Genomic DNA, 72,089 nt, shown 5'->3' on the forward strand with positions numbered 1-72,089 from the left:
GGGAGAGCACATGATGATGATAATATATGCCATGTGTAGTGTGGGAGTGCACATGATGCTTGCCATGTGTAGTGTGGAGTGCACATGAGCTGAGTTGAGGTTGGCAGGAGTATGTGCAGAGCCATTATAACTAGTGTGGGGATGACCTTGGTGTATGGTTGAATTATCTATATATTTATATATACATAATGTATACGTGAATTTTTACACGCATATGCACTTGTCCTGTAGAGTAGAGATTTTTGGAAAATGTAATGTGATTGAATTGTATATTGAAGGTTGATATTCTTAAATGTTTCCAAAATGAGTTGAAAAAAGCAGCACGGCATCAAATTTTGTTTATGATATACAAAATTACATGGTTTCAATATATGTGCATCGTGTTTTCTAAAAATCTTTCGTATCGTTTGCTTGTTCCCTTTTTATGTTTACTCACTGGGTTTATACTCACATTTTTCAACTTCATGTTTTAGTTTTCAAGATCGAAGGTAGTTGGATCCTAGTTAGAAGTGCTCCCTCCTATTCATCTTTCAATAGGTTCACTACGACTCTCAATGATAGCACCCATGCCTAGAGTCACTCCGCTAGTAGTCAAGGGTCTGTTGCATGTATATATGTGATGGTTTAATGTATATTGTGAGATTTGTTGTGAACTTCGTATGAACTTGATTTTCACGATTTAAATTTTGAAGAGATTGTTATTAGAAATTACGAGTTTTAGATCTTAAAGAAAAAGAAGTGATAGACGGGTTCACATAGAGAGGCTTGCTTGGGCTTAGTGGGCTATGCCTATTGGTTTGGATTAACTAGGTTTGGAATGCTTTGTGATTCATCTCTTATGAATTCAATATGATAATTAATTGTTTTTTAGTTCTAAGTAATCTTAATTTAGATCTTTTATCTTAATAAGAATGCTCCTTAGCTAAATGTGTTCATAATCTTATTGTGAATTCATTGAGTTAGGACTCAATGTTATTTAAGTCATTTCATTAATTTCCTTTTTAATTCATAATCAAAAGAAAAATAATCTCACAATGATCTTATCATTATGACTTAGTATTGATTATCATATATATAAGGTTATACTTAAGGATAAATAATTTAGAACAATTCCAAAATAAAATGAGATGTAACGTAAATATATAACTATATATAAGCTAAGCATCTCATGCTAGCAAAATATAAATCTATATCTCTTAAACATAAAATAATATATTCAGCCATAGGCTCAAAATCAAAACATCTCATCTTGGAAATCATGCCATGAAAACATTCAATGTTTTAAATTATTTATTGTTCCACAATCTAATTTAGGTTGACAAGCTTGATCACCATCAACTAAGGTTGTCCCCTTCATGATCCTATTCTTCACTGCTCCTTGTCATTAGTTCCTTCAATATGTCATACATATTAAAACCATTAATAAAGAGTAAGGTATTATATACCAAGTAGTGAAAAATAAATCATCATATGATTCATACTTGATGTGGAAGCTTCCTTTTGTTTCTTCCTTTTGATGGATTCAAAATAATCCTTGCAATTACACCTCCAAGGCCTTAGTTTGCCGTAGAAATGGCATTTGCCATTGTCCTTGTCCTTCTTCACTCTCCAGTAGGGTTCATACCTTTCGAAGTTGATGCATTTTCACTCTTGTCTTAGAAAATTTTCTTTTCTTATTTTTATTTATTTTAGAAGAAACAAGATGAACTGAAGACTTTTCCTTTAGCTTGTGTGAGCATATTAAATAAGCCCGAAAAGGTTACCTCAATCTTGTTCATGTTGAAGTTTAATACAAACTGTGAATAGCTCTCTGGTAGCGAAGAAAGTACAAGGTCTATGCTCAAATCATGATCCATAACCTAACTCAATTGCTTAAGTTGAGTGATATATCCTATCATCTTAAGCACATAAGGCTTTACTGGGCTTCTTTCAAACATCTTACATTGGAACAATTCTCTTGAAATGTCAAACTCTTTGTGTAACTTTCCTTATCGAACATTTCTCTAAGGTTTAAGATAATATCTAGGGCATTCATAGCTTCATGTTACTTTTGAAAATCTAGAGCCACACTAGGCGACATCACACATGTGGCTTGATTGAGATTATCCGTATAAACTCTATAGGCCTCCTTTCCTCATTTGTAGCATCATCTTGAGGTTCCTCAAGAAGAGGACCATTTAGGACATAAGCCTTTTTCTCTTGTTTCAAGACAACCTTGATATTGCAAAACCAGTCAATGAAATTTAAGCCTATCAACTTGTTTGCATCAATTATGCTTCTAAGTAACACACTATTCACCATGATCAATTTATAATCCTATATAAATCAGCATATATAAAGCTTAGTTATTAATTCAAATTATGTAATCGTAAAGACAAGATTTTAGAATCTTATATGATTATTCTCAATATTTTATCAAAGTAATAGCCTTCCTCTAATATTTCAAGAAATTTAACCTTTAAACTTTTTATTGAACTAGGACCCCTTTCATCCCACCATGACCTTGAGTGACTTAACAAGCCATAATGAAACTAATTAAGTAAGTAACTTAGCTTACCAATTGTATCTTATACAACTCCTAGATCAGTTAGGTGATAACTCCTTGTCTAAATGTATCATATACATTATGCTTAACTATGCCTTTAATACTATGTGGTCATGTGTGATACATCCGAACAACATGTTACTAGTTGAGTAAGACTCATCAATAACTCAAACGTACTCGTATAAAAGTTTGGCCTTCAATGACTCAACAAGCCTCCAATTAAAAAGACAGCCTAGTTATCTTGTTATATGGTAGAAGGTAACTTTTTGACTCAATATATTAGTGAGGGATTTTATTTATTAATTCATTAATTAAAGTCTTATTGATTTCACGTTGTTGACATGCATAGCATTTATCACATTTCACATATATCATATATATATTAAACAATAAATCTATCACATGCCAACTTCTAAGATGATTATGGACTTTACGAATTTTAATTTTCTCGAGCTATTAAAGAAAATTAGTTGGTCAAATTCCTAGGAGATTTTACAAACATTATCTTCAAGCTTTGCTTGTAATCTCCTTAAATCTCCATGATGCCTTCGGATCTCCATCTTCAAGTTACAAAATTTTTTTGTCTAACCCTAGTTTTATACTTTGATGTAATTAATTACATTCTATAATTAAGAAACCTCGAGTTACTATCACAGCCCAAATCCTGAGCCATGACTGGAGCATGGGCCCAATGGGCATAGCCCATTAAGCCCAAGCAAGCCTCTTTATATGATTCTGTTCATCATTCTATCAATCATACGTCATCATTCCTAAAGCCACATTTCATAATTCTCAACTATAAGTATTTTAGTAATATACTATGGCAACCAAATACTTACATTGGTATAATCCCAAAATAATGTCATCTACTGCCAACTCATAGTGGCATCATCTATCCAAAATATACATATATTGTTTATAACATAAATCTTAGCAATTTACATCAAGTGTACATGTACACATGCAAAAGACCCTTGACTACTAGCGGAGTGACTTTGGGTACGGGTACTGCTATTGAATGCCATGGTACTTACCAAAAGGCGAGTATAAGTGGACACCTCAATCTAGGTCTCAACTACCTCCGAATTTGAAAAACATGAAGTTGAAAATAGTGAGTATAAACCTAGTGAGTGAACATAGGAAGGGAACAAGCAAACGATACGGAAAGTTTTAGAAAACATGATGCACTTGTGTTAAAAACAACGCAATTTACCTTAATTTCTTATTAAAACCCCCCAATTCAGCCCTTGATTATGTAATACCTTAGTTTGAAGGATCCATGATCAACAATGAAGTTAAAGAGTGAGAACTGCAGCAGATTTCCAAACAAGATAAAGAGTTTATTGCTGCGGTGACAATCGAATTTGGCTGCGACGAGAACAGTGACTCCCCAAGGCAGAAAGTTTCTCGTCGCTGCAAAAATCAATTTGGCTGCAGTGAGAACAATAATTCCTAAGGCAAAAAGTTTCTTGCCTCGGCGAAAATCAATTTGGCTGCTGCAAGAACAGTAACTCCTAAGGTTGAAAGTTTCTCGCAGCGACGAAAATCAATTTGGCTGCGGCGAAAATGATGTTCTTTGTAATGCCCTTATTTAGATTCAATTTATATATATTGGCTCGCCCTTAAAGTAGTTTATATATCATAAACAAACCCGATGCTATGTGTAAACATGTATACAAGAATTTATATGAATATATATATATATATATATATATATATATCTACTTTATATATTTATATATGTATTTATATGTAACTTCAAACATACATCAAGGACATTCCACTCACCCCCAAAATAGTCGACATGGTTCAGCGCATGCAACTACCAACATCACCCCAACTCATGTGCACTCCCACACCGCACATAGCTAATACCGTCATGTGCACTCCCACACCACACATGGCAATTCATCATCATCATCATCACTGTCATGTTCACTCTTTCATTGAATATGAACTCTTACAAAATCCTAAATGAATTCATTTAAAATTAATAAGAAATGATTAATAATTTTTCAAAATTACTTCTTCACAATATGATGATCTTGATTTGTGTGAAAATAATTTCCATTTAAGATTTACACTACAATAATTTTGACTTTCATTCTTCTTAAATTTTCTTACTAGTGTTTTGCCAACGTTCATGCAGAAGAAATATTGTTTACTTTTAAAAAATTATTTACATTTTTTTATGTATTTTAGGACATGCGAGTGAGAATATAATCATATTTTGTTAATAACAATAATTCTAGTAATGAAATAAAATTATAGTAATGAAATTTACATATATATGAAGTAATTATTCTAAATTATATAATTTATATATGAACATACTTGCAAATGTAATTGATATATTTTACATTATTTAAAATATATATTTTATTGTATATTAATATTATTATTCTTTAAAAATATATCAATATTCAAGTCATCAAATTATTTGGATGATAATAATGTAATCATGAATAAATCTTTATGTGAAACACAATATTAAAACTAAAGGTATTTTAAAAATTTAATCAATTACTGATAACAAATATCATATTTTACACCATAATTTATTCATATTTATTTAAATAAATATGTATATAAGCATATAAGTTAATTATGTATGGAGCAAATTAGGTTTTAAAATCATTGACAATAGGTATATATTAGTAATTAGGGTAAAATACCCTAATCCCTCTAAGTTTGAATCGAAAGTCCAAACGAGTCCATTAGTTTTCAAAATGGATAGTCCATCCCAAAAATGCAAACACTATTAACAGATATTAAAAAAAGACCAAAATATCCTTTTTTATTAATTTAAAAAATTATTATTATATTTTAAAAAAAGAAAGCGGTGCTCTCTCAAGGGAAGAGAACACCAGATCGGTGCTCTCTTAGGAAGCCCCAAATCGACTCCCCAAGGAGCACTAATGCTTCCTTAGAGAGTTTGATTGAAGCTCTTTAGGGGAGCTTTAGTGCTTCCCATGGGAGTTTTTTTTATTAATTAATAAAAAAAATAAAAAATAAAATTATATAATAATAATTTTAAAAATTAATCAAGGGTAAAATTATCTTTTTACTCTTGCCATATCAACAAGTTGATGAAAATACTAACGGTTGGATCTACGTATCCAACGAAAAATATTTTTTTGGAGCTGACTGTACATTTTCAAAACTAATGGACCTCCACGTAATTTCGATCAAAATTTAAAAAGGTAAAGGTATTTTACCCTAGTAATTAATAGGGTAAAATATCCTGACCCTTCTAAATTTTGATCAAAATTACGTGGAGGTCCATTAGTTTTTGCAATGGACACTTTGCCCCATAACTACAATCACTATTAACAGATATTAGAAAAAGACTAAAATATTTTTTTTATTAATTTAAAAAATTATTATTATATTTTTAAAAAATTAAAAAAAAAGAGCATCGATCGATGCTCCCAATGAAGGGGAGCACTAGGTGCTCCCTTAGGGAGCCCGATTTGGGGCTCCCCTGCTCCTTTAAGGAGCCCGGGCTACCAAATCAGGCTTGGGAAATCTGATACTCCCTTAGGGAGCCCCGATCCGACTCCCTAAGGGAGTTTTGGTGCACCTTAATGGTGAGCTTTTTATTTTTTAATTAATAAAAAATAATAAAATTATATAATTGTAATTATAAAAATTAATAAGGGTAAAATTGTTTTTTTACAATTGCCACATCAGCAAGTTGACAGAAATACTAACGATTGACCAACGGTTGAACTTACATGTCAAGTGAAAAATAATTTTTTAGAGCGATGTGTCCATTTCAAAAACTAATGAAACTTCGTATAATTTCGATTAAAACTTAAGGGGATTAGGATATTTTACCCTAATTAATATTAATTGAAATTTTTTTTACATTAATCATACTTTGTGTATACAATTTTTAAAATTATTCATTATTTTTTGTCAATGAAATTGTTATTTAATCAAATATATGACCATATTTATATGGACCATACCTAAAACATTTCCTTTTGAAATTGAGTTTAGACCTAGGCCTAAGGTTAAAAGATTTGGGTCAAATAATGGTTTGGTTGAATCAATTTCTTCTTTTCTTTTTCTTATCCAGAACTAAGTCATTTTGAGCTTTGCTTATAAACCTAATAAAAAAAAGCCATAATTTCTCATTTCTTTTCCCTTCTTTCTCTCACCTACTCGACTCCCTCTTCTTTGACATTAATCGTCATAAGTGATTTTGACATTTGATATAATCTCAAATAATCATTGCAATATTAATTTATTTATAAGATAAGATGTGTAGTGGTTGTATAGAAATATTCTTTTATTGTTTACAAATCTAAATTAAACAATCTTAATTAGAATATCACCAAGACTTAATACTTTTTTGAGGCACATACATAAGATTTTAAATTGCACAAAAAAGGTAATTAATACAAGTACAGAAGTTTTAAATTGCAAAGACAGGTAAGCAAAGCAACAGTTTACCAAAAACATACTCTGTTTTAGTCATAGGAGAAGGGTCGAATAAGGCAAGGCCATTACTGTCATTTAACGTTCACTCACAGTAATCAAAGTAGAAAGACAAAAACATCACTAAAATCTTAAGAAATGAAAAATAAAATAAAAACCCAAGAATCTGTCACAATTTTCCCCCTCAAATTAAAACTCCTAATGGAAAAATAAAAAAAAAAAAAAGAAGAAGAAGAAAGTTCTAATTGAGAGGCTTGCAAGGCACACAACTCGACCGTTTTCTTCTCAAGTAACCTTCGCTTTGCTCTCTTCTTCTGCTGCAGAGTGCTGCAGAGTCCTCAAAGGTTCCAAATTTCTGTATTATGTTTATACAATCCAAAACCCCTAACAGAGAAGATAAGAGAAAGAGAGAGAGAAAAAAGCCATGTTTTTTTCGAAGGGCCTTGTTTCAAAGAAAGGACCTTTAGGCGCCATATGGGTAGCTGCTTATTTCTTCAAAAAGCTCAAGAAAGCTCAAATTTTTGAGACTAATATCTCCACTTCTGTTGGTTAGTCTCCCTTTTTCTTCTCCTTTTCAAATACCCATTGTTCTTTTCTTTTTATCTTTGCTTCTTTTGTGTCAAAAATGAGACTTTAACAAGGTCATATCTCTCCGGGCCATTATAGTTTCTTCTGTTTTTGTTTTACTCATATTTTTTTTTGGTTATATATGAAGTAAATGCAAGGTCGATAATTGTTTTTTTTGTTGTCCTTTTCGTCTGTTTTCATGTGCTGTTCTTCGTATTGAGAAGATAAAGTACAAATAAATTGTGAAAGAAGGAAAGTATTTCAGGTGGTGGATGGGAATTGCATGATACATTTCTGTAAAGTGTGTTTTTGTTTTTGTTTTTTTCTTCCTACCATGTGTATAGCGCCCACAATGCCTAGGATAACCTTAAACCCTTGTATGGGTTTTGTTTTTTTCTTTTTCCTTCACTATTCTGTTTCTTGTTTGAAAGTGCATATTACTGTGACCTAGTTTCTTGATGCTTCATTTCAATCCTATCTATATACATTTACATACATACACACATACATACATATATATTAATTAAAAATTTTCAAGCCTGTCTGTAATTTAAGGAATTGCGCTTCAAGTTGAAAGAAAAACAAGCTGGTGGTAGTTGATATTATATGTTGTTAGTAGAAATTAAATAATTTGGGCATTTTGAACTTTTGCAATTTTCTGAATGCCTATCCTTTCATATGCATTTTATATGTTTTTCCTCATTTTATACGTGTTTTTGTGTCTTGCAGATAATATTTTGCAAGACCAGCTTGATATTCTCACATATAGAGTATTGGCCTACCTCCTTCTTGGTGTGGTCAGAATATACTCCAAAAAGGTTGAATATCTTTTTGATGACTGCCAAGAGGTGCTGATTAAGATAAATGAATTTGTGGTTAGAGAAAAAAATAGAGCAAAGAAGGAGGCACTCCGTGCAAGATGTTTCTCTATTACTCGACCCGTGAGCTTTGACTTAGATGCTTTTGATCTGGAGATTCTTGAAGAAACTAGTGGGTATGCTAATCTAGTAATCTAGTTTAATAACAAACTTCATGTTCTTTTTTTTTTTTTTAAATTCTTTTAATCATGCTCAATATCATGGTTTCCTCTTTCCAGAGACAATGCGGTGCCTCATGAAGACATAACTCTTAAAGGTATTGATATTGCTTCAATTTTTTTTTCCATGCTGTGCTTATTAATTCAACATTGATGAAACAGATGTAGCTTGGAAAAATGCTGGAATAAGGGAATATTCTCTGGACAGGGTATGTATCATCTGGTCATATTATGTAAATGGTAATTTCATCAAATTATACTGAGTTTAGCTTATATCAGTCCTTTCGGTTGAACTTGTTGCCGCTCATATCTTTATTCTCTTTTACTTTGTCATAAGATCCTTCTATTTTTTGTGATTCTTGCCAATATATTAGATTGTTAGTCCAATATGTTATTTGTTATTGAAAGTGTAGTTTGTGCCAATTTTCTCCTCAAATAATCATGCATATAGTTTGCATTCAGTTTTTGGTTAGGATGAATATCAAGGATCAAAAGCAACCCCCAGGACTAATATTTAGACTATTATCCCAACTAGTTGGAATTGTTTATGGTGTATCCTTTCTACCGCAGGATTTATTAACTGTAGTTTAGTTGCATAATAAAGGGAAATAATGTTTGGAGATATTAACTGAAATCTATAGGTTTTTTTTTTTTTTTCTTTTTATAATTTTGTTAAAAACTCATTCAGCTATGTTTCAATGTAGTCATTGCACTAAAGGAACTATAGATGAAAACTTGGATTATGTTGATCTTGAGGTCAATTTTCTCTGCTTTTAGGCTGCAAGGGGCAATTTTTCGCTGTGGAAGATTGTTTTTCTGGACCATATGTGACCTATATATACAATATAGATTCATTTATGGTTTTTAAAGATTGTCAGAATTATCAGTAGTGGTTTCCATGCTAAGATATTTATGTTGGTTTTGGCACTTGGTCTAAAAATCCTGATTTGCACAAATTGACTCTTTCAGTCTGAGCAGTTTGAAGCCTTGGATGATGATTTCTTGATGGATGATACTCTAATTGAAGAGTAAGCTCATAAATCTCAATTGTTAGGTTCTCAGAAATTCTATATGTTTACACATGTTCTTTCCTTTATTCCTTTTAAGAGAAGCTCAAACTTTTGAAAAGATCTCTTTTAATCATATGCTTTTTGCTGCAGTTTTTCATGTCACCTGATGAACTTCAAGACGGAATCAAGAACATCACATGGAGTATGTGACTTGGAACTAAGTATGGAAAAGCTTCGATATGATGAAGAGGTTGCACATCTCAAAACAGTTAGTGGGGTTGAGGAAGACCCTCCAAACCTTGTTAAAGTTTTTGATAAAAGTGACAGAGAGCGTGTAGAGGTTCCTGACATGGCAGTTTTGGAGAACCATATGACCTTAAAAACAAGCAGGGAGAAATACAATGATAGGTTCTTGTCAGAAGAAGGTATGAATCTTCATAGTGAGGCTGAGGAGGATCCTCTAGGTCCACTTAAGCCACTTGCTGAAGATCAGACTAAAAGAGAAAAGATGAAGGATCCAGATTTATCAAAATCAGACAATGAAATGCACCAGGAAGACCATGTAAGCATCTTGGAAGCATGCACAGATGTTCCAGACATAGCAGGTTCAGAAAACCATATGGAAAGAGAAGCAAGCAGGGAGAAATGCAATAATAGGTTCTTTTCAGAAGAAGGGGTGAACCTTCGTAGTGAGGCTGTCGAGGAATGTCCAAGCCCTTTTAAACCACTTGCTGAAGATCAAGCTGATAGAGAAAAGATCAAGGGTCCAGATCTGCCACAATCAGAAAATGAAGTACACCAGGTTATGGAGGAAAATCATGTAAGCATTTTGGAAGCATGTGCAGAAGTTCCAGACATTGCAGACTCAGAAAACCATATAGGAACAGAAGCAAGCAGGGAGAAACCTCCAGGTCTCATCAAAACTTTTGGTGAAGGAAAAACTAACAGAGAGAAGATGAAGGGTCCAGATATGGTGCAATCAGAAAATGAAGTGCACCAGGTTATGGAAGAAGATTGCGTCTTGGAAGCAAGTCAAGGGAAGCTTCAGGCTTTCTTTCATATGGACATCGAGGAACCTTCCCCAGTTGTAAGACCACTTGCTGAAGAGGTTCAAACTGGTGCAGAGCTGGATAATTTTCCAGCAATGACAACTTCAGAGGATGGAAAGTCTCAGGTTGCTGCAAAAGACCATTCTCTGTTAGTTACATCGTATGCAACTCCTCAGTCCAAGCTGCGAGGTGCTTCAGGTATAAGAAAATGTTAGGATAATATCATTTCTAGCCTCTTCAGAATTTGTCCTTTCAAATTTTTGTTTGATACTTGATAGTTAACTTGATTCTTGTTTTTTCTGATTTGACAACTGCAATTGTTTTCTATGTTGCTCTGACTCTTTATTTTCCATGAAGTACCCATGTCCAACACATATCTGATGGACATGAGTATGGAGGTCTGCCTTCCAAGTATAAGGAAAAACTTAGAAAAAATATAGTGTACTCTTGAAGACACATACCTGTGTCCAACACTCACCCCAGAGTCTGAATAATATAGATTCCTTTCACTCTATGCTTTGCAGAATTTGATTGGAACTTCCGTTTATGTTATAAATTTTGAGTAAACTAAATAAACTTGGTGTTTAACATTTGTCCACTACATAATTCCTCCTTTAATGCAGGAGCCACTACACCACATTTTATGCCTATCCGAACGCCTGTGACCAAGGAGCGTGCTCGGCTTTCCAGGAAAAGAAAATGTGTCTTTGATGACATGATAGTTTTTCCAAATGAGTAAGCTATGGTTACCTCATTTTTTATCCCTTTGTCTATTCATTTTAAGTAATTTTAGATTGTTAATCAATTTTTAACTCTAATCCAGACATTGTTGTGTAGCTTTATACATGGTCCTGACTGCTGAGCTTGATTATCACACATGACAACAATAATTGTATTTGTTGCATTATGAAATAGCCATGAATTGGATTTTATGATGTAGTTGGAAATAAGATGTGTTCTTAGACTTGCGCTGAGTACTAAATTGGGTAATATTAGGTTTGATCTTTAATCAACAGATTCTGTAATTGGTGTTGCTTGCTCATATGAGATGTGCGTCTACTGCTGCAACATGATTAAGGTCATATAGGAATTCTATGGTAAACCTCAGTTTACTATAGAGCTCATTTTGTAGTTTAACAGCATTTCACTTGGCTTCTCATGCAGTCCACTATAAGTTGATCCAGCTATTGCTTAGGATAATTTAATTTCAATTTGCATGTTCTATTTCTGGATTGCAACATGCCCAGCACTAGCTGTCTTCTTGTAATTGATTAAATAGCTGCGGCACCTTTCTATGGGAAATGATGCAGTATAACTTTTTACTTAGGATATTGGTTCTTGATAAAAAATGTAAGGGGTACAAATAACTGAAGTTGACAGCTAATAACTTTATAATTCATTAAATTTCATGTGCAATGTTTTCAGCTTAATGAGGCAGTGGATAAAAGATGCAAGTGATTTGGTGTCTAAGCGGAGAAAATGTACTGCTCTAGATGCAAGGAAGACCCATCGGGTTTTCAATCTTTCCCAGAGTTTCTCAGAGGCTTCGGTTCCTTGTAATTCCACTATCATAGTTCTACATGGTCTTTTTCTACTTATGCCCTCATCGCTAATCATATTGTTGGCAGGCACCTCGGAGCTTAAATCTCTCTACTATGGAAAGCGATTGAGACTTCTTGAATCTGTTAAAATCATGAAATCTCCAGAAAAAATAGATGTGTCAGAAGCTCCTCCTATTGGTGGATCCTTTGACGAAGCAGAAATTGCTCCAGAGACTGTTGAAATCAGGGATCCTCCAGCTATGTTAAACCTCTCAAAATTTCCTCTTTTTGATGGATCCTCAGAGCAGACAGGAATTGCTCCTCAAACACCTCGTCGGCACTCACCTCCCCTTGTTGGGGGAGAACAAATGGAAATTGCTCCACAAACACCTGTACCACACTCAAAATCAGTGAGACGATTGGAGAGCCCTGAGTACCTCAAATGTGCTAACTTATTTGAAGTAGGACATGCAAATTTGGATCCTACTGAAAGTATCGAGAAAGAATCTTCTCTTATTGAAATTGTAGAAAAAGAGCCTTCCCTGAGCAAAGATGAAGTTCTTGATCTCAATCTGGTGAGCAAGGAGAAATGATATTACTGATAGCTGACTTAATGTGATAGAGAATAATCATCTGGCAGGGCTGCCTTATATATTGATGAAAGTTACAAAGCATAGGAATTAGTTTACAAACTGAACCACGCATTGCATCAATGTATTTTGCTATATTTGACGTGCAACTTCTTTCAAATTATATTTTAAATCATCTAAGCATGATAAGGTTGAACTTTAAACCCAAACCAAAATAGTATTTGAGACGACGATTGGTGTCTCACAGTGCTGGATGGTTTAGAAGCTTCTACCTGCTTATGAAAATGTATCAATTCACATGTTAGTTGATTGTTGGCTTCCCTATTCAAAGCATCTTCTATTAGTCATTTACTTGATTAATATTTTGGTCAGGAGATACATTCAGATGAAGATGATAACCAGGAACAGGGTAAGAGCTATTCGAATTGTTCTTTATTTTAAACTTTGATCTGGTCAGTGGATTCATTTTAGATTGCACATTGTTGTTACATGTGGGGTATTCTTACCTGAATTTTGTCATTTGCAGATGGATGGTCAATGAGAACCAGGTAAGATAAATACAGCCTTTACCATACTCTTTTGACTTAAATAGTTAAAGTCAATCCCTTATGCCTGCTTGCAAAACTTCCTTCCAATTGGTTAAATCTCTGTTGCACAGAATGGTGGCAAAGTATTTGCAGAGAAGTTTTCTAGGTCAAAGGAAAAGAGGAGAGGAGGAAACGTTGAAGTTATCACAGATTTTGGAAGGAAGAACAAAGAAAGAAAGCGTGAGGCTCTTTTATGAGATACTGGTATGTTGCAGCCAGTGACTTACCTTGAGAATCAATTGGTCACAGTGGTAATAATTTCACTCAAGCCCGGTGCACTGACTCAATTGGTTAATGCCATTCAAGTAGGGCTTCTCAACATGAGGTCTACCCAACTTGGACCAGTCACCGGTTCAAACCATGTCACACACTATAAATTTGTTATCTTTAAACTTAAGACTTTCTTGAGCACACACGAGCTGTTGTTTTTGACAGCTAAATTGGATTATTTGATGTGATAATTAACAATGGTGTAAACATACCAATTTTGCAGGTGTTGAAAACTAAAGGACTTGTGAATGTGAAGCAAGACACTGCTTTCGATGACATTCTTGTCCAGCAATCTCCTCAGTGGGACCAAACTTGCAGAACTGATGGAAAGTAGAACTGCTGGAGGATCTGTTTGTTATTTGCGAGAAGTAGAATAAGTCTTTTGATGAGGATCTATTTGTTAATTGCAAGAAATAGAATTAGTCTTTTGATCCTAACCCATGTTAAATGAGTTATAGCGGTAGTCCCTCTGTAAATTGAGTAGTTCTGTAAATGTTATCAATTTTAGCTGATATAGGAATCACAAATGTTCTCATTAGAAGAGTACAAGGAAAAGAGGATGTAACTACCTTTTCTTTTCTTTTTTCTTTTTTTTCTTTTTTTGATAGGGTCTTACTTTGAGAGCTTATCTTAGTGATTTGATTAACTTAATCAGAAATCCCTGTGTAGACCATTGTTTTTGATGATTTAATGTCTTTTTATTCAACAACAATGACTTTGACCATCCTGGAAAGCATGAGATGCTGTGAGCAAAGTATTGGTTACATTGAATAAGAAATGAGCGAATTGTTTGATTGAATGTCGACTAAGATTCTTGTAATTAAATACATAAAATAGAATGACTTTAAAATAAATAAAATGTAATATCTGAAGGCTTCTTGGACAATTAATCTTTGACTTTGTAAGGGTTTGAATCTCTTGAAGCTTGTGAGTTTCCATGATACTTCACATTCAATGGAGATGTCTCTTGCTCTCAGATGTCTTTGACATAAAATACTGTCGGTGTCTTTATAATTCAGTAAGGCAATCAGATTTTGTTTCAATTTACAACCAACTTAGAGCTCATTATATCTTGGTAAGACTTTTGCTCTACTCTTTACATGGAAACACAAAAAAAGCATACTATTTTCAACAGTTTTTAATGTTTTGCAATTTGCAGAAGCTGGAATGAACCTCTTAGGAGGTTTTTGGAACAGCCCCATTGGTCCCAAAACAAGTCGCTTTTGGGGCCCTGTCACCAACTGGGGCATTCCTACTGCTGTACGCTCACTGAAACCAAATCCATGTCCTTGTCTTGTCGGCGATTTAAGCATAATTCAGTGTTTTTTGATGACATTTCTATGATGGTTTTTTTGTTTACGGGCCCATTTAGACACAAAGAAACCACCAGAAACAATATCTGGCAACATGACTGCAGGCTAATTTCCACATGTTTAATCTCTATAGACATCTTTTTTTATCATTTCTTTTATTCTTCATGCTAGCAGGGGTTACAGTTTAGAAAACCTGCTTGGTTTTTTGCAGCTATGTGCGTTTATTCTTTGTTATACATGAGGTTTGCATGGATGGTACAGCCACGCAACCTCCTCCTTGCATGTCATGCCTCGAATGAAACTGTGCAGCTTTATCAGCTCTCCCGTTGGATGAAGCCTCAGGGGTAAGCAATATCATTTTAAACCGTTTTTTCCATTTGCTTATGTTTCTCTATGCAAAAACTGTTGGTCCCTATAATATGTGCTAGAGAGGGGGTGAATAGCACAATTTGGCTCTTGACAAGATTAGAAACTAATTTTCAGAATTTAAGAAAACACAAACAGAGTATAAAATACACAACAATTTAGAGTGGTTCGGTCCAAGACCTATATCTACTACCTTGATTATCCAACCAAGGATTTTCTCACAAACTCACTAACAACTGGTGAAATTTACAAGCTATACAATGGATTTTACCAAGCTCAGCCACAACCTTTTACACTAGTTTTTCACGGGCTCAACTAAAACCCAAAGTGGTTTTCCAAGGCTCAACCACAACCTTCAACAATCAAGCTATCTCAAGCTTGAACAACCCCTTAGAGTGACTCTCTCACTCTAAGAATACAGGAGAAGTAGTAAAAGAAGGTACCTATGATCACTGGTTGATCTGAGTGGTACAAGATTGAGTGCTAAATACAAATGCAAAGAGTAGGCATTTAAGTGCAATGAAGATTTTCTGGTTTTTCAACTCTCTATAGCTCAAATCTCATTCAAGGCTTCTTAAAAACTTGTTTCTAATTGTTGGAAGACCCTTTTATACTTGAAGATGCAACTTTGATGGCAGTTTGGCAATTTATATCCGTTGGAAATAGTTGAGGATGAGTTCTAGCTGTTAATTTGTCTTGTAGTGCTCTGGTTCAAATTGCAGACAAAGAGCTCTTAGTCGACTAACTTGGTTGACCAAGTTGGTTCTGTTTCTAGTTTACAGATTCTGGTAGAGAGCACTTAGTCAACTGACTTGGTCGACTAAATCGGTTCTGTTTCTCAAACTCTTCAGCCCGCCATTTCTCCAATTTGAAATTTGGTCAACCAATGTTCTTCCTTGTTTCACCAATAAGATTCCTCCTTGTTATTCAGTTACATCTTGTTGATTTTATCCATCTTTTTCTTTCAAAAATACTCTTTGAAGAGTTAATGAATTAATTTCATATATTAATTTTCTGCACACTCAAGTAAAGGTATTAGACACAAATAAATGAGAATGTTTTATTATCATCAAAAACTAATAGAGCCAACAATCTCCCCCTTTTTGATGACGACAAAACACTTTTTGATTAACAACATAGTGTCATTTTAATTCTTTTTAGTTTTCTGTAGAAAATGATGATTGCTCCCTCTAAGTATAAGCTCCCTCTTAGTGTATGCATATTTTGCTTATTTTATTTCAGCCAATTTTATTCTTGTCATATAGAGAATGATATTGTATATTTAGAGTATACATATGTTCAGCAACACAGAGTGATTTGCAGCCATAAATTTTTAGCTGCAAGTTTTGATAGATTTTCATCAATGTTCCAGCAATTGTCAACAGTTTATTGATTTCAAATTTAATCTACATCATTTATGTTTCAAATGATATACTATACACACCATCTATATCTATTTTTAAACAAAAATTATCCACAATGTCATATTAAAAATCATTTATCCGCATGTAAATCAATATCAGTATAGCACCAGTAGATTTTGTTCATGACAGTCAAAATACCAAAATAGCAAAATATCAGCAGACTTCAATTTTTTAGCAATTAAGCAACATAGTCATATCAGCATTCATTTTTCACATACAACTTCATAAATAACATAATTAAAACTGAGTGTTTAAGTGCCACCATGGCACAAATAACAGTTAATCAACAAGTATTTCGAAACTGCCCCTAGACTATTTTTGCTTCCTATCTCCTATTTTTCTAAGTTCATTCACCCCTGATTTTGCCTTCTTTCCTTTCCTAGGTTCCTTCTTGGTTCCTCCACCCTAACACTTTTTTTTAAGTTTATTCTTTGGTTCCTGCACTTTTGTTCTCTGGTTCCTACACCCATTCTACTCCCCCTATTTGTCAACATCAAAGGGAGGAGCTTCTATTCATATGATGTGTCAGAGGGTTAGGATTTAGTGCTGTAGAAAGGGTTGAAAGGAAAAGAAGAGGGCTCTCGGAGAGGTGATGACTGTCTTGGGGAAGGTTTTGGTGAGGACTTGTCTGAGACAGGGATTGGAGAGGAGGCTGAAACTAGTTTGGATTTCTCTACCAACTTGGAAGACTTTCTTCTCTTGAGAAAAGCTGTCTTGGTTGCCATAGTCTTCCTACTTTTGATTGGTAGTTTTGCCTCAGTTGGTGGTGTTGTAGTGGCTTTGACTTTCCCTGTTTTTGTCTTTACTCTAATAGCTGATGCAGATTTCTTTCCTTTTCCTACACCTTCACCATCCTTTTGAGTTTCTGTCTTGGCAGTGTCTTTTTCAGCTTGTCCTTCCTTAACCATTTGGTGGAAAATATCCATGATGGAAACTTCCTTTGAATTTGGAGGAGAGGTTTGGTGTTTCTCTGTCTTTGAATCATTTTTCTTTGAGGTTCAGGGAAGAGTGTCTTGGCTGGTTGATCAACCCCTTGGGAAGAGTCCTCAGTCTGCAGAGTAGGACTGGCAAATTTGTGGGTGGAACCTTCAGTCTGAATGCCAGAACTTCCAACATGAGGAGCAGATTTTTCTGCTGACTTAGCTGAACTTTCAGCACCTTGTTGTACAGGTGCAGTGCTGGATGTGGCAGAACTATCTGCAACCACAGGTTCAGATGGCATGTTTTCCTTCTCTTTCAGTTTGTTTTCCAACTCAGTGATTTTATCTTCCATTTTCTGTAGCTGCAATCCTTGGTCAATCAGCTTACCATCAATCCTCATGAGCAGATTAAAAATCACTTCATTTGAAAATCTGGAGGGAGCTTCTTCAGGTTGAGCAAGTAGACTGTGTTCTTTTCTTGGGCCAGTTTTAGAGGTTTTAATGAACTTTTCTCCATCGAGCACATAACCCATTTTAACTAAGCTGCCATAATGAATGGCTTGATCACTGGTTTTTACCAAGTCCATATCATACCGCTTTGCCCATATTCCCTTCTTCTGCACAAGGGATGTAATCACATTCCCATATGGCATATTGACCTTATCAAGTTTGTAGGCACTTCTCATTTTCTCAATCATAAATTTTCCCAAATTTAGAGATACTCCATTAAAAGCATTCTCCATCAGCTAGAGGACCTGGAGGCTGATGTAGCTAAGGCTTCCACTTTTACCCTGTATATTGGCTACTATAAAATAATGTAAAATCCTAATCTGAGGACTGGTTATCAAATCGGAATTTCTTTCTTTCCAGTGATGATCTCCCACAATGAGGACGGATCATATTTTTTAGGCAGTTCAAATTCACCTTCTTTACATTCTATTTTTAGCTGGTTCCTTAAATCCTTAGCAGTCACAACAAACTCTTTTCCATTCAGATAAACATTCAACCTATCTTCTACATAATCATCATAATCTATTAATTCTTTTCCTTTCAAAGCAATTCCAGAGTAAAACTCTTTGACCAGACTTGGACTATAAGACCTATTCTTAAAGGTGTTGTAATCTTTTAGTTCTAGTTCATCAAAATACTCAGATAAACTAGTTTGGATTTTGACATTTTTCTCAAAACTCTTCCAATCAATAAACTTTCCATACGAGATTAGTGCATTCTTGATATTTTTGAATCTATACTCATGCAACTTATTCCTAAATTTTGAAGAAGAAGAACTGATACCTTTGTGGAGTGAAGGCTCTGTATCTTTCTTCTTGCCAGTTTTCTGCTTCTTTTCTCTTAGTTTCTCAAATATATCTTTCACTGAACCAGGCATGATTTTCAATTTCTTCTTCAGACTTTCAATTCCTGTTCTTCCTCCATTGGCCTTTTCCCTTTCTTTTTCTCTGATATCTCTTTGCTTTGAGATGTTCTAGCCATATTTGTTGCAGAAATTTCTGAGGGTTTGCGTCAGTTTCAGAGGCAAACAAGAAGATTTAGGTTTTTGTTTTTAGAGCAATGGGTTTCAGGGGAGAGAGGAGGAAAGGCAGTCAGCAGTTATTACAAAAAAAACTGCTCACATTCCTTTTAAGTTCTGCCCTATTTTATTGGTTTATAATTTCAAACTTCCTTCTAAAATTTGGTTATTTACCTTTGACAGTTTTTCTTCATTCTTTTTGCACCCGGTAAACCTAAATTTTTATCACATTTTACTCATTCTTTCTTTAAACTCATTGAGTCTTATTATTTAAAGCTGTCAGATCACTCTTAATTGACTAAGAAATCCTTAGTTGACTGAAAGCATTTTATTTTCTATGTGAGAGCCAAAGGTTTTCTGATAATTCCTTCACACTAATCATCCCTAAATTTCTTCTGATATCACATAATTTATCTTCACTCAGAGGTTTGGTAAAAATGTATGCTAATTGATGTAAAGTATTCACAAATTCTATCTTAATATCATTTTCACCACATGGTCTCTAATAAAATGGTGTCTAATTTCAATGCGCTTTGTCCTAAAGTATTGCACAGGATTTTTTGATATATTGATTGCACTTGTGTTATCACAGTATATTGGTACACTATGCATAGTTATTCCATAGTCTTTTAATTGTTGCTTGATCCAAAGGATTTGTGCACAACAACTACCTAATGATACATATTCAGCCTCTGCTGTAGACAGTGCCACTGGGTTTTGCTTTTTACTGGACCAAGACACAAGCAACCTTCCTAAAAATTAGCATGTTCCACTAGTGCTTTTCCTATCAGTTCTGCTGCCAGCAAAGTCAGCATCTGAATATCCAACTAAGCTAAGAGTTAAGTTTCTAGAGTACCACATTCCTAGTTCCTAAATGTCTATGAGGTATCTAAAAATTCTCTTAACAGCTGTTAGGTGTGATTCTTTAGGCTGTGACTGAAATCTAGCACACAAGTACACACTAAACTGAATATCTAGTCTACTTGCTGTTAAGTAGAGAAGAGAGCCGATCATACCTCTATAGAGCTTTTGATCTACATCCTTACCTTTTTCATCTAAGTCGAGTTTGGTGGATGGACTCATTGGTGTGGAATTTGATTTCAACTGTAGCATATCGAATTTCTTGAGGATATCATGAGTATATCTTTCTTGGTTGATGAAGATTCCTTCCTCACTTTGTTTGATTTGAAGACCAAAGAAGTACTTTGACTCTCCCATCATGCTCATCTCAAATTGACCCTACATTTCCTTTGCAAAGTTCTTACATAAAGCTTCATTAGTTGCACTAAATACAATATCATCCACATATATTTGCACAATAATTAAATCATTTAGATATCTCTTAATGAATAATGTAGTATCGATGCTGCCTCTATCATACCCTTTCTCAACTAGAAATTTTGAAAGCCTTTCATACCAAGCTCTAGGAGCTTGTTTCAATCCATACAAGGCTTTATGAAGTTTGAAAACATGATCAGATTTTTCAAAGTCTTCAAAACCAGGTGGTTGTTCTACATATACTTCCTCTTGAATTAATCCATTTAAGAATGCACTTTTTACATCCATTTGAAACAATTTAAAATTCATGAAGCATACAAAAGCTAGCAACAACCTTATGGCTTCAATCCTAGGAACCGGAGCAAAAGTTTCATCATAATCTATTCCTTCTTCTTGGTTATATCCTTTTGCTACCAACCTAGTTTTATTTCTAACTACATTTCCTTGCTTATCTACCTTATTTCTAAATACCCATTTTGTACCAACAATAGGGTGATTTGAAGGTCTAGGTACCAATGACCATACATGACTCCTTGTGAATTGATCAAGTTCTTCTTGCATGGCCATTATCCAACTTTCCTCTTTTTCAGCTTCTTCAAAGTTTTTAGGTTCAATTTGAGATATAAAAGCTGAAAACTCACAAGTTTCTCTACTTGCTTTCCTAGTTTTAACTCCTTGTGAAATGTCACCTATTATTTGGTCGTGTGGATGATCTCTTACAAATCTCCAACTCCTTGGTAGATCATCATGCTGATTTTTTGCTATTTGTAGATTTTCTAAAGGTGGAGTTTCATTTTCTTTTCTAGGTGAGCTTTTTTCATTATTTTTGTTGTTTTCTAAGTTCATTTCCTCCATTTGTTTTTCTAGGACTTCTACATCATCATCATCATCATGAACTTCTTTTTGTAATGCATTTGACTCATCAAAAACTACATGAATTGATTCTTCAACAGTCAAGGTCCTTTTGTTAAACACTCTATAGGCCTTTGAGTTTAATGCATATTCTAAAAATATTGCTTCATCACTCTTTGCATCAAACTTCCCTAGGGGTTGTTTTCCATTGTTCAATACAAAGCATTTACAACCAAAACTCCTAAAGTGAGAAATATTTGTTCTCCACATTATGTCACATCAAAATCACATGAAATTAAAATGACAAATGATAGTTTAACTAATGATAATTAATTAGTCGTTAGTTGTAAAAGATCTGTTAAATTCAAAATAAAAAAATTTAATTAAAAAAAAAGAACGTGTTTAAGTTTTCTAAAATAATTTAGGGATTTTCTAAAGCATTATGCCTAAACTAAGCATCTCAATTTTTGGTGAATATGGAAGTTGATATCAGGTACGGTACAACCACTTCAAAATTTTCACTAAATGCAAATTAACTGCCATTTTAACAAGTTTTGTAAAAAGTATTTATATTGAAAAATAACTTTAAATTCTGAAATTTAACATGTTTAATTTAAAATATGTTAATCATTAATTTTAATTTGAACAAACTTTATATAAATATGTAAATACTTTAAATTCAATAGAAAAGACAAGATTTACAATTAAAATGTCTTTTTCTTTGACTTGGGAAGATAACCATTACAATAAGGGCCTATATATATATATATAAAAGAAAAAATCCATTTCAAACCTCAAAAAGAGAGAATTTCAAAACATTTTCAATCAAAATCTTCTGGAAATTGAGCACTTTGTTATTTGTTTGGCTATTGCATTTATTTAGAATTGGGCTCAGTGCAAGTGCAAGTCTAACCCAATAGCCCAATTTAATAACTGAGTGCATATGCAATTGATCCTTCTATGATAACCCTAGATAAAGATTACTGATTGGAGTGCAATATAATTACTGCTTAATAACAAAACTTTCTCCCTTTTCTTGTAATTGTCGTTTTGAACTCATGTAGAAAGCCCTTGCTGGTTTGAGGCAAATTAATCTGGCAAGTTTGTAATGGAGAGTCATTTATGCCAAAGGCCAAGTGTCTTTATCCTTTTCCAGAACCTTCAATTTCTGAATCTCTATTTTTGAGAAGTGATAATTAAGATTATAGTGCTGGATTTTATGGTTTGCTCTGATTCTGGTTTCTCAATGCAATCTTAGCTTACTTGTTTTGTATATTTTTTTAATAGGTCCTCAGAAGATTAGCAATGAGAATATCTTGCATCAATTAAGGAATTAATTTAATAGATTATCAAAAGCATGTGTGTGTATATATACATATACATATACACGAACATATATATATGTGTATATATATGTATATATACATACATATATATATTGTTGGTATCAAATGTTTTTAAAGTTCATATTTTTATATTAATTAAGTATTTTATATTTGAAACGATTGTCTAGGTGGCATTGTTACTTAGAAAAAAGTAACACCAAACATTATTTGCATGTAATCATAAGGGATGGTTCTATTTAAACATGAAAAACTATGTAGCCTCTTGTTTGTAGGTTGCGCCACAGAACACAATCCACAAACAAGGCTTTACAAGGTATCCCAACTACTCTGCAGAATTCTGGATTCCCCTAAGACTCTTTAATCTAGGGCTCTGATACCAAGCTTGTCACAATCTTGTCCTTGGTCGTGACTGACACGAAGACTCAATGGAGGTAATCCATCAAGCCCACGTAAGCCTCATACGTCACTTTTATCACTTGGCTCATCATTTGGAACTTTAAATACTCCCACAACATTTCATAAGTCATAATTTATAACGTAAAATTTCACTTTTATACATAAGGCAGGGTCTTATGCAATAAAATTTACCGTTACTTATAATTGGCATTACCTAAACAATTTCTAAGTCTACCACCTTGTGGCTATCTTGCCTCACACTAGGCATTTACAACTAACTCACAATCCAAGTATACGTATACATATAAACAAGGTCAAATGACCAACATCTAATCAAAACAATTTACTAACTACCAGCTACCAGCGGAGTGACTTAGGTGCCGAAGATATTATTGAATGCCATGGTCATTGAACCTACCTAAATAGGCACGCAGATCCCTCGAGTGTCTATGACTTAAGTGGCCTTAGATCTACAAAACATGAATTTGAAATGGTGAGTACAATCACTTAGTGAAGGATACAAAGGGGAACAAGCAATAAAAAGGAATAGATTTCAAATCAATGCACATTTGGTTGAAATCATGCACATTTTCCTACGCAAATCTGTGATGCATTTAGGTCTTACTTGTAAAAATATACATAAGCAATACATAAAGCAGTAGCAGTAGCATAATAGAATGCATACATAACTTTCTTTAGTGGTATTTTCTGCCTTATCGAGCCTAATGCATATAGGGTACTTCGACCCTTACTCTAGTGGTATTTTTGCTCCACCGAGGCCATGCTCTTTAAGTACTCCGACACTTTACTCCAGTGGTGTTTTTGCCCCATCGAGGCTATGTTATGTGTTATGAGCCAACCTTGTATAGGGTTGTGACAGGGTAGAATTACATAGAAGATTATGTTTTTTGTACCTACAAGGGAGATGTCCCCCTTTTAAACATTGTAATGCCATTTGGTGACAATTCAAAAAATACTTGTTAAGTCGTTAGAGGAAAGACCTTTTAGGAAGGGAATGTCCCCATCTCACACATTGTAATGGCTATTGGTGAAATACTTGTAAATCCTCGAAAACTCTTTATAGAAGGTGAGTAATCGGTGGATTGTTGGGCTGCCTCATTGGTAAATATATGTTTGTAGTGAATCATCTAGGGCTACCCCTATGGCCTGATGATGGCGTGTCTTGGTCCCTTTGTACTCATTTTCATATTAATAAAATATTTTTCTTTATGTGGCTTCAGTGGTTGCGTATATAGCATTCGGTATACCTTATGATTTCGATATACATTGCCTTAATCTAATTTGTGGCTATTGTTGATGTTTGTTTAGATTTAAACAAGTTATTGGTCGGCTTGCATAAAAGCGTTCACTCAAGCGTTGCAAAGACTATCGCATACTTAAGCGAAGAAGAGTAGTTCGTGATAGTTGGTATCAAAGTCGACTTTGGGTACTAGCGATGTGTCACTGAGGATAGTGAGCCTTTGTTGAAGTGGGAGAGTGTAAAACCCGACCCTATAAACACATGTCATGACATACATGCACTGAGTAGCATGTTATTATGCTAGGAAAGCACCTAAGAATAGATGAAACCCGGTATCGTACCTAACGGTACACTTGAGTTGATTTAACCTTGAACTAGTTCAAATAGGAATCGTAGGATGAAATTTAATATTTTATAGTCAAGGAATGACTAAAAATGATTGTTCGGAGTTCGAGGGTTCATTAGGGGTAAAATTGAAAATTTTGATGTTCAGGGGTAAAATCGTCATTTTGCCACCTAAGATAATAATTTGATAATGGAGTGAAATTTTTGACCAAGATTAACTATTTGGAGTATAATTTAATGATAGGAAGTGAAAAAGTTTAATTCTGGTGATTTCTGGAGTGTAGGGGCAAAATCGTAATTTTACCACTAGTGGACAAATTTTGAGATTTTGAGAGAATTTAGATCAAATTTGACAAATTGGAGAATGGTATGAGTATAAGGGATGAAAAATATGTCTATGGGCAATTTTTTAGTTTTTGAGGCAAAAATGTAATTTTTGACTTTTATAGGGGCAAAAGTGTAAATTTCAAAAATTACTCCACCGAGACTTTGGATAAGTCTGAGAATTTTATTTAAGCTATGGATATGTGGGACAAGTGTATGGTGAAAATTTGGAAACAAATGGATGAAATTTTAAAAATGAGTCAATGGGAAAGTGACACGTGGTATTTTATTAATGATATAATATTATTTTAATAAAAAGTCAGCCCATTTAAACCCCATTTTAAGTGCTGGCTGGCCATAAGGGAGAACAAGAGAGAAAATAGAGAGGAAAGGAAGAAAAAAAGAAAAACCAAAGAGAAACAAGAAAATTCAAAGAGGAATTCACGTTTTTTGCCCCTTTACGCGTCTAACGGTAAGATTTTTCGACTTTAGCTTGATTTCTACCTTTCTTATGCCTTTGTTTCCATTTAGCATGCTTGAGGAGAGAGATCTAAAAGTAACATCAAGGGCTGGACGAAATTCTAGGGGAGAGATTTTGAAATTTTTAGGTATTGATTTTTAGTTAAATTGGTAGTTTTAGTTAGTTAAATGTGTTTAGAAATTAAATTGGGCAAGAAAGCATTAAATTTTCACAATACCCACCCTTGGCCGAATCTGCAATGAGGTACAATGATGATAATCTGATTTTTATTCTAAGAGAAATGAAGAGAAAATGATGAAAAATGGTTAAATGTGATAGAAAAACAAAGTGGAAAATTAACCGAGTTAATGTCCCATTTTTGGCCGAATTTTCCAAGGAAGAGAGTGAGCTGATTTTAGTGATTTTAGAGGAATATTGGCTGATAATTAATGGTTAGAAATGTTGGAGAGAGAATGGGACAATTTAGAGCTAAAATGGAGCGCGTTAGCAATTTATCGGGTAAAGTGCCAAAAATAGGTTAATACCGCGTTTAAGCCATTTTTGGCTATTTCATTTCATACCATGCATTAGTCTAGGATTTAAGTCAAATATATAGTGATTTAGCATTAATGTGATGAATTGAGTAAATTTGTGCAATGTGTCTAGGAGGAGAGCTTTCCGGTAAAGGCAAAGAAATCGTACTCGACGAGTAGTTATCGGGGCACCTAAAAAGCAATTAGTTTGTACAAACGGTGAGTAAACCTATTATTATTGTGAATTATCTAGAGTTATTTTAAAAATGCTCTTTATGTATTTTATGAAACGAAAATGAGATTAAAACAGGATTTTTGATGTTTTAGAAATAAATGTGACAAAAAAATATATTGTGTTGATTATGAAATTGAGTAATTGGAGGCTATTAACTGTCTTGAAAATTATATATTTTCCTATGAATGACTTATGAGATATGAGTATATGTGGCTATATTTTGTAAGTGTATTGGGAAATTTATGTAAGCTGTTTTTACTATGCAGGCTGGATAAATAAATAAAAGCCACGTTATACTGTCGAAATTTTATTAAAATTGGTGGGTTAGTCACTGCAGTGACAAGTTTTCGTGGATTGCCTATTAGAGGGGCACGGTAAACCCGATTATATAGTTACTCCGGTTGTAGAGGCGAGGAGGGTAACTCCTGGGATAGTATTAGAGCTCACTTCACGTCGAATCCCCACGTGAATGTGTAACTCGACTAACGCCAAGGAACGGCTTGTTTTAAAAATAAAAATGTGTTTCACATGTAAATGTTATAACAACCTTGGTGGACTCGGTTAGATGCCTCGGCCAAGATATCTGCGAGGATTAGTTTTGGCTTGAGCCTTGTTTTTAATAAAAAACATAAGCCTTAACAACTGTTTTGGTAAATTACAAATATTTTATTGTTTAAGAAATAAATTGAAAACATTATGAAATGGTTCGTAATTTGTTGTTTAAACTTGCCTCCATTTTACTCGCCTTTAGATATTTATGGTAATGTCTGTTTACTAATTGGGATTGCAAAATCTCACCCACCTCCTTTCCAAACATTTCAGGTCTGTGGTAGCTTGTAGATACCCTATTTTGTCGAGGATTTCAGTTGACATCTCTACCACACAGACAGTAGGTTTCTAGCACCAACACTGGGTGTATTTTGGGCCACTTGTCATTGTAACCATTATTGTACATTATAACTTTGTAAATTTTTGTATGTGTGAATTTATTTTACTTACACGTTACAAAAGATTTCTTACACGTGTTTCTATAAATATTGTTTTATATAAAAAATGCTATATTTTAATCAATATTTTGAATAGTGATATTTATCTATAAATCCTTTCAAAATATTTTTGTCTTTTGATTTACTTGAGCAGGAAACTACTGAAAATTGTTTAAAATGGAATGTTTAAAAACGATTGCTCACAGAAAAGGCAAGAAACTGATATGTAAGCCTTGCGGGTTCTGATTGGCATTTCGGGTAATGAGTGTCAATTGGGACGTCGTGGCTATTGTCATGGGCCCGAGGGAGGTTTCGGGTTGTGACAGAGAGGATGTCACAATCCTTATGTGGATGTGAATCCCACATCGTCAAGATAATGCTCCCAGTGAGTAGAGTCATGAAGTCCCACATCGAAGGGAAACTCTTAGCGGGGAGTAAGAGAGGATGTCATGGTCTTAGAGAGGGGAGCCATGAATCCCACATCGGTTATGTACTAGAGTGATACTTAGGCATTTGAGGATTCACACCACCTTCAACCTGTGAGGTGCCTTTTATGAGACTAAACCGTGAAGCCAACGAGTCATAACGGATAATGCCTCACAAGGGTTAGTGTGGACCATGACACTATGTTTCACACACATAACAACACCATTACATTATTATTCACATCAAACATAACATGACAACTAGTCACAAATCATTCTTATCTCAGTACATATAATCATATACATATAAACATCTTACCTTAACCTAGGGCTCATATAACATCTTAGAAATTAGCTTGCTCCCATGCATTTATTTTTCTATAAAAAACCTCTATAGTATAATATACTCAAACCTCATTTCATGTATTTCCAAAACCATTTGTATGCAATATCCACTCACTTGAAAATTACTTATACCATGGTTCAGCTAGCATAGTTGATTAAACCTTTGTTCACAAGATTTGGTGCTCCAAAAGTAGTCTTAACTTAGCTTGCTTCTCCCTTTTCTCAACTAACTTCTTTTCTCGGTAAGCCTCATTTACCAAATCAGTACTATAAATATCTTATCAGCTAATTTCCAGCTGAACAGATCCTAGAAAAGCTTACTCAATTGAATTCAAACTTAATCATTGAATTGAAAATCCACAAGAGCTCTAAATATAATTATTCAAGCTTCCTTAATGGTTAAATCAAAGCCAACAAAATCTCCAAAATCCTCAAACTTGGAGAGGATAAACAATTGCTGAAACATAACCAAAACAAGCATTACAATAGGTTAAACTTAACCTCAAGCTGCTAGAAAGCTTTACCTTGCCTTGGGTACCAATTTCTTATCTCTTATTTGAAGATTCTGATGCATAAAGACTAAGGAGAACTTGGAGAACATTTGGCCAAGAAAGAAATAAAGAATGCTTCAAAACAAAGGCTGGGTGGAAAAGCCAAAGTTACTACTACCTTTGTTTTCAGAATAAAACCAAATGGACGTGAATACCAAAAGAAAAAAAATAATTAAGGCCATTGGGTAACAACCCCCCACTTAGGCGTGAATAACAAGGTGGAGGAGGCATCTTGGTGGACATGTTGGTTTAATTGCCCATTAGTCCTTGCCTTTACATCTTTTCATGTTATTCACCTCCTTCCTTTTTTTTCTTTTTAATTTGGTCCCTTAATTTTTTTTTTCTTTTCAATTTAGTCCTTCAATGTTTTTTTTTTTTAAATTAGTCCTTTTCCCAAAGTAGAGGTCCAAGATATGCACAACAACTTAAAGATATTGAGTATTATCCTTGGAAACTATAGCCCACAGGCTCAAGGATTCTGTTTATTTTCATTTGAAGCTTAAAATCACAAACTCAAGGATTCTGCTTATTATTCATGGAAGCTTAAAATCATATACTCAAAGATTCTATTTATTATCCTTGGAAACTCACATAATGCCTAATTAGTCTTGCTTCAACACAAATCTTGTTCCTTTTTCTCTTAATTCCCTTTTCCCACAAGGCTCAGCCTTGAACATCACCATTATCACATTCATTCTAATCTCATTAACCTGATTCAATCCAACATAGCATTCAAACATATTCAATAAATCATGATCACTTCATTCATTCTTTATTTCCTTTACTATATGTGTATATATACATATCTTAGTAAACCAATTTCAATCTTAACCTTAAATGCTTATACACTACACAAGAAACCACCTTATCTATTCCACAAAAACATTTATCTCAAAACAGTCGTCTATATTGAAATCCAAACCACATGACTTGTAGCTCCGCTAACATGCCCTTCAGTATACAATTAGAAACCAATTCCCATCAATATATCCACATCTTGCCATGCATATTCATATATATTCAGATTCATAACTATGTACATGGATGTAATCTCATATCAATCTTAAACACATCACTATATATATCAAGGCATAACTAATGCCCTATCAAGTGTTTGGACATTTGATTTCAATCAAGCTAAGTCCTACAATAGGCTGTTTACCTTATAATGCCTGCAAACTCCCATCATACATCTATTTATATCAACATCAATTGTGCATATATTTGCATTTCCCATCATGTGCCGTAATGACCAACAATATACCTTAGCTCATTTTGTTATACATAAGCATACATTTTCACAAATTCACATATGATCATCTAATCTCAACCACCATGGCATTAAACATGTTTATAGCTTTCAAGCTCATATCACACAATTTCTTTTGCACCGATTCAAGTGCACGCGTTACATCATTTTATGTACTCATAAGATTGCATACTTGAATCACATTCTACAATAACAATTCATGACATATATGGATAGCTAAAATAACTTAGCAATCACATGCACATCAATTTACCTAACTCAGTAGGCAAGTATAATTTTATAGGTTATAGTTCGTATACATAAGTCAGGGTGTTACAAAGTAAATATTTTATGTATTATATTTAGTATTATAACTTGTGATATGTGCTCATTGATAAAATAATATTCAAGTGGATCATGTTTATATTAATTTTATATAAGTTTGCCCTTAGGAATTTATTATACTGGTATTATCTTTTGATTTGTCACTTCAACTCCAAATCAAGATCAAAGATATCAATCAAATAGATAAAAAATAATTAAAAATAAATCCCACCAAATCTTATTGTGTTAATGCTACACCTTGTAATATTATATGACAAATTTCCATTATCAACTAATCAATAAACAACATGAGAAAATTGGCATTATCGTTGCCAAGTTGAACATAGCAAAATTTCAATCTATTTATTTGGTTACTATTTTTATTATTTTCATGTTTGTCTAAATCTCATGGTGGGGTTTTTTCGTTTTATGGTTCATCATGACTAGGCTATATTATTAATTAGGGTAAACTCCACATAGACCCCCTGTGGTTTGATATTTTCTCACATAATACCATGAGCTTTTTTTTCCCAAATGAAACCTTGTGCTTTATAAATGTTCCCATAAGGCTAACGATGTTAAATTTTCAATATAAAGACAATAAAATCCTTATATTTAAAAGTCTTATTTCTTGCATTAATTTAACCCTAAATTGCTAATATTTTTTCACGCTATATTCTAAATAGAGAATCCATAAAAAAAATTGCTATAAGAAGATGAATGCTAGCCATTACTTTCGTCAAAATTCTTAGCGGACATGTATTTTTTTTTATAATTGGGGGAGGGGGGATTCGAACCTTGCTCTTTAGGCAGGGAGATCATGCACCAACCAATGAGCCAAATGCATTAATTTAACCATGTATATTTGGCCTTAACCATTGATAACTCTATTATATAGAGTTATCTTATGCATCTTTGGAACCTAAAATTGAGCTAAGTCCTCTGGTTTTAGGTAATCCATAGGTAATTTTATGCTTAGTAGTAGTAATTTAATTTATGTCATGGCATTTATCATTTATGCAATTTCAATGAATTTCTTGTTAAAATTCCTCATTTCAGTCTCTAATTAATTGATTTTTTGATATTAAAAGATGTGCAAGGACTTGGAACTCAAATGGCAAAGGATGGTGCAAGTAGCTTAAGAAAGGCCTCCGAACATGCTGTAATATTTTGAGCATAACCGAGCTACAGAGCTCCAATCGATATGATTCTTGAACCTACAGAAAGCTAAGAGGAAGAGATACAACTTTGATGTTTAGTACTTTACCTAGTTCAAAAGGAATTATGGTAAAAAATGTAGAGAAATTTGACTAACTGCAATAAACTATAGTCAGTGTTGATAGAAGCTTAGGCACCTAGGCGCCCAGCTCTCAACGCCTAGGCACCGAATGCACTATCCAGCATGTTAAAACAAGCCACAAAACAGAACCTTGGGTGCCTAGGTGCTGACACATAATTTTGCACATTTTTGGCCATTGGATTTTACATCAAATGGCCATCAAAATAGGTATAAATAGAATCATTTTTTAGGGTTGAAGTAGAACATCTTGAGGAGCAACTTTAGAGGCAAAAAGGAGCTTTCCACAAGGAGAATAGAAGAGTAAAAATCTTGAAGAAAAGCTTGACAAAGCTGCACCAAAAGAGCTTTCTCTCACTAGTTTTATTTTTCTCTTTCTAAATCTCCTTGTATAAATGCTTAATTTTGCTGAAATTTTATTATAGACTATTGAAATGTTAAGCTAAACTTTCTTTTCTAGGATTATGGTGGATATTAATGTATAGTTTGGATGCTTGATTGACAATTATTTGTTTTTATGGAATATTTAGTGTTTATTTAAAATTGCACTTATTTCCCATTTTATTGACTGATCACCAACAGGATGTTTATGTTTTAGATACTACTTGACAAAGTTAGTCTAAAAAGACCATGGTTTGGGTATTATATGATCATTGCAATTATGAATTAATTGGGTGATTGGTTAATAGGGCAAACATACATCTATTAACCATATATAGTCACTTTATAGGACCTATACTTAAAGAACTTAGCTTAATTAATTAGCTATAGACATATAGATAATTAAATTAAATTAGGCCATTGTACGATATCTCGACAAAGAATTATACATGTTTAAGGATCCTAAGTTAGTATTAGTTTTCCATAAAAGTAGGTAATTAGTCAGTCTTAAGTCCAAATGAAGCATTAATTGAAACCATAATTTTAGGTACTTTCCCACTGTTCTTCAACTTAATTTACTTGCAATTTTTTTAGCTTAGTTCACTAGTTTAGCCTTGCTACTTTAATTTTGGTTTTCAATTAATTTCCAAACTAGATTTCCTTGGATAAGATTAGATTGCCCAATTTTAGTAATTAGCAAGAATTTAGATATAATTCCCTGTAGAGACGATAACTCACTCACTACTATATTGCTTGTTGACCATGTGCACTTGCATGATGTTTTGCTAATTTGATAAAACTTTTAAAGCAAATTGTCTTGATAAATTAGCAAGCAACAATCATTCCAACTTAAATGACTAAATATCCCACTTGTCTTCGCCTGCTCAATGAACAAAGTATCCCACTAGCCTTAACCATTCCTTTTCATACTTGTTTCTTGTTATTCATTTCTAGTATGTGGGCAGGCATTTTATATCAGATTTAGGTTGAAGGATGAGGGCAAATTTTTGTAAAAAGGGTTTGAAAGTTGAGTGAAAAATTAGTTTGATCAAATTGTTCAATGTGAGGATTGCACTAATATAATAAGAGTAATTTAATTCCTATGTTTTATGGTTCAAACAAAATATTGTCAATTGCGATCGACTGAGGTAGAAGTGCACAACTCATGTCCGAGTTCCATGGTAGGAAAAAAAAGTCAGGTGTGGTGTTTTTGTGGACTCCTAGTGTCAATATTTTTGGTTTCTAGACTATGCTAGACTCACCATTTGTGTTTGCACACCAAAAAATTACAAATTATGATGCAGATATATAGCTATAAGAGATTCCCACAAGATCATTTTGGCTTGAATTTGACAAAGAAAACACTCTGTTTTTTGTTTGGACAGTGAGAAAGTGAGGAAAGACAAGAAGAGAAAAGAAAGAAACCCAAACAAATGCCTAATTTTTTTAATTAAATAATAATAAAAATTTAAACACAAAGGTTCTTCTTATCTTTTTATAAAAAAACTAATTGAAAATTTAACACCATTACTACCTTTTGGAAAATAAATAGAACATAAGGTTTTATATGGGAAAAAATAACCTCAGGGTGCTATGTGAGAAAAGATCATATTACAAGGAGTCTATGTGGAGTTTACCCTATTAATTATTAAGGGAGGATATTGTGTTCTCTTGACTAAAATTTTGTTGATTTATTTATGAAAATTTAAAAAAATTTTTATCGTTATTACATTTAATCAAACTCTTATAGTTTTATTTTAAGTCAAATAAGGTTTTATAACTAACGAATGATTAATTGTCATTAACCAAACTATCATTTGTCTTTTTATGTCACATGGTGTTGAAATGGCATGCTAATATACCATAGTAGCTGTTGAAATGGCATGCTTATATGGCATGATGACATGGTCACGTGACATTTTCACCTTCCACATCAATGTCACGCGGTATAAAAATGAGAAGTCGTATTTTGATTAATGATGGTTATAACCATTAGTTATAAGTGCTTATTTGGTCTAAAATAAAAATATAAGGTTTGATTGAAAGTAATAGAATCTAAAATAAAAATATAAGGTTTGATTGAAAGTAATAGAAAAATAAGTACTTACTTAAATTTTCTTAAATAATTCAAGATTTTTTAAAAATATATATGCCTAAACATCTCAATTTTTGGTGAAGATAAAACTCTAGTACAGTACAACCATTTCAAAATTTTCACTAATTGCAAATTAGTCGGGAAAAAGTATTTATATTGAAAAATAGGATTAATTTATAAAATATAATGTGTTTAATTTAAAATATACTAAACTGATAACTTTAATAGCTTGAAAATGATTGGAGTTTTAACATGACAAAAATGATTAAAATTTTTTGTCTATGTGATACTTGAATAGCTTGAGTGATTCTTGCATGCTTTTGATGTGTTTTGATGTTTCTTTACTCGATTGACATTTGAACTTGTATTTGAAGTTGTTTTGTGAAAGGAACAATCTTTTATACACTTTGAATCTCAAGTTCAAGTAAGAGGAATCAATTGTTGAAAAGGAAACATCAATTCTTGCAAGATGGAATACTTAGACAAGTTTCTGAAAGCCCAAGAATCCATTCCAAATAGTCAAGAAGTCGATTCTCGCAAGTCTGGGTAGAAAAATAAGCACAAAGAATCAATTCTTGGAAAAACGGATGTTGATTCATGAAGCAAGAAGAACTGATATCTAGAAAGGCAAGAATCAATTTTCAAACAAGAAGAATTGATATCTGGAGAGGCAAGAATAGATTCTCAAACAAGAAAAACTAATATCTCAAGAATGAAGAATCAATTTTCATAAAGCAAAAAGCTCTAGACCAAAGAAGAATTGATATATGAAGAATAAAAAATCAATTCTCAGACTCCAAAAGTAGCCGTTAGACATAAAAAAGACAAGAAAAACAACTAGTTTCTTCATCATCCTTAATGGCTATGAACTTTTTCCAAGTATAAAAGAGACTTCTCTAACAAATTTTGAAAGAGAGAAGAACTAAGAAAGAGATCATTTGATCAAGGATCAAATGAAATGAAGAAGAAGAGGAAACATAGAGAAAAACAAAGCTAGAACAAGCCACTCATATTCTTTTCAAAAGCTTGTAAGTTATATTTGAGCTTCAACTCTTATATTTTGGAATCATTTTTATACTCTTCGTCCATGTACTTAACAAAATCCACCTTCTAGAGGTATATTTGCTTCACTCTTGTGAGAGAGAGAAAGGTTATGCCTAAGCCTTAAAAGACAATGTTGTAAAGGCTCTGCTTGATCCTTGAAAAGGCTGAGGTTATGTTTGCTCCTTGAAAAGGCATGTAAGTTTTCCTTGATCCTTGAAAAAGTTGAGGTTATGCTTGATCCTTGAAAAGACATGGGTTATGCTTGCTTCCATAAAAAGGCATTGTATGGGTTATGCTTGTTCCCGTGAAAAGCTTTGTTGTAAAGGTTATACTTGAGCCTTGAAAAATTATTTTTCATAGTGGATTACAAACTCCTTTGTGAGCCAGGGAAGAGGATGTAAGCACCTATGGAGAGGGCCAAACCTCTATAAATGATTTGTGCCTTTTCTCTTTTCTCTTTACTCTTGAACTTATGCATTTTCTCTTTACTCTTCACTGCTTCTTACTTGTGCATTTTACTTGGCTAGGAACGGATTTGAACATTTGGTTTTGAGCTTGCCTTTTCTTCACTTAGTCTTCAAATCACCTTTGACTCACTTTGAAATACTTATGCCTTTTACCTTGGTTTGAAAAGTTTTGAAAATCTGCACTTACCTTGTTTTATTCTTTGATTTACTCTTTAATTTACTTTACACTTTTGATTTATGCACTTCACTTTGAAAAATTGTTGAGAATTTGTTTTAACTTACTTGCTCATTTGGTTTTCAAATTGTTTTTGACATGTTTTAAAGTAAGAGCAAGATTTGAGAATCTCCCTTCTTCTTTAGCTTGTGCTTTTATCATGAAAATATTTTAGAAATTTCATTATAGCTCACTTACTCATCATCTCATCATCTTTATACTTGAGCATTCTTACTTCACCTAGATGAGTATTGAAAATATGTTTTCAGCTTGTTTGTTCATTTCTTTGGTTTGTTCCAAAGCGAAAACAAATTTGAGAAATTGTCATCAAGTTTCAAAGCTCAATTTGTTTGAAAGAATTTTTGAAAATCCAATTCACCTCACTCTCCTCGATATTTTCCTCATTATTATTGAGCTAACACATTTCTAACATAAACATTAATTTTAATTTTAGCAAACTTGATATAGATTTTTAAATAACTTAAATTCAATAGAAAAACAAGATTAACAATTCGAATTTAAGATTTGTCTTACTTATGTTTCTCTGTCTTTGATTTGAGAAGATAACTATCCAAGGACTAAGATAAAAAAATATCTATTTCAAACCTTAAAAAGAAAAAAAAATTCAACTGAAATCTTTTGGAAATTCAGCACTTTATTTTTTTTCTTTGTTTCCTCATTGCATTTATTTAGAATTAGGCTTAGTGCTAGCCCAATTTCATATCTTAGTTTATAGTTTATAAAAAATCAGATAAGCCTGGGATGCTTTTGAGTAGAGAGCACCAAAGAATGATGAAATGATAGTCTAGGAGAAGCCCAAGCAACACTATGTTAAACTTAATGTTGATGGTTGTGCAAAAGGCAACTGGGAATGGCGGCAACGGGTGGTTTGATTAGGGATGAGAATGGCAATTGGAGTGTGGGATTTACATACAAGATTAGCATCTCTTTCTCTTTAACTGTTGAACTTTGGGCTATGTACCAAGGTTTAAGTTTGTGCTAGAATAGGGGTTACAAGAAGATGCAGGTTGAATATGATTTTGCAATAGCTATATAGAAAATTTCCAACCAAAGAACTACTATGGATCCGAATGCTCAACTTCTGAGGGATATTAAGAAGTTACTTTTACAAGATTGAGATTGTTCAATCTCTCACGTCTATCGTAAAGTCAATCAATATGTCGATTGGATGGCTACACACTATGAAAACTTATCTTTGAGGTTACATATCTTCAAGACTTCTCCAAGTAGTATTTTCACTTGTTTATTTGTAGGATTAAAATGATATAGTTTGTTCTATTTTGTTCTTTCCCCTGTTAAAAAAACTCAAATAAGTCATCATTTTGATTAACATTTTCAGCGAAAAAAGACCCTCATTGCAAACCACGTAAGGTAACTGTTTGTAAAATTGACTGATTGAACTGTCATTTATTTTTCGCAATTTGTAATGATGGGCATTGTTATTCTTAGCTATAGATTTGAAAAGTTCCTACATAAGACAATGAATAATTTTAATCAATTAAGGACTTAATTTGATAAATTATCAAAATCATATATATATTGTTCACTATTTATGTTTTTAGAGTTCATACTTTTATATTAATTTAACTTTTTATATTCTAAACAATTGTCCTCTTAGAAACTAATATATTCTAAATCCCTTGATTTGATCCAAATACATAAAATAAGTAAACATTATATGTATATATATTTAGTATTAAAACGTGTGACATGCGCCCATTGATAAAATAATATTCAGATGGATCATGTTTATAATAATTTTGCATAAGTTTGCCTCTATGAATCTATTATACTAGTATTATCTTTTGACTTGTCAGTTCAACTCCAAATCAAGATCAAAGATATCAATCAAATAAATAAAAAATAATTAAAAATAAATCCCACCGAATCTTATTGTTAAATTTTTAGTTATCACAGCTAATGATGAATTAGAATGCTTAGCATTATCCCCCCCAAAAAAAAAGGTACAAATATAAATGAAAATGTTATATATTCATTCCATTCAGATGCAAGGAAACATGGTGGAATGATTAATAAATATTTAATTTAAAAAAAATGAAAATAAGTAGAAGAGATTGTTAATTTTTTAATTAAATCACGTTATATGCAATATATAGACATTAAATAAATGTGTGACACGTGCCCATTGATAAAATAATATTCAGATGGATCATGTTTATAATAGTGTTACATAAGCTTGCCTCCAAGAATCTATTATATTAGTATTATCTTTTGACTTGTCAGTTCAACTCCAAATCAAGATCAAAGATATCAATCATATAGATAAAAACTAATTAAAAATAAATCCCACAGAATCTTATTGTTAAATTTTTAGTTATCACAGCTAATGATGGATTAGAATACTTAGCATTATCCCCCCAAAAAAGGTATTATATATAAATGAAAATGTTATATATTCATTCCATTAAGAAGCTAACGGGTTAGTGAAGGAAACATGGTGGAAAGATTAATAAACATTTAATTTAAAAAAAATGAAAATAAGTAGGAGAGATTGTTAATTTTTGAATTAAATCACGTTATATTCAATATATGGACATTAAATAAACTAACAATTTGCTATCAGTATATGCCATCTAAATTTAAATGAATTATAGATTATAACTTTGATGACATAAAATAGTATATGTACCCAATAAATATAATATTATTGATTTTAACTCTAATCCTACAATCTCACGCAAAAAATAATGTGGTGTCAAGTATACCGATGATCTCTCTCTCTATATAAACGCAGCTGAATTGTGTATACAATGAGGAAACAAACATACACAGTCACGATGGCAACATTTGCTTATATCGGATTCCTTATATTACCAGTTATTATTTTGTTCTTTATTATTCTTCGATATTCCGGGAAAACCAATGACCTTCCATGGAATTGGCCCATCATTGGCATGTTGCCGATGATATTAACCCACTTCCACCGCCTTGCTGACAGATGCACCGAATTCCTTGAAAGCAGCGGCGGTACATTTATAGTGAAAGGCCTTTGGTTTACCAACACGGATCTTATATTCACTAGCGATCCTGTGAACGTGCATCACATATTCAGCAGCAACTTCTCCATGTATCCGAAAGGGATAGGGTGGAAGAAGCGATTTGATGTTTTTGGAAATACACTTTTCAATTCGGATTTTGAGGAATGGAAGAATCACAAGGTATTTTTTCGAGGCTATTTAAGCCATCGAAGGTTCCATGAACTCCTGCCAAAGATTTTCGAGGATAGCATGAAGAAAAAGCTGATCCCAAGTCTGGAGCATGTGTCTAAACAAGATATACCTGTGGACTTTGCAAGTCTACTTAAAGGGTATATATTTTATATTTCTTGCAGACTTGCTACTGGTTGTGATGCTTGTTCTAGCTTCCCCGTCAGTTTCCATGAAAATCTGTTTTCAAATGCCATAATGCATGCCTGCGAAGCCATTTTTTCTCGGCATATCTTTCCAGAGAGTATTTGGAAACTACAAAAATGGCTAGGGATCGGAAAAGAGGGGAAATTACGTGATGCTTGGATAACAATTGACAACGTGTTGGCAGAGCAAATATCGCTAAAGCGAAAAGAGGTGAGCGATAGAATGGCAGAGGAGGATATAGATTTCAATGCACTGGAACTTCACTTGAGCAGACACAAACTCCTTGGACCTATATCTGTTTCTAATGGCTTAATTAGAGACAACATGCTTGGTTTGATGTTCGCTACCCAAGATACTACAAGCACAGCCCTCAGTTGGTTCTTCTGGCTTCTTTCAAGGCATCCGGCTGTTGAGAAGAGAATTCGAGAAGAAATACAAGAATATTTTCCGGAAAATGGAGAAACGAAATGGCTAGCGTATGGTGCTAAAGAGTTGGATAAAATGGTTTATCTCCACGCAGCTCTGTGCGAAACGTTAAGACTATTCCCCCCAGTTCCTTTCCAGACAAGGACTCCTCTTCAAAATGACACCCTTCCTAGTGGTCATAGGATCAATCGGGGTCAAAATATCCTGATCTGCACATATGCAATGGGAAGGATGACATCTGTGTGGGGAGAGGATTGCCGTGAATTCAAGCCAGAGAGATGGATCACCCATGACGGAGGGATTAAACACGAACCAGCACACAAGTTCTTCGCATTCAACGCAGGGCCTAGGATTTGTCCTGGGAAGGATGTTGGTTTTACTCTATTGAAGGGAATTGCATCAGCTATTATCCACAACTACCATGTCAAGGTAGTAGAAAACCACCCAGTGATCCATCAATCCAGCATCGTTCTGCATATGAAACATGGTTTAATGGTTGCAGTCAAGAAGAGATGGCCATGACATTGGTTCTCTCATGTATAACACCATATATGGCTACTGTGTTCATATAAATAAATAAACAAAATAATCTAAAAAAGTGAATAAAATACTTATGTCTAATTTTAATTTTTACTTATGCCTCAACCTTTGGGGTGTGAGGCAAGGCAAGCTCGAGTCAACTCCCAGTTTTCTTTAGAATTTAATTGTGAACAAAATTTGAGTTGATAATGAATATTAAAAATAAATTCAGAAATGTTTTTTTTTGTACTGATGGTCTCGATATGAAGATTACTTTATTTAGTTTAGCATTATAGGGATTAAAAAATATACATTTTACATAAGAATAGTCATAATTTTATATTACTCTATCAAAGAGGATGCTTCAAGTTCAGTGCTAATATATCCAAATGGGCAGGGCAGAGGTCCCCCCGAATTTTTAAAATTTTTTTCATATTATATAAAATTTTTTAAATTTTTTATATATTCTCTTAACAGCTTTCTCAAAATAATTTTTTAGTTAATAATTAATACAAATAAAGAACAACAAAATGATCCCATACACCTGACTCAACTTTAATTTTTTTTCTTTCAATTTATATAATTATTTATATTTATATTTATTTATTTATTGCATTTTTATTCTATTTGCCCATTTGTTCTAAGTTTTTTTAAATTTTCTTACCCAAATTTCCACGAAACATTAACCATATTCTTTTTCTTTCTTTTATGTTATGTCATATGTGGTATTTATCTTTTATTTGCTATGTTCTTCTTTTTTCTGTTATGTGGATTTTATTTTTTGTTATTTTAATATTTAAAAATTAATAAATTATTATATAGTTCTCAAATATAAGTTATAGTGTTGCGTTATTGCTTAAAATTTCATTTTATGTATTATTTATTTTATTAATCTTGATTATGTAAGAGAAAATTAACTGGAGTATATCTTTTTTATGTGTTTTACGGTTTATATTTAGTTGAAAGGAAATTATCTTGAATATATAGTCTTTAAACCATTTGAATTATATAATAGGACATTATTTATCTTATATATTGTATTTAACTATATATTTATATTTTATATATTATACTTTTATATTTAGTATTATAAATCTAAAAATAAAATAAGAACATTGTATGTTGACTGTATGAATTCTTTTTTTTTTTAGGTTTGATTAAAGTATGAGTAAGTTGAAAATAATTGACAAATTATTTAAAAAGACAAAAGATGCAAATCACCAAAATAATTCTCTTATAATTAAGCCACCAAACCTCAATGCTTCAATTCATGAATAAGAGCAATGTAAATCAAAATGTTCAAGACTCAATCTTAAAGAAATAAATGTTTTTCAATATATAATCAATAATTGATAAATCTGAATCCAGAAAACATGGTCGAACACAACTTTTTCGAAAAAACTATTGTAAGTCTTTTTTTTTCTTGATTTTCAGGTTATATAAAATTATTTTTTATTAACAATATTTTAATTGTTGGCTAAATTTAAAGTATTAATTTTTAAAATTTTTAACTCTTATTGTTCTGTTTTTGGCCTTATACAAAAGTTGGATATCTTCGCCCCTGCAAATGGACCCATTAGTCAAATATTTGTATATATATATATATTAATTACAAAAGTAGTCTTAAAAGCAAAGAAAATCGACATGAAGTTCAAGTTTGATTTCGATCCAAAAGTTCATGCCTGAGTATTTGATATGCAAAGAGTAAATTAACACAATTCTAATAGATAATTAATTTTCATATAATACTAAAAATAACCCTTAAACTATTTAAGAAAATTCAAATAAGCTTTTATTTTTCTATTACGTTCAATCAAGTCCTTGTACTTTTATTTTTGATTAAATAAACCTTTATGACTAATGGTTGACTAATTGCCATTAATCAAAATGTCCATTGTCATAAAAAAATATCCATGTGGTGTTGACATGGTATTGATGTGGAGAGTGAAAAATGTGATATGATCATATCATCATACCATCTTACCATCTATTATGACATGTTAACATGCCACGTTAACACTACATGGCATTGAATGACAAGTAAGTCAACCATTAGTTATACAGGCTTATTTGATTCAAAATAAAAATATAAGAATTTATTTGGCTCGAAATAAAAGTACAAAGGAATTGCTCTAGAAAGTGTTGAAATCAAGGATCTTTCAACTAAGTTAAACCTCTCAGAATCTCCTCTTTTTGATGGATCCTCTAAGCAGACTGGAATTTCTCCACAAACACCTTGTCAGCACTCACTTCCTTTTATTGGGGGAAAACAAGCTGAAATTGCTCTACAAACACTTGTACCACACTCAAAACTAGTGAGACCATTTAAGAGCCTTGAGTTCCTCAAATCTGTTAACTTAAATCGAGTAAGGCATGCAAAATTGGATCCCAATGAAAATATAGAGAAAGAATCTTCTCTTATTGAAATTGTAGAAAAACAACCTTCTCTGAGCAAAGATGAAGTTCTTGATCTCAATCTAGTGAGCAAGAAGAAATAATATTATGTCACATCCCATTTTTTTGAGGGATCGTGATTGACGCATGGACTTATGTGGGTATAGCCCACTAGGCCCAAGCAAGTCTAATCAATAATACATGGGCTAGTCATCCATCGCATACACATACGTTTTCATTCACAAATAAAGATATGCGAATAATCCATCAAATCCACCATATTTTGGAACTTCTCAGCTAAAGTGTGGTTTTTATCACATTTCATATAAATACTCACAATGTCATAACAATTATGGTCCGACACACATCCCATGCTTATATCGCTATGGTTCATCTTCATCCACCATAGTTTTATAATTCATATGCATCTATATCCGAGGGCTCAACACAATGTACAGAAGCATAAATAAGTGTGGGTATATCAACATTTATTTACACAAGTAGTTCATTATCAACATAAAAATTCCAAGACCCGACTCGACACACTGCGGAGTGTAACAACATTCGAAGGCTGGAAGGAAGGTTTTACCACACCTACCATGAATGAGCTGAGCTATTCTCCATAAGTCCCCTAGCCAAGCAAGCAACTGATTTGTAAATCAAAATAAGGGAAACTAATGTGTAAGTCACAAAAGCTTCGTGAGTGGATTTAGGCAAATGGACAAACCAAAGGGAAGAGGTTTTGCAATAAACTATACTTCGCAAAACAAAACATGAAGTTCATAAATATTCACTTAATGATTTCAATCATCAATACTCACATTTCAAGACTTTTCATAAATGTATTTGAAACCCAATATGCATTCGAGAGTTAATAAACATTTAAATGCTCCATTTACGAAAAATTTACAAGGAGGAAACAAGAAAGTGAGAGAGAGTTTCTGAATCCACGAGTTCATCATTACTTGTTCATCGCATGAAAGTATCAATAGATGGTTAATCATCTCATTATTCCACATGAGCATAATAATTGTCAAATCACCAGACATAAGTGCCAAAATAAACAATATATATAAGAGAAGATTTAATTCATACCATTGTCATAAGATAAGGGGAGGATAGGTACTTTTACCAAATCCATCCTTGTGGTATTTTCACCCCCACACCAAGTTTTAGGAAGGAAAAAAGTGGGTACATTCATCCAACTAAACCTTATGGTATTCTTGCTGCCACATCAGGCTCTAAAGGGGAAAAGATTGGTACATTTGTCTAACTAGACCCTATGGTATTCTTACCCCCACATCGAGTTTTAGAAAGGGACAAGAATGGGTACATTCGCCCATCTTGGTCTTGTGGTATTCTTACTGCTACACTAGGCATTAAAAAGAGACAAAAATGGGTACATTCGCCTATCTTGGTCTTGTGGTATTCTTACCCCCACATCGGGCTTTATTCAAGTCACATCTCAATGAACATCCACAAAATAATCAACTCAAAGGCAAGCATTATACATAATTTCATGACATTCAACTTTTTGATTTATAATGGGTATCATAAATATTCTTAAAATATTAAAGAAGTGAAGACTTACTCATCCACTTTCACAATTCATTTCTATGACACTATAGTCACCATATTCACTTTTACGCTTAGGTGTCTCTATGGTTTTGTCAAGCCCAGCTCAACAATATGTTTATTATGCCATTTCTACATAAGAATGCATGTTTGCTTACTTGGGTACCTTGGAAATCGTTAAAAGACGGTATTATACCAAATGGTACAATTAAGTTGAATTAAGCCTCGAACTAGTCCAAATAGAGATTTTAAGATGAAATTGAGAATTTTAAAATCCCAAAATGACTTAAAATGGTGATTCAGAGTTCGAGGATCGATTTGGAGTCAAATTAGAGTTTTCATGACCTAGGGGCAAAATGATCATTTTGCTACCTGAGGTTAAGATGTGAGTGTTGGATGAAATTTTTGACTAAGATTGATCATTTGGATTATAATTTGAGTTTGAGAAGTGAAAAATTTTAATTTCAACATTTTTTTGAGCACAGGGGTAAAATAGTCATTTTGCCGCCTAAGGGCAAAATTGTAATTTTACATCACCTAACACTTGTCTAGCACATGGATTTTACCCAATATTATCATGGATAATTGAGAAAATTTATATGGTGGAGAGAGATTGCTTAATGGGTAAGTATGACACATGGACCAATGAAATGGTGACACATGGCAAATTTTTGTCCATTTAATATTTTCCTTTATAAAGCCAATTTGAGCTCTTCCACATTCATTCATGCATTAGTATAAAGTCTGTGGTACACAATTTAGGTACACAATTGAATTTGTGTAGAACATCGTGTTTAGACGATAATCCGAACAATTTACATCGCATTTCATGCATTAGTATAAAGTCTGAATTGGTTTTATAACAATTTAGCACAAATGTAGTAAATGGCTTATTGTGCATTATGTTTAGGTGGTGAGCTTTTTGGCAAAAGTAAAGAGATAGTACCCGAGGATCAAGAATCGGAGTACTCGAAATTCGACTCCCGAAATAGTGAGTAACTTTATTATCGTCTTAATTATCTAAAGTAGTTTTTAATCGTTTTTGTGATTTGATAGAAAAATGAGTTTAAATGGTAAATCTTTATGTTTTATAAATAAAATGTGATTAAATGAAATGATTTTATAAAATTGACATGAAATTGAAGGATGGTTTTGAAAATGGAGTAATTGGAGACTAATTACTGTGTTATAAATCATGGTTTGAATTGAATGGTTTATGATAATATTGGCATGAATGGTTGGATTTGGTAAATATGCTGAAAAAGTATGAACTGTTGATTTGCCTTGAGAGGCTGTAAAATAAAATAATTGCCATGTCATGTTGTTGAATTTTATTGAATTGGTGGGTTATAATTGGTCGCTGCAATGGACGGGTTCCGTGGACCAGCCTATTAGAGGAGCACGGTAACTCTATTATATTCATACCTCAGTATGAGAAGCGCGGTTGGATAACTCCTGAGGTTAACACTTTTAGAGTTCACTTGTGATACCCCAACTTCTATAGGCTTGTAACTAAGTATAGATGTAATAATATGGGCTAGGGGTAGTTTCGTCATTTTCTCTAATAAGCTTCCAAAAGAAAGTTTTATGATATTTTAAGGCCTAAATAGGTATAGGACAATATAAATGATGTGTGCTGATGAAAACACGAAGAAAACTAGAAGTTTCAACAATTTTCATTATAGGGGCAAAATGATCATTTTTCACCTCGGGTTAAAATTTTAAGTTTTTATGAACCCGAGCATGTTTAGACCATTATGGATATTGTCCTAGTGTTAAAAGAGCAAAAAGATTGCATAAAAGATTGGAAGAGAGTAAGTTAATTGGTGGAGGGGCATTTTCTTAATTTTAAAGGAAAGGATAAGATTGCCTATAAATACCTTGAATTTCCAATAGCTTCTTGAATTTTCCAGCAGCTGGTCTTCTTCTTCCCTTTTCCTCTCTCACGTTTCTTCAAAACTCCATGGAAGCTTGATTTGAAGCTTGAGTGATTTTTTCTCTCTAGCTCTAGTTTTCACACCTTTGAACCCTTTTGACTAGAACCTTTGAATTCTTTCATCCTCTCACTTTAAAAGCCTTCAAAAATCTGGTTTTCACACTTTCTCTCACTAACTGGACGTTCTAGAGAGAGAAAAAGAGAATTACACCATTTATTTGGAAGCAATTGGAAGGGAATTTGACTACAAAGGAGCCCTAGGGTAAGTGGTTAACTAAGTTCAATTTTTAGTTGCAGAAAATGGTTAGTAATTGGGATTTATGAGTTGTTTTACTATTTACTATGTTCATTACTTTTTAGTGATTAAGATAGTGAACATAGATGGCCATTTAATGTGGCAATTGAAAACTAGCTAAGAGATAGCTTTTAGAGTTCATAGTGTGTAAATTAATCTATTGTTTATGTTAATGTGATCCTAGGTTTTTAAGGAAGCACCATCATTCCAATTGGATCATTAGGGGAATTTGAGTCAATTAAAAGTTCTACAATCAATTGGTGAGTGGACTACCTTCAAAACTGATTTTGGGAATATGATGGATTTGACAAAGTGTTTGAATGATTTTATACAATTTTTCATGAAAATCAATGCCTTTCGTTGCAGCAAGAAACTTTCTGTTTTCTGGGTTGCAATTTCACTGCAGCGAGATTGAATCTCATTGCAGCAAGAAACATTCTGTTTCTGGGTAAAAATTTTGCTGCAGCGAGATTCAATCTCGCTATAGCGAAAAACTTTCTGTTTTGGTCTCTTATCTTGTCCAATTGGTGCCCTATCTTTCACTTCTTTGCTACCATATGGGAGCATGGACTTCTAACATTAAGGATTAAAAGAGTCAAGTTTAAAATGAGGAGGTTTAGTGAGAAACCCTTGGCCAGTTGAGAAACCCTCGTTCGGTTAATAACTAAATTCCAAAGTCGCTGCAACGAAATTCATTCTCGCTGCAGCGAGGATTCGTTGTTGTGTTTAACTTGCTTGTGCAATATTGAAGCTTTCATTCTTCAAATGATTCGCTATGTATGGGTTCATAATTTTCAAATGATTAATCACTTAAGGGCTCGATAAGGGGTTTTATTAGGAATGAACCAAATTGCATTGTTTTGAAACTAGTGCATCATGATTTTAAATTTCCTTTGTTGTTGCTTGTTCCCTTCCTTGTTCACTCACTGGGTTTATACTCACCATTTCAAATTCATGTTTTCAGATCACGAGGCAGTCGATAACTAGGACGAGGTATCCTTGTAGACCTGTGTCCATCTTTTGGTAGGTGTCTCGGCATTCAGTAGCTGTACATTCATCCGAGTCCCTCCGCTGGAAATCGAGTCTTCTTTTTGAGATGTATAGACAAACTTGATATAAATTATTAAGATACATGTTGTAGGCAATGTATGTATATTTTAAATGAGTAATGCCAGTACGATTTGGTAATGTATATTACTATTTTGGTTTAAAGTTACAATTTGTGACTTAACAATACTTGATGGTATGATGAGTAGAATAATTCGATAGGCTTGCTTGGGTTTAGTGGACTATGTCCATTGGGCCCATGCACCGGTCATGGCCCGAAATTGGGTCGTGATATCACTTCACGCTAAACCACCACGTGAGGGTGAACTCAGCCAATGCCAAAGAACGGCTATGTTTTCAAAATAAAAACATGATTTATGCGTACATAACTTTTTAACAGCCTTGGTGGACTCGATTGGGATAGCCCTCAGCTAAGGTATCCCTGATAACTAAGTATGAGAATGATTTTGGCACGAGCCAAACTTTTCAGGAAATCATAAGCCTTGTTGTTTATTTTGGTGAAATGAATCTATTTTATCTTATTAAAATGAGTTCGAAATGCTAAGAATCATTTTTATGCTAATCTATTTTATCTGTCTCCATTTACTCAGTTTTAGATATTTTAGATGGTATTTTTTTACTCACTGGGATTATATAATCTCACCACCTTCCTTTCCACCCATTTCAGGCTCAAGATAGTCGGTAAATAGCTCATTTCGTTGAGGGCTATAGTCGGACTTGCATCCTCAAAAACTGTAGGTTTACTGCTTTTGATACTTTTGATAGTTCGTGGGCCCACATGTCACTGTAAATTAAATTTTATGCTTTGGTTATCTGTATTACAGTATGTATGAATTTATTTAGCTTTTACGCTATAAAAATTATTTACCGGGAACTCTATAAATATTGTTTTATAAGAAAATAGAATATTTTATTGAATTTTTTTATTATATTCAAATAGTTATAGTTTCGTTTTAAATGAATGGTTTAGACATCTAAACTTATTTTTGATTATGAAATATGTGTTTTCCACTCGCATAGTACATTTTTAACTGGTTTTGAGATTTTTGAGGAAAAATGACCAAAATGCCCCTGTGAGAAAAAAATTATTTATCTATTGTTTTGATTTGGAAATAGTTTATAGTCTCTCAAAACATGATACTTAACAACCATTGCGCATAGGGGAGGTGCGAAAATTGATATTAAAGCCTTGCGAGGTTTCGGTTGGCATTCAGAGCAATGAATGTCTATTGGGACGTTGCGGCGGTTGTCACGGGCTCTAAGGGAGTACTGGGTCGTGACAGGTCTACAATAGTTCATATGCTTTGGTGGTTTCCTTAATATCCCACAATCACATTTATTTGGATGGTTATCTATCAAACCACCTAGATCTCATTTTAGCCATGCATTAATCATGCAACATACATTCAGTCGAGGAATATTTGAGTGAAAACATTTGAAAGGGCCTGTCCCTCTTTGTTGAAAACTAATATATAATAGAGATATTTAATACACAGTAGATTAAAAATTTCATTGAAAACATTTATTCACACACAATTCGGTTTATCTAAAAACAAATCAGCATCCAAATCATGCAAGGTAATTTCATCAGTAAACCATGCTCAACTTTACCTTTTAAAATACTTAAAAAGGTGTACCCACTCACCTCGACAAGAAGCGTATTCTTTTCCTAAGCTTTGTGTCACCAAAATCTTGCTCATTTACAGTTTCGAGCGCTAGCAATCACTTATCATAACAATTCTAACATAAATCCTTACTTTTCTATCAAACCCATTTACTCAAAATTAACCGATTAGAATCATATTATTCATTTCAAAGCAACCCACAATATTTCAAGCCCAAATCATATATAATTATTCTTACCTCCTCAACCTTGTTGAAGAACAAAAACCCCTAAAATCCTAGCTCAAATTCTGATTAAATGAGCTAAAATTTGTGAAACCTTTGAGTTAGGTTGAAACATTATGATTAAAACCCAAAAATGCAAAATCTTACCTTAAATTTGAGTTTGGAAGGTTGGATCTTTGTCTAATGGGGTTTTGAAAGGTTAAAAGAGGGTTTAGTGGTTGTTGGGAATGAGTTGGAGACTGAGAAAATGTAAAACGAAGGCTCGCGCTCATTTTTAATGTTTTATATACTGATATGTCAAAAAGGTGCTACAGTTGACTACTCAAATTCTATAGTCAACTATGGCTATATTTTCTTCAAGAATCTCATGCTTTCTATTATAGGGTTGACTATGGTTGTGAATTCTTCAAGATTTTCATACTTTCTGTCATAGGATCGACTTGTAACCATTGGGGTCTATCTTCCAAGTTCAAACTTGCCAAAATACATTATTTTGACTTTTTTTTTAAACATTGCTTCTATCATCATTCATCCATGAACATAACACAATAAAATGGAAGGATTTACATCAAATGACAAGGAATTCTCATAGATAATCGTCACCAACAGATAATTTATCAAAGTTCAAGTTTTTACCAAATTTTCACAATATGAAAAATTGGGGTTTCACATATAACTAATAACTACCTTAATGTGATAGGGAATAAGCATCAAGCAAGGTTGGCTTATATATTAATGCAAGTTACAAAACATAAGAATTGGTTTACAAACTGAACCATGCATTGCATCAACATATTTTGTTATATTTGACATGCAACTTCTTTCAAATTAGATTTTAAATCATCTACACATGATAAGGTTGGAAACCAAAATAGTATTTAAGATGATGATGGTGTGTCATTGTGTTGGACAGTTTAGAAGCTTCTACCTGCTTATGTAACTGTATCAATTCACATGTTAGTCTATTATTGTCTTCCCTATTTAAGGCATCATCTATTAGTCATTTACTTGATTAATATTTTTGTCAAGAGATACATTCAAACAAAAATGATAACCATGGACAACGTAGGAGCTATTCAAATTGTTCTTTTTAGTTTAAACTTTGATTTGGTCAGCGGATTATTTTAGATTGCATATTGTTCTTTCATATGGGGTATTCTTACCTGAATTTTGTCATTTGCAAATGGATGGTCAACGAGAACCAAGTAAGATAAATACATCACCATACTCTCTTTTGACTTAAACAGTTAAATCTTTGATACCAGAATGGTGGCAAAATATTTACAAAGAAGTTTTCTAGATCAAAGGAAAAAAGAAGAATAGGAAAAGGTGAAGTTATCATAGCTTTTGGAAGGAAGAACAAAGAAAGCAAACATAAGTCTCGTTTATGAGATACTGGTGTGTTACAATTACTAACCTTGAGAATCAATTTCTAACGGTAGTGATCATTTCACTCAAGCAAGCTGCATTGACTCAACTGGTTAATGCCATTCATGTCGGGCTTCTTAAGATGAGATCTACCCAACTTGGACTGGTCACAATTTCAAACCCTATCACTCTTTATAAACTTGTCATCTTCACACTTAAAACTTTTATGAGCACACACAAGTTGTTGTTACTAACAGCTAAATAGGAATATTGGATGTGATAATTAAAAATGGTGCACAAATATCAATTTTACAAGTGTTGAAAACTAAAGGACTTGTGGATGTGAAGCAATACACTACTTTCGATGACATTTTGTGCAAGCTCCTTAATCAGACTAAACTTGCAAAACTGACGGGAAGTAGCACTACTGGAGGATCTATTTCTTAATAGAAAGAAGTAGAATTAGTTTTTTGATCCTAACCCATGTTAAATGAGTTATAGTGGTAGTCTTTCTGTAAATTGAGTAGTTTAGTAAATCTTTTTTATTTTAGTTGATCTAGGAATCACACTTGTTCTCATTAGAAGAGTATAGGGAAAAGATGATGTAACCACTTTATTTTTCTTTTTAAAAAAAGGTCTTACTTTGTGAGCTTATCTTAGTGATTTAGGTAACTTAACCAGAAATCTCAATGCATGCTATTGTTTTTTGACAATTTCATGTCATTTTATTCAACAACAATGACTTTGTCTATCTTGGAAAGCATGATATGCTAAAGTAGTGTTTACATTGAATAAGAAAAGAAATGAGCAAATTGTTTGATTGAATGTTGACTAAAATTTTTGTAATTATATACATAAAATAAAATGACTTTAGAATAAATAAATAAAATGCAATATCTGAAGGTTTCTTGGACAATTTATCTTTGACTTTATAAGAGTTTGAATCTCTTGAAGCTTGTAAGTTTTTATAATACTTCACATTCTATGGAGATGTCTCTTGCTTTCTGATGTCTTGGACATAAAATACTGCTTATGTCTTTATAATTCAAAAGGCAATTAGATTTTGTTCTAATTTTTTACCTAACTTAGAGCTCATTATATATTGGTAAGACCTTTTCTCTAGTTTAATATCTAAAACAGTCCTTCAACTATTCAATAAAATTCAAATAAGTCCTACTTTTATTATGTTCAATCAAATCTTTATACTTTTTTTGAGCCAAATAAGCCTTTGTTCTTTTATTTTGAATCAAATAAGCCTTTATGACTAATGATTGGCTTAATTAAAATGTCATTTGTCATTTTATGTTGCATAACATTGACGTGGCATGTTAATATATCATAATTGATGATGATGTGGTATGCTGACATATCATAAGCAATGATGACATGACATGCAAAGTTGGCATAACAACCTGATCATGTGGTATTTTTCATCTTCTACAATAACGCTGTGTTAGTGCCATGTGGATATAAAATGACAAGAAGTAATTTGACTAATAACAATTAGTCAATCATTAGCCATAAAGGCTTATTAGATTTAAAATAAAAGTGCAAGAGCTTGATTGAACATAATAAAAGAATAAGAGTTTATTTGAATTTTTTGAATAGTTTAAGGACTTATTTGAGTATTATGTCAAAGGACATTTTATTTTCAACAGTTTTAAATGTTTTGCAATTTTCAGAAGCTAAAATGAACCTTTTAGAAGGTTTTTATAGCCTTGTTGTAGAAACCATATTTTATGTCCAAGCATTCATGAACTTTTATTTTATTTTTTTTCTTTCTTGTCATGGTTACCTTAAGTTGGGCTTCTTTAATATTCTTAAAGTTTGGTCTTGGACAATTGTAAAATAGGCCCATGATTTTAAACCCTTGAATTTTAAGACCCATTAATTCTAAACAAGAGAAAATTAAACAAAAATAAAAATAAAAATAATATATAAATAAAAAATATTTAGAAAGTTAGCATCTTGGTAGTCTACCAATAATATCCTGCTCCACCACTCTTTTTGGCCAAACCTATAAACTTATACTACCTAAAATATTTATTAAATTGCCTTAGGCCAAATTTAAACCAAATTAATGCAGCCCAAAAATTTAATTAAACTCCAAATAAGCAAAAAAGAAAAAGAGCCAGTTTTAAGAAAAACAAAAACTAGTTAGTGGATTGAAGAGAGAGAATGTGGAACAAGGATTATGGTGACACTTTGGTGGAGTATAAATTTGACATTTTATTTGTATAAGTGCAAAGGAAGAAAGATAGAAGAGAATTGAAATTAAAAGAATGATGGGAGGACCTAATTGAAAGGAGTAAGATGAAGGGTGGAATTGTAAATAATGGGAAGTTAAAGGGTGAAGTTATAATTATCAAAAGTTGAAGGATCAATTTACAAAGGATGAAAAGTTTAAAGGGTCAAATGGTAAATAAGAAAATGTTAGAGGACCTATGTGCAATTTCACCGTTTTAAGTTAAGAGAACATTTTATGTATATATTTGTGTTTTGGAAAGCAAGATGAAATTCAAGTTGGATACAAGTTCAATGCAAATGTAAATGAAATGCATGGAAATGCATGTGAAATGAAATGCAAAAGAAGGCATGAAGGCAAGAAGGAAATTCTTAGGAATTAATGCATGTAAAGAAATAAAAAATTAAAAAACAAAGCATGTAAGGTGGTAATGGATAAACAATGGGCAGTTTGCCCATTAAATAAGAAAGGAAGGAAAATATTTAAATGAAAAGTGTGTGCAAGTGGAGGACAAAGGCTGCCAGCCCATGTGAAGAGAAAGTAGCATGCAAGATGAACTTTTGCATGGCCAATGTAAGTGAAATACAATTTACCAAAGAATGAAGTAAATGGATTACAAGGGATTAAGGATACAAAGCCATTACATTGGGCAATCCATCAAGCTTCAAGGATTCCTTCAGGAATCCGCTCAAGCTAAGGCTTGCAAAGACTTTTAAGAAGAATTCTTGGGCAATTCGCTCATTTGCAACACAAAGAGGGTTGCCAAATTCTCTCAAAAACTTGTGCTTCCCTAATCTTTTTATGAGCCTTAAACCTCCAAAATTATCACATTAAAGCTGTAAATTTGAAAGAAGAAGGAAAAAGATCGTAAGGGGAAGGAAAGTATTAATCATTTGGCCATCGGAGAATAAGTTGCTGCATGATTTTCTCCTTTTTAAACTAAACTTGTCAAGTCTTTTTTGAAGGATTCAAAGACTCTTAACGTTGAGTGGAGGTTGGAAAATCTGTTGCAAAGGTAAGAATCATGATATTTGACTTTTCATATATATATGTACAAAAATAAATAGTTAAATCAAAGCTTTGATTAATGGTAGCAACTAGAAGGCTCGGCATGGAGGGCTTGCTAAAGGTTATGGAAATGGTGCTATTGAGCTATTAAGGTAAGGAATTTAAGTTTAACATTTAGACATTTATCATAAATTTTAGACTTGATTGAAAGAAAACTTTTAGATGAGCTCGAGATTAATGGATTGTGTTGAGATACTTGTTGCAAGGTATTGGAGAAGTAAAAAAGGAAGTTGCTGGAATTGACATTTAAGTGTGTTAAGCCATTGAGAGGTATGAGATTTGAACTCTAGAACTTTTATACATGATATATTTAGACACGGATTAGAAAAGAAGTGTTTATGTGAACCGAAAATTTATAAACCTTATTGTATATGTTGTTGTTAAAAGATTGAATGAAGGAATGAGCTTGTTGGAAATTAGAATTGAAGCTTGGGATGAAGTATGCTGTTAAAGTTAATTGGCTTTTAAAGGTAACTGAAATGAATATGATTGAGTGGTATATAATTGAAATGTTGAAATGTTAGTTGAAAGCTAGCAAGAAATAATTGAATTTGAATTTGAATGATATGCAATTTGATATACAAATTCGGCATTGTTAAAAATTAAAAAGAGAGCTTTCAAAGACTTGTGATTTAGTGTTAATAAGCTCTTTGAGGATAATTATTTGTGTTGGTCCTAATAATATGTGCTAGAGCGGGGGTGAATAGCACAAATCGGCTTTTGACAAGATGAGGAACTAATTTCAGAACAAAGAACATAAAAACAAAGTAGACAAAGTGCAACAATTTATAGTGGTTCGGTCCAAGACCTACAGCCACTACCTTGATTATTTAACCAAGGATTTTCCAAACAATCCATTAGAAACTAGTGAAATTCACAATCTTTCACCAAGCTTTACAATGGCTTTTACCAGGCTCAGCTAAAACCTTTTACATTAGTTTTTCACGAGCTAAACAAGAACCCAACACTTGACTTTTTGAGGCTAAGTTAGAACCTTAACACATTCAAGCAGACCTAGCTTGAAACAACCACTTAGAGTGACTCCTTCACTCTAAGAATACAAGAAGAGAAGTAAAAGAAAGTACCTATGACCACAAATTGATCTAAATGGTACAAGGTTGAGTGCAGAATACAATAACAAAAGATGGATGTTTAAGTGCAGTGAGATGAAGAAGAAATTTTTTGCTTTTTCAACTTTATATCACTTGGAAGCCTTCAATTCTCTCAAAAACTTGTTTCTAACTGTTGGAAGACTCTTTTATACTTGGAGAAACATCTCTGATGACAGTTTGAACATTTTCTAGCCACTATAGACAGTTGAGAGTTGGTTCTAACCGTTATTCTGTCTTTTAGTGCAGTTTTCAAACTTGCAGACAGAATGCTTTTAGTCGACTAACTGATATTTTAGTTGACTAAGTCGTCTCTGTTTTCTGCTCCCTATCTCTGCTAGTTCTGGCAGTAAGCACTTAGTTGACTAGCCCATTTCGTGGTCGACTAAGTTGGTTCTGTTTTTCAATATTCTTCAGCCTGCCATTTCTCCAATTTGAATCTTGGCTAACCAACATTCTTCCTTATTCAACTAATGAGCTTCCTCCTTGTTAAGCAGTCATGTCTTATTATTTTTATGTCCCTTTTTCTTTTGATATACACTTTGAAAGATTGATTTATTAATTTCATATATTAATTTTCCTGCACACTCAAGTAAAGGCATTAGACACAAATGAATGAGAATGTTTTATTATCATCAAAAACTAATGGAGCCAACAATCTCCCCCTTTTTGATGATGACAAAACATTCCTTGATTAATAGCATAGTGTCTTTTTACTCATTTTAGTTTCTATAAAAAATGAGGATTGCTCCCCCTAAGCATATGCTCCCTCTTAGTGTGTGCATATTTTGCTTACCTTATTTATATGATGGTTTTGTATTTAATACCTCGAGCATAAGTTCGTTTATATGCTTGTGTATAAGCATCGACATTGTTTGATTTTACGGGAGTGTGCGCATTTATGTTAGTTCAATTTTGAGTAAAGGACCTCAAATGATTTTGATGATAGAAATCTTTTAATTATACCGGTTTAATATATTACCTGAAATGGTTACTTTGCATCGTAATTCTTTGGTATATATATAAGGCATAAATGTTCCATTTGATTTTAAATGGTTTATATATTCATATGCTTTTAATATTCAAATTTTCTATCCTTGTATTGTTTCCCATCTTCAACTTGCTCGCTAAGCCAATGATCACTAAATCTATGAGACTCACCCCAATATTCTCATTTTATAGAGAAGTGATCAGCTAACGTGCTTTTCATTGGCATATTACGGTCCACTGTGATGTAGGTAAAGGCATCTTCCAGTACATATTCCGAGTCACTCCACTGTTGAGGTTAGGTCATTTATAGTATATTTTGTTTCGAAAGTAAACATTGTGTACACTGTAAACATATATTTATATGATGATAAAACATAATGTATTGAGAGAATATTTGCCATTAAATGAAATTGTGATAGTTATAAGATTTCCAAGAGACATGTTATGGTTTGTTAAATGGATAATTGTGGAGGCTTGCTCAGGACATGGCGAGCTTACTCATGAGACTCAAGTGCCAGTAATGATCGAGGAAAAGGGTCGTTACATAATCCAACATTTCAAGCATAAGAAGCAATCACAAGAAACATCATAATATAAGAGTAATATGCAATAATCATTAATGCAAGGATGTCTACAAGGTTTTGCCCACATTTGGGCTCCTCACATTTGGGATCGTGAGTGGCAGTCGGCCTCACTCACGTTGAGCATTGCTAGTAGGTAACGAAATTTGCATCGCAACAGCTGGGATCGCTCTAAACTCGTGTGGTATTCTTACCCCCACATCTAGGCCATATTCATATGGTAATTCTACCCCCACATCTGGGCCAAATTCGTATAGTATTCTTACCCTCACATTTGGGCCATATTCATGAAGAATATCACATATCATACATGCATCACCAACATATCATGCACATATTTCTCTATAACCCATTCTCATGAACAAGTTTACCTCATAAGGCATGTGGTACTACATCACATCCTAAGGCATGTGGTACTACATCACATCCTATCTCGTAGAATCATGATTCGCATGCTCTAGTATTCCTCATATAAAACATATCATAAGCTTAAGGATGAGAACATCTACCTCCACTTAAGCATTCATTTCTTACACCTTTCGATACCAACCAAGGCGGTACTAATTTATTATGAATTTTTTTCCAATAATACTCATTCATCATGCACCACATCAAGTATAGAGGTGGGAATTTACATCCATAAGTCCACATATATTTCTCATCCTCTATCCATAACGGGATTGAAGTTTTTGAAGTAAAACATTTGAAAGGGCTTGTCCCCCTTTGATGAAAACTAATACTTAATAGTGATATTTGCATACATAAATAGATTTTAAAACTTTGTTGAAAACATTTGAATAAAATTATTTAATTTAATATTGTAAACATAACATTCAAATCGTGTAAGCGAAACAATTCAATAAAACATGCTTAACTTTACCGTAATAAAATCCTTAAAAGGTATATCCATTCACCTTGACAAAAGCGTGCTTTTAACCCTGGCTTCATTAAACCTCACTCGTTCTATGATATTCTAGCTCAACACAACCAATCATAAAATTTCTAGCATAAATCCCTATTTTTATAACAAACCCATTTATTTGGAACTAACATATTAAACCAATACTTTTCATTTCAAGCCAATAACCCACAATACTTTAAACCTAAATCATATATAATGAAACCTAAGATATTCTTACCTCCATAACCTTGTTGAAGAACAAAAACCCCCCCAAAATCCTAGCTCAAATTTGGATTAAATGAGATGAAAATTTCAAAACCCTTGAGTTAGGTTGAAGCATTATAATTAAAACCCAAGAATGCCAAATCTTACCTTGGATTTGAGTTTGGAAGGTTGAATCTTTGTCCAATGGGGTTTTGAAAAGTTATAGGAGGGTTTTGTGGTTGTTAGGGACAACTTGGAGGTTGAGCAAATGTATAATGAAGTTTAGGGCTTGTGTTGAACACTTTATATATTGATATGTCAAAAAAGCACAATAGTTGACTACAAGGGTTAGAAGGTCGACTATGGCTTCTTAAATCTTAGAGTTTTTTCACGCAATCTACCTTAAGGTCGACTACAGGAGCTAACAGATCGACTATGGCTTCTTAAATCTTGGAATTTTTCATGTTTTTTAACATAAGATCCACTTGTAACCATTAGGGATCGATCCTCCAAGTTTAAACTTGATAAAATACATTCTTTTGGCTTCTTTCAACCATTCTTTCACCCATCATTCATCCATGAATTTAACACAATAATATGGAAGGATTTACATCAAATGACAAGGAATTCTCATAGATAATCGTCAACAACATATAATTAATCATAATTCAAGTTTTTATCAAATTTCCACCATATGTAAAAATTGGAATTTCACAACTTCCTATCATTTATTCATTCATCAACACCACATCATCAACATCATATTAAGTCTAGGCACATCGCTACATAAAAAGTATGGTGTTTCACACATTTGGATTGAAAAATGCAAGTGCCACTTACCAAAGAGCCGTGGTGACCTTATTCCATGATATAATGCATAAAGAAATAGAGGTATATGTGGATGACATGATTGCAAAATCTTGTAGGGAAGAAGATCATATTGTTAATCTCAAGAAGTTATTTGAGAGATTATAGAAGTTTTAGCTCAAATTAAATCTTGAAAAATGCACCTTTCGCATTACTTTTGAGAAATTGTTGGGATTCGTAGTAAGCAAAAAAAGGATCAAAATGGATCCAGACAAAATACAAACCATTCAAAAGTTAGCATTTCCTCAAACGTAAAAAGAAGTGAGAGGATTCTTAAGGAGGTTGAATTACATTGCTCGATTCATATCCCCACTCACTTCCAAATGTGATCCAATTTTCAAACTCTTTCAAAAGCATGATCCAAGAGAATGGAATGAAGAATGTCAAGTATCCTTTGAAAAAATCAAGGATTATCTTACAAATTCTTCAATGTTAGTACTACTAGCTGCTGGGAAACCTCTCATTCTGTATTTGATAGTAAATGAGAACTCCATGAAATGTGTATTGGGACAACATGATAAAACAGGCAAGAAAGAGCATGTTGTATGCTACTTAAGTAAGAAATTTACCAAGCAGGAGTCCAAATACTCCATGCTTGAAAATATATTTTATACGCTAGCATGGATCGCTCGAAGGCTCCAACGATATGTGTTGTATCGTACAAGATGATTGGTGGCAAAGTTGGATCCCATCAAATATATTTTTGAAAAACCATCTTTATCTAGGAGAATAGAACGATGGCAAGTTCTACTGTCTAAATACGATATTGTATATGTATCCCAAAAGTTGATCAAAGGAAACATTATTGCTAATTTCCTTATAGATCCAGCCACAAAGGATTATGAGCTTGTAAGTTTTGATTTTCTAGATGAAGACCTAATGTCCATCCTGCATATTGATAAGTAGGAGTCTTGTAAAGCCTGACCTTATAAAATATTTATCATGACATACATGTGATGAATAGCATGTCCGCATGCTAGGAGAGTCTCAAAAAATTTACAAAAGTCGGTATTATACCTAGAGGTATAACAAAGTTGATTTAAGCCTCGAACTAGATCAAATAGAGATTTTAGGGTGAAATTGAAAATTTTAAAGTTCAGGAATGATTTAAAATGGTGATTTGGAGTTCGAGGATCAATTTGGAGTCAAACTGAAAATTTCACTATCTAGGGGTAAAATGGTAATTTTTCCACTCGAGGACAAAATGGAAATTTTTTTGAAAGATTTTGAGCATATTTGACTTATTGGAGTATGATTTGAGGTTGAGAAGTGAAAAATTGTAATCTCAGTATTTTTCGAAACATAGGGGTAAAATGATAATTTTGTCACCCTAGTGGCAAAATTGTAATTTTACACCACTAACACTTGTCATGCTCATAGAATTCATTCATTGACTTTTTATGTTATGGATAAGTGAGAAAACATATGTGATGGAGATAAAAAGTTTAAATTTTTAAAGTTTTAAAAATGGACCAATAAGAAAATGACAAGTGTCAAGCTTAGAATATTTTATTATTTAGCTTAAAAATCAACATAAATCAGCCTATTATCTCTCCAAATATTCGGCCAAGCAAGGAAAAGAAGGAAACAAAGGAAGAACAAAACCTAGGTGGAGAATTTCAAGAGAAAAAGTGTGAAAAATCAAGGAAAACAAGTGAAAAAGGTAGGATTTTTCAATTTAAACTTGAAATCTATTTTCCTTAAGCATTTCTCCTTATTTTCTATGGTTAAATTACATGTTTTCATAATGAATTCATGGCTAGTCAAAATGGGTATGGAGAGAGAAAGATGTTGGATTGAATTGATTTTAAGATATGTTAGTGTTTTTAGTTAGTTTAGCATATTTAGAAGCAAAACAATAAGAAAAGAATTCATTTTCCCCATGAATCTTCATTGGCCAAATCTTCCTTGATGTGTGTGGGTGATGGATTGTTATTATTTCAAGAGAAATGGCTTAGAAAATGATGAATAATTGTGAGAAAAATTACGTAGGAAAAATCACGATGTTAGTGCACTGTAATGGCCGAATTTTTCCATGAAGAAATGGGAGGGTTTTGATGCTGAAATTGGTGTTATTTGAATAATGTTTGGTGAATTGAGGTATTAGAAACGAAATGGAGTAATTTGAGATTAAATTGGACGCGTTAGTAATTAATCGGGTGACAAGACGAATTTGGTCGGTACCGAAATTTATATGGTTACTCGTGCATTTTGCATTCCATATCATGCATTAGTAGTCTAAATTAGTTTAATTTCGATTTAGTACTAATGTAGTGAGTTTCTCAATTTTGTATTGTGTCAACCTGGTGAGTCCTCCGATAAAGGCAAGGAAATTGCACTCGAGGACCAGTAGTTTGAGTACTTTAGAAATCTGCACTTTAGACATTGTGAGTAAACTTACTGTCATTTTAATTATCTAGGGTGGTTTTTAGATGATTTCATGAATTCTATGGAAAAAGGGGTTTAAAAAGGTAAATTTTCATGTTTTATGAATAAATGTGTTTCAATGAAATTAATTTATAAATTGTTTTGAAATTAATAATGATTTTAAAAAATAGAGTACACAGAGACTACTAATTGTTGCAATTTGATTGTTTAAATTAATTGGCTTATGATAAATCGGGCATGATTGGCTGGTTGGCAATTGTATTGAAATACGGATTATTTATTTGCCTTGTAAGGCTGTGAATCACAATAATTGCCATATCATGTTATTGAATTTTATTGATTGGTGAGATAATTATTAGCTTGCTGCAGTAGGTAGGTTCCGTGGACCAGCTTATGAGAGGGGCACGGTAACCCCGTTTATATGTGCTCACCTCGATTGTAGAGGCGCGTAGGGTAGCTCCTGAGGTGATATTTGAGTTCACTTCACGCCGAACCACCACGTGATGGTGAACTCAGTCAACGCCAAGGAACGACTGTGTTTTTCTCAAACTAAAAATATGTTTATGTGTGTACGAAATTTATTTTTAACAGCTTTGGCGGTCTCGGTAGGATGCCTCGGCCAAGGTGTCCCCGAGGATGGATTTATGGCACAAGCCTAGTTTTTATGAGATTCATAAGCCTCGTTACGTATTTTGAATGAAGTGTGTTCTAATGTTGTGACCCACTTTACGATGATTTACTTTATCGTCTCCATGTACTCAACTCTAGATGTTTATGATGATGCCTATTTGCTCATTGAGATTTTATAATCTCACCACCCTCATTTCCACCCATTTCAGGCTTAGTATAAACTGTAGATAGCTGATATCGTAGAAGGCTACATATGGCATTACTTCCTCAAAAACTGTAAGTTTGCAACCTTCGTTCATTTTTGTCATTTGGGGGTCCATATGTCACTGTAAATTAAATATCATACCCTAGTTATCTGTACTACTATATGTAGGAATTTATTTTGCTTTTACGCTGTAAAAATTGTTTATGCAGTGTTCTAAAAATATTATTTTATAAGAAAATAGAATATTTTGTTTAATATTTTTATTTTATTCTAACAGTCATGATTTCACTTTAAACCAATGTTTTAAACATCTAAATTTATTTTGATTTTGAAATATGTGTTCTGCACTTATATACTACATTATTAGTTGGTATCGAAATTTTTAGGAAAAAATGACCGAAATACCCCTGTGAGACGAAAATTATTTTTTTATTGTTTTAAGTTGGAAACAGTTTAAAACCTCTTAGAACATGATATTTGGCAACGGTTACTCACAGGGAAAATGAGAAACTAATATTAAAGCCTTACGGGGTTTCGGTTGGCATTCCAGGTAATGAGTGCCTATTGGGACACCGCGACGGTTGTCATGGGCTCGAGGGGAGTACCGAGTCGTGACAAATCTAGTGAAGCTAACCCTTGAAAAATTTATTTCAATAGGGCATTTAATGCTTTAGGGCACAAAATTGGGGCAACCTTGATCTCCTTATATGGGAAATATTATCCAGTCACTACAAGATTAAATTTCAATTATACCAATAACATGGTAGAATACGAGGCATGTGTAATGGGATTACAAGTAGCAATCGATATGAAAGTTGACATAGTAAAAGTTTATGGAGATTTTGCTTTAGTGATTTGTCAAATGCAAGATGAATGGTGTTAGTGTGGAAGCCTCAATAAGCAATATACCAAGAAAGGGGAGAATTGGTATTTCTAAATTCTTTTAGAAATTAAGTATAAAAATAAAAAATTTTGCAACCAAAAATTTCTTGTGTCAAAAACAAAGTTTGTGATTTTCCTAAACAAGTTTTCAATAATGAATTGAAAATAACAAATAACAAATCAAGGTGAAATATTTCCCCTAAGTCAAATGCAAGCAAAGTATAAATAATGAACCAAGGTAAAATATTTTCCTAAGCTAAATGTAAGCAATAAATCACAGTGTTAAAAAATTAAAAGCAAGACATAAGATTTTTATTGTGGTTCGGCCTTCTCTAGTGCCTATATCCACTCCTATAGAACACTAAGGAATTTTAAATCCATTAAGGGAAATGAGCTTTTTATGACATCAAGTGAAACCCTCACAGTAGCTTTTTTCAGGATCAAGCTAAACTCTCACAATGCTTTTTACAAGATTAAACGAAACCCCCACAAGCTTTTTTCACAAGATCAAGTGAAACCCTTACAATGCTTTTCACAAGATCAAGCAAAACCCTTCAACAATGGTTTTTATGGGTTCAACCACAAACCCACAAATAGCTTTTCAAGGTTAAGTTAGAACCTTTACAATGGAGTTCAAAGTTTAGCATGAAAATTCCTTTACAAAGGCTGGGTCCTAGGAGTTTAAGCTTGAACGTAGTAAAAGAAGAAATTTTAGCTTGAATGAAGTAAGTTTTCAACTTTTGTAAGCTTGGTGGAAGACTAAAATGAAGCAAAACAGTGAGAATAAGCATTTTAGAGGTCTCTTTAGGGTATGAAACTTTATCTCAAGTCTTCTTTTTCTTCCAAATGGCTGAAAGGCAACTATTTATAGCTAGTGTGAAGTTTGGAACAGTTAGACATAAGTTTGAATCAAATTTGACCATTGTTGAACGTTGAACGTTGACTATAACTCTCCTAAAGTCGATTATGTTCTTCAACCTTCTCAAATTAGGGTTTCATAGTTGAGTATAACCTTTTTTTACTCAATCCACTTCTCGAGAGCATAATTTTTATAAGTCTAAGCTACTATTGTCAACTATGCCTTAAATACTTAGAATGGTAAGGATGAAATCATGTATCTTATTATCACAACCCAATTTCCAGGCCATGACTGGCACAAGGGCCCAATGGGCATAGCCCACTAAGCCCAAGCAAGCCTTTTTTTCTTTAAGATATGACACTCATAATTCCTAATGAATGATCTTTTGAAATTAGACCATGAGAACCATGTGTATATATATAACATTCCCAAAGTAGGGTTATCATTCATCAACCCTAACTGACATGGGTAATCAATCAACAGACAGAGTGCACAACAATCTCATAATTTATATTTAAGTAATTATATACACATGCAAGAGACCTTGACTATCAGCGGAGTGACTCTGGGCGTGGGTGCCACTACAGGATGCCATGGTACCTACCAAATGGCGAATACTAATGGACACTTCAATCTAGGTCCCAACTACCTCCGAATCTGAAACATGAAGTTAAAAAGAGTGAGTATAAACCCAGTGAGTGAACATAGGAAGGGAACAAGCAAACGATAAGGACAGTGTAGAAATTATGATGCACTTATGTTAAAAACAATGCAATTTAATTTAATTTCTTGCTAAAACCCCGAATTTTAAACTTAATTATTTAACCCATTGGTGTTGAAGGATCCATGATCAACCATGAAGTTGAAAAGGGTGAAAACTACAGTAGAATCCACGCAAGCCAAGTATGGTAGAGGAAATCTCACTGCAGTGAAATTCAGGGCAAAAATTTTGAACCACCACCCTAGAGTTTCTCCCTGCAGCGAGAAAGAATTTCGCTGGAATGAAAACTCGGGATAGCTTTTTTCCCAACCACCCAAGAGTTCTCACTGCAATAAGAAAGAATTTCGCTACAGTGAAAACCAAGGCTATTAAGTTAAAAGAATTCTTGTCATTTTTCAAAAAATATTTAAAAGAATTCTTGTCACAATGAAAATCCATTTTTGCTGCAATGAAAATCAATTGGAAAGCATTTGTCAAATTTCAACATTCAATATTCAATACAATCACATTTTATCTCCTTAACCTCTATATATAACATATATAAACACATATACAACTACCAGCACCACCCCAACTCTCCCCCAACTCATGTGCACTTCTACACTGCACATAGCTAGGTCATCATGTGCACTCCCACACGCACATTACAATATCATCATCAGCATCATGTGTTCTCCCACACCTCACATGTCACAGCCTAATTTCGGGACATGATCGACGCAAGGGACCAATGGGCTCAGCCCACCAAGCCCAAGCAAGCCTACTTACATGATCTTATACGCTAATCCATATTCCTTTAGAATCCGAAATTCATAATGCTCAATTACAATTCCTTTGAAAATAACTCATAAAACCCAATCATGTATTCATAATGGCATCATCAACCATTATATACATACATATAATTTGACAAGTAAATCTCAGCATTTCACAACAAGTAGTCATATACACCTAATTAGAACTTGACCGTCAGCAGAGTGACTTTGGGCACGGTTGCTAACATTTAATGTCACGCTAAACCTACCGAGCAATGGATAGAGAAGAGCACCTCGTCCTAATATCCAATCACCTTTGACTCATAAAAACCTAAAACATGAATTTTAAAAACGTGAGTACAAACTTAGTGAGTGAACATAGGAAGGGAACAAGGAACGTTAAGCAAGGTTTAGAAAGCATGATGCACTTAAGTTCAAAACAATGCAATTTAGTTTATCTCTATTTAAAAACACCTCATTCAAACCCTTGGTCGTTTTGTTACTTGATGACAAAAGACTCATGAATAAGAAGGAAGTTGAGAAGTGAAAACTTTAGTAGATTTCAAGCAAGTCAAGCATAATAGATTGACTCTCATTGTAGCAAAAAGGTATTCTCGCTGCAACAAAATTCTGGCCAGATAAAAATCCAAGGGGCTTTCACTACCACCGAAAAAATCCACTCATGCCACATTGCACATTAAATTGAACATATTGACAATACTCAAGTTTTCAATAGTCAATGCAATCACATTTTAAATCCAAACATCTCTATACAGTAAATATGTATATATATAAGCACTTAAACCACCATCACCTCACCCAGCTGATGTGCATCATTATCGACATGTGCACTACCCACTCCGTACATGCAAGGTTATAAATATCACGACAGCATCATTACTAGCATGTGCATTACCCACTCCGCACATACACGGTTGGGCTCCACTCATAGGGGACGACACTCGCTACAAGCAGCCCTTTCCTCCTTTAGCGGTGGCTCCACTAGTAGGGGACAACCCTCGCTACAAGTAGCTCTTTCCTCCTTCAGCGGTGGCAACAAACGGTACCTATTAGAGCACTCGTAAAGAACAACCCTCTCTACAAGCCCTTGGGTGGAGAGTCACCTTGGTAGCTTTACAATTGAATTTCTTTTCCAAAAGCTTTCAAACTATCATGAAAATCTCACTTTCTCTCTCTAGAACGTCCAACTAGTGAGAGAATGTAATAAGGAAAGGTTTTTGAGGGTTTTATGGTGAAAAAATAGAATAGCACAAAGAACTTTGTGAAAGGGTACACAAAACATGAAAAATCGGGGTTAATTCAAGGAAATATATGGAAATTCAAGGCAAGCTTCCATGGGGGGGGGGTGAGAGAATGTGGAAGAGGAAAGAGAAAAAGAAGAAGTGCTGGAAATTTGAAGAACATCCTAGAAAGTTAGATTTTTATGGCTTAAGTTTATCTATTTCTAGCAAAATTACCAAAATGCCTTTAACTATGTCATTTTGTTTTTCCATTGCCTTTATACAATCTTTTTATTTCTTTGACACTGAGACAAGGTCCATAAGTGTCTAGAAATGCTCGGGTTCATGAAAACTTAAAAATTTTAACTCGAGATGCAAAATGACCGTTTTACCCTTTTTGTTTCTTTCCATTTTAATTTATTCCTCCCAACATTCATTTAACTCCAATTTCCTTCTATTACCTTCTTTTACACATGTACAAACAAAGTATCAAGTTTGTACTCCAACGCAGTGTCCCCATAATATTTAAAATATTTATTTACCCACGCTATCTTTACTTAATAAAGACACGCGACCCCATGAACGTCATTTTTCTCCAAAATTCTCTCATTCTTCTTCTTCCCCACTTAGATTGACCATATACTCCTTCTTCATGAAAAATTTTGACACTGAATAAAATATTAATTATTTAATATTATTTTATTAATAAAATATTATTTTATTCTAAAAATTTTTTCGTGTCTCCTCTTGTCCTCTTGGTACCCAAAATACCTTATTAGGCCTCAACTGACTTTCGAATCACTTTTTATCTCACAAATTCTTCTCTGATAAAAATATCATTATTTTATTATTATTTCCTCATGTGCAGAATATTTTATCCCAAACTATTCCTTTCATCTTTCATCATTTCTAAACATCATAATTAACTTCAATTGGCATCCAGTAAGTTTTTTATTGGTCACTATATCAAAGAACGGGATATTATAGTCTCCCCCACTTAAATAGAATTTGTCCTCGAATTCTCTTTAACATCGAGTCGTTAACCTCACTCAATGATCATATTCCATTTCCTTGTTCGTAAGGAATTTTGATTTACGTGTCTCATTATCTTCAATTTGACTATAACACTTTACGAGGTCAGGGTACGTAACTTATATCTATTATCACCCTTGAGTCAAAACCATGGTACCCTTCTCAATTATTCTTTGTTATCACTAAGATCCCAAGTATACCTTTAGTTCCATCACTAACCTCGAACATATCTTTATTTCGATTCTTGTCAAACCTCCAATCATTCATTCACCTCGTTTGTTATGACCCGGTACTCCCCTCGAGCCCGTGACAACCGTTGCGACGTCCAGATAGACTTTCATTGCCCGGAATGCCAATCAGAACCTCGCAAGGCTTTAATATCAGTTTTCGCACCTCCCCTATGAGCAACAGTTGTTAAGTATCATGTTTTGAGAGATTATAAACTATTTCCAAATCAAAACAATAGAAAAATAATTTTTTCCACTCATAAGGGCATTTTGGTCATTTTTCCTTGAAAGTCTCGAAACCAGCTAAAAATGTAGTATGCGAGTGTAAAACACATATTTCATAATCAAAAATAAGTTTATACGTCTAAAACCTTCATTTAAAATGAAATTATGACTATTTGAATATAATAAAAATATTTAATAAAATATTTTATTTTCTTATAAAACAATATTTATAGAGTTGTCGGTAAATAATTTTTGTAGCGTAAAAGCTAAATAAATTCATACATACTGTAATACAGATAACCAAAGTATAAATTTAATTTACAGTGACACGTAAGCCCACGAACGACCAAAAGTAATGAAGGCTATGAACCTACAGTTTTTGAGGATGCAAGTTCAATTGTACCCTCAACGAAATGAGCTATCTACCGACTATCCTGAGCCTGAAATGGGTGGAAATGAGGGTGGTGAGATTATATAATCCCAGTGAGTAAACAAATACTATCTAAAATATCTAAAGCTGAGTAAATGGAGACAGATTAAAATAGATTATCATACTGTAATTCAGCACCTTTCAACTCATTTCAACCAAATAAAATCAATTCATATAAATTGAGTAATCAACATGGCTTATGAATTTCTTAAAACTTTCGCGCGTGCCAAAACCATTCTCATACTCAATTATTAGGGATACCTTGGCCGAGAGCTATCCTAACCGAGTCCGCCAAGGCTGTTAAAAAGTTATGTACGCATAAATCATGTTTTTATTTTAAAAATATAGTCGTTTCTTGGCTTTGGCTGACTTCACCCTCACGTGGTTGTTTGGCGTGAAGTGAACTTTAAAGTGTTAACCTCATGAGTTATCCATCAGTGCCTCTCATACTGAGGTATGAATATAATAGGGTTACCGTGCCCCCTTTAATAGGCTGGTCCACGAAACCCGTCCACTGCAGCGACTAATCAATAGCCCACCAATTCAATAAAATTTAACAGCATGACATGGCAATTTTATCATTTTCCAGCCTATCAAGGCAAACAACAGTTTATACATTTTCAACACAAATACCAATTCAGCCATTCATGCCAATATTGCCATCAGCCAATCAATTAGAACCATAAATTCACAATACATCAAATGGTATCCAATTACTATATTTTTAAAGCCATCATTCATTTCAAGACGATTTATAAAATCATTTCATTTAAACACATTTTGTTTATAAAACATAAATATTTACATTAAATTCATTTTCCATAAAATCACAAAATCGGACAAAACCACTTTAGATAATTAAGATGATAGTAAGGTTACTCACTATTTCAGGAGTTGAATTCTAAGTACTCCGATTCTTGATCCTCGGGTACTATCTCTTTACTTTTGCCAGAATGCTCACCACCTAGACATAATGCACAATAAGCCATTTACTACATTTGTGCTAAATTGTTATAAAACCAATTCAGGCTTTATACTAATGTATGAAATGGGATGCAAATTGTTCGGATTATCATCTAAACACGGTGCTCTACACAAATTCAATTGTGTACCTAAATAAAACGGTATTGTCCTAATTCAATCTATCACTCGATTAATTGGCCAATATGTCTAATTTAACTCCAAATAATTCCATTTTTCTTCCAATTCTCCAAATCATCAAACACAAATTAAATAACTTGAAATATGGCAAAATCATCCTCACATTTTCTCTTGAAAAATTCGGCCATGGTGGGTGCATCAATATTATGATTTTTCCTACTTGATTCTCACACCATAAATCACTAATTCCTAACCAAATCACTTGAAATAAAATCAAAATCATCATCAATATTCCACATGGAGAATTCGGCCAATGATGGGTGATGGGAGAAAATGAATTTTTCTTGTTGGCTTTTCATGCTACACATCACTAACTAACTAAAACCACTAAAATATCTTAAAATCTAACCAAATCAAGCATCAAAACTCCTCCCCCCATGTCTAGCCAGCAAGGGTATCCTCATGCAAACTTGATTCTCAACCATGAAAAATGCAAAAGAATGCATGGGAAAGGTAGATCACAAGTCAAAATCAAGAAATTTTACCTTTGATTGCTTGATTACTTGAAATTCACCAATTTTCTCTTGAATTTTCACCCTAGGGTTCTTGTTCTTTCTTTTCTTCCTTTGTTATTGCTTTGGCCGGCCATATGAAGAGAAATGAGTTGATTTTGTGCTGATTTTTAAGTCAAATAATAAATGGATGAAAATTTGACACATGTCACCATTCCATTGGTCCATGTGTCATACTTATCTATTAAGTAATCTCTCTCCACCACTAAAATTTTCTCAATTATCCATGATAATATTGGGTAAAATCCATGTGCTGGACAAGTGTTGGGTGATGTAAAATTACAATTTTGCCCCTAGGGTGGCAAAATGACTATTTTGCCTTTATGTTTTGAAAAATGTTGAAATTAAAATTTTTTACTTCTCAAACTCAAATTATGTTCTAAATAGTCAATCTTGATCAAAAACTTCTTCCAACATTCCAATTTTAACCTCAGGTGACAAAATGACCATTTTACCCCTAGGTCATGAAAATTCCAATTTGACTCCAAATCGATCCTCGAATTTCGAATCACCATTTTAAGTCATTCTGGGGTTTTAAAATTCTCAATTTCATCTTAAAATCTCTATTTGGATCAGTTCGAGGTTTAATTCAACTTAATTGTACAATTTGATACAATACCGTCCTTTAACGATTTTCAAGGTACCCAAGTAAGCAAACATGCATTCTTATGTAAGACTGGCATAATAAACATATTGTTGAGCTAGGTTTAACATCGTTTACCTCTAGTTCGACTAGAATGCCTCACTTATGTCTGTTATCATCCTTTAGAATCAAATTGATGGTAGTCTTCACGATCATTATCTCTTATTTTAAGATGTTGAGTACGCCTTTATCACTATTATTAAATTTGAACCATAACTCTATTTCAATCATACCGATTTCAATCACATATTATACTTACTTATGTATGCCTAATCACCATCTTATTATTTCGCTCCTTGCCAAACTTCTCGACATTCATTCATTCATCTTATCCCCATACACTATTATGTAACTTGCAACATTATAAACATGCCATATTCATTTCTATACATAGTCTCAACGTCGAAAAAGGTTAATGCCTCTAATTATTCCCACATACTTCAGGTTTATTTTGCATTTATGCCACATACTTCAATTATTCCCACATTATGGATTATATTTCTTTAATCTCATTTCTTTGACTATTTTTCCCAAACTTTCTTATATCATCATAGTTCAACTTCTAATGGGACTTCTTACCATTGTACCATATATACAACTCATCAAATACATAAAGTTCAAATCTCAAATTACTGAGAACAATTTTTCACCTCAGTTGGTCAAGTCATCAATTTCACATATACGTGTGTACATTCATTTCCAAATGTCAGCATTCCTCGTTACGCATAGGGATTCATGTGTTCGCGTGCCTTGGACTACATCTTCATTTATTCATCCCCATCCCTATCCAAGATTCAATATAATAATCCTCATATTTCATGTCAACGTTCTCATATTTAATCTATGAGCATTGGGGTATAATTAATTTCAGATTACCCTTTTTATATGTTTAAATCACCGTTCCATTTGCATCTTACCAAAAGTTATCTCTTACGTAATCCATAAGAATTCTCATTATGCCTATGCATAGCTTCACATCCTTTTCACGCCCATACTCTTTTCTTATCATTTCCAATTATACGCTTAAGTTTCATTGTACTATATATCCTTGCATCACAATGTCATTAATCACATCTCACTCGCCAAATGTCATTTTCATTAAATCACAATCCGGTATTCGTATATGCTTTATAACCTTGTTGATCCTTCAAAGATTTATCTCTTACTTGATCATTGCATTTTATGTAATACCACAATCTCTAAAAGTCATCCATATTTCTCAATTATTCTTCATACCTCTAATATATACATTTCAACTTTAATGAGTCACTTAAAAACTGAGACTGATTCGAATCGTGCATGCCTTAAGCATTTTCGAATTCTAATTTCCATACTACCTTAGGAAGTTTTCATTATTGGACTTCATTATCAAAATTATCTTCGATCATCCTTTGTTCTATTCTTTCATACTAATATGACATCATTCTCCCCAGACCAATCCGTAGTTTGTATTTGAAACTGCAAGACTTGAAACAAGGTTTTCCTTAAGTTTTTTTTTTCAACGTCAATACGAATCTCACTTTCAGCTTACAGCTTTTTCTTTGTAACTACATAACTTAATGCTTGCTTTCACAAGATCCATAGCATAACTACTCTTGAGTATTTCCTTAGGGATACCTATCTCAAACTCATGTCTCACCGCATGTGATTAATTAACACGTGACTTAGCCGTTAGGCTCCTCAGCAAGTTTCAAAAATCCCACCTTTTATACTTGTCGTGTATGATATATAATTCCTTCTTAAAGATGTTTGTGCATTCCTGAAACACTTAGTCTCTTATTTGCTCCTT

At 33.2% G+C, this 72,089-nt stretch overlaps 2 protein-coding genes across 2 annotated transcripts; both read left to right on the forward strand.

Annotated features, from left to right (window-relative positions):
* Window positions 1-7,177: 7,177 nt before the first annotated feature.
* Window positions 7,178-14,353, forward strand: SYN2 (Rad21/Rec8-like family protein). Its single transcript, XM_018126381.2, is given in 14 exon segments — window positions 7,178-7,539; window positions 8,288-8,552; window positions 8,655-8,692; window positions 8,757-8,803; window positions 9,564-9,622; window positions 9,755-10,851; window positions 11,277-11,388; window positions 12,079-12,209; window positions 12,282-12,769; window positions 13,157-13,193; window positions 13,311-13,332; window positions 13,443-13,575; window positions 13,865-13,926; window positions 13,928-14,353. Coding segments are annotated over 14 exon segments (2,706 nt in total). The 5' UTR covers window positions 7,178-7,415; the 3' UTR covers window positions 14,019-14,353.
* Window positions 14,354-38,536: 24,183 nt separating this feature from the next.
* Window positions 38,537-40,093, forward strand: LOC108663031 (alkane hydroxylase MAH1-like). The gene is made up of 2 exons (XM_088809220.1): window positions 38,537-38,784; window positions 38,995-40,093. Exons 1-2 carry the CDS (start codon window positions 38,537-38,539, stop codon window positions 39,941-39,943), a joined length of 1,197 nt encoding a protein of 398 aa, XP_088665346.1. The 3' UTR covers window positions 39,944-40,093.
* Window positions 40,094-72,089: the final 31,996 nt, after the last annotated feature.

The sequence above is a fragment of the Theobroma cacao genome, chromosome 8 (genome assembly GCF_053813885.1).
Source record: "Theobroma cacao isolate CCN51 chromosome 8, ASM5381388v1, whole genome shotgun sequence".
In the NCBI taxonomy this organism is placed as follows: Eukaryota; Viridiplantae; Streptophyta; class Magnoliopsida; order Malvales; family Malvaceae; genus Theobroma; species Theobroma cacao.

Excerpts from the sequence above, each read along its gene's own strand:
- LOC108663031 (XM_088809220.1), top strand. The coding sequence starts at position 38,537 with ATGTTGCCGATGATATTAACCCACTTCCACCGCCTTGCTGACAGATGC. Across the intron at positions 38,785-38,994 it reads TTCAATTCGGATTTTGAGGA|TTGTTCTAGCTTCCCCGTCA; the intron begins ATGGAAGAATCA and ends TGGTTGTGATGC.